Genomic DNA, 60,948 nt, shown 5'->3' with positions numbered 1-60,948 from the left:
ATTTTAGTAAGCATTATAATAAGGCCCAAAACTCAAACAACCGGCTCAAGCCCAACAAAACTAAACACTTGTACAATAAAGGTTTTCACTTTTTATTTTCCAAATTTCCCTTTGAAGTTGGTACATAAATGTCTAACATTTCTATTTTTTTTATTATTATTGTTTTTTTTACACGCACACACACCACCACACACGCACGCCGTAGTGAAATTTCACCACCTATGGGTACTCCAACCCTCAACCAGGTGTTGAAGCTACTGAGAGTCTAACATTTCCAACTTACGACTGATAAATTGTGAGAAAATGGATGAGTTCTAGGAGGAGTTAAGGTTGGTGAAGTGGAATTTTCTGTGGTGCTTCGGGGAGATTTTAACATTATTCATTCATTTGTTTCACTTATGAAAAGTCTCCAGCTACACGTTTAACCAGAAGCATAAATGAGTTTGCTGGGTGGATTCAAAGGTATGATATGGTAGATGTATAATGTCAGGAGCCAAGTTTACCTGGTTCAACAGTCGAACCCCCCCCCCAACTCTATCGGGATTGGACATATTTCTCATCTCTCCAGAGTAGTTGGATTGCTTCTCCATGATTACTTTATATGATCTTCCCAAATCTACATTGGATTACAAACCAATCCTTCTTTAGATGTAGAAGACAGTTGGGGCCCTAAGTCCTTTAGATTTTAGTTAGCCTGGCTGGAATTAGAAAGTTTTTTCGGTTTAGTGGAGCAGTGGTGGAAATTGATGCAAAAACGGACTAGCAAGATTGAGATTGCACAAGAAACTGAAAACATTTGAAGGAAAATTTGAGAATTTGGAACATGAAAGTTTTGGGGGCAAAAGTCATTGAAGTGGCTGAGGTTTTGGAGGAGCTACATGGTCATAACCTTAAGGAGTAAAGTAAGGTGGATCTAAATATGGAATGGTTGGAAAGACGAACTTTCTCAGCAGTTGAATATGGTAAACAATTTAGAAATGAAGAGATTAAATGGAGGCAAAGGTCATGAGCCCTTTAGTTAAAGGAGGGCAATAAGAACATAAGATTCTTTCATGGCATTGCATCCACACGAGCTCGTACTAATAGAATTTTTTCATTAATTGTGGGTGGGTTTCATTTTGATAAGAAAGATCAAATGTGTTAGGCAATTGTGAATTATTACAAAAAACTCTTATCTATAAATGAATGGGTTCGTCCAAGATTAAATTATCTTCAATTTGATACCATTTTGAAAGATAAAACGAAATAGTTAGAAAGACCTATATCTGAATCGGAAGTGAAATAGATAGTAGATAACTTGGGTAGAGACAAAGTTCCTAGCCTAGACAGTTTCCCTATGGTGTTTTTTCAGGTTTTTTGAAAAGTAATGAAAGATGATCTCATGGAATTTATTATTTCTACAATAAGGGGAGGATTTCTAATGAGTCGGGCACCTCTTTCATTGCGTTAATTCATGAGGTAGGAGCAAATGGGCTTAAAGATTTTAGGCCCATTAGTCTTTTAGGGAGCCTGTACACAAATTTGGCAAAGGTGCCCACCTTGAAATTTAAAGAGGCGGTGGGAAGTGCGATTCCTCCTTGTTAAGGGACCTTCGTGTGAGGAAGGCAGATTCTAGACAACTCTTATTACATGTGAATACATTAATTCACACTTCAAGGAGAAGAAGGTAGGTGTTATTTGTAAACTTGATATGGAGAAAGCATATGGTCACGTTGACAGGGGCTTCTTGGATTATATGCTGGGAATATTAGGATACGGAGAAAAGTGGAGGACATGGATGTCTACTTGTATCTCAATCTTTCTTTTCAATACTTGTGACTCCTAAAGGTTATTTCAAGTCTTCCGGATGATTAAGGCAGGGATTCCTTTCTCCGTACTTATTTCTTATTATTGGGGAAGCATTTAGCAGGGTGTTAGCTAAAGCTCAAAAAGTTATTCTTATTAGAGGCTTCAAGGTGGCTAATTTGAGAAGTAGAATCTCTTATTATAACGCCTTGGATTTCGAGGGTCAAGTCATGTCCAACTCCTGAAATTTTCAGGTGCCACTTATGCTTTGCGGAAGCAGGATTTTATAATTCGTTTCACTTGACATTTGAACAGTTCATATAATTAAAATAGATTGTGCGATGTACCATGGAATAAACGTGAATTTAATGCAACTAAATCGGCTATCAGTAAAACATGCCCATCCTAAATACAAGACTACCGCTGAGAAAAATATACAGTGCAAAATTTACAAGTGCGTCAACTCTAAGATCTCATTGGCGACCCACGGGCGTCTTACATCGACCCACTGAGCAACTGGATATACGAGGACTCCTCCTCTGAGTCCATGGATGCCTCACCCAACGCGTCGAACTTCAGGGTACCTACATCTATGATAGGGTCTGGTTGGTGTTTTAAAACACCGTCCCAGAGTAGGAATAAGTGATCAACTCAATGGTTCCGTTAACTCTAAGTTACACATGTTATCATATCCACACACACAATTAATAGAAAATAACTTAAGCATACAATCCATAGATACTCTTATTAATGCACATGTATGCCATTATGATATGATGCATGCCCTTGCCATCCAACACTCCCTCATAGCGACTTCATCTTACGTTCGCAAATGATCAACACTCCCTCAGCACGTGACCTCATCTATCGAGTCGCTATACTTAGCTAATGCAATGCGATGAATGCTCGTGTTAGTAAAGTGAATTAATTAAGTCCGTTCATCTAGCAAGATCGGGGAAGCTGGAACATCTCCATATAATAAATGGTCTTATCTACATTGCTAGGCTCAGGGCGGCCATAGCAGCTTTGTGCCTGCGATCCTTGATCCATGTTAGGGTTTACCACCCAGACAACAACTTCCCAATCGATGTGAGGCTAGCATTGACCCGATAGATCACTTATGACTAGGACGACACAGCCTAAATGCACATGGTTAGGCCGCCCATAAATGATGTAAGGGTCGTCACCCAAATGCAATTGCGGAACGGTCGCGGCATCATTACAGTTTAATGTACTAGGCTTATAGCATTATTGGTTGCTCGTTGGTCACTACAGGGAAGCTCGTCACCTCAGCATAGGCCGACAGCACGGACACAGTGTCTCATACCACCATGTCTGGCTTCTGAGACTTGGGGATCGTATCACTAAAGGTTATCAGTATACCTTTCTAGGGTATGAGAGTGCTCTAAATTTAAGCAGACATGAACACACATGGTGGACACGCATGGTTGGTCGGCTAGTAGGCTAATTCGGTTAACTCGGACTAACTACGACGTAACCGGCATTAGGTTCAAACATCTCATGTAGTCCGACTACTGCCGGTTATCTGTGTTCAGTCCGGATCAATCAAACTAGTATGGGGCGACCAACCCAATCGGGGCCGCCCTCGTAAAATTATGATTTATCAGCCAACCCCATTAACTAAATAGTCATAATTAATCAATAATTGTCACGCCCCAAACTCGGAAACTGGGCTCACAAAATTTCCAATCACCGAATCCGGCGTCGACAGCCTCCGTAGTGCCCCATTATCGGATCTCGACACTCACATGCCAGATTTCGATCCTAAGATCCTACAAGGAGAATTTTCAGTATGATTTTTTTTTGTAATGAAGTATAACCAAGTCACAAAACAACATCACCACATATCCACTATATAAAAAACTTTAAGTACAATGCGAAAAGAGAAATACAAGGTAAACAAAAGGCTCCAAAATACACTGATACACGCTCCTGCCTCAGCACTGCTGCGATCCAACGACACCTGTACGCAACGGTCGTGCATAAACTTACAAAAGTTTAGAGGATGGTGTAAGTGTGTGCGCAAGGCAAGTGTCAAGTATATAATATTAGAGTAATGCGAAAAATTGCTGATAAGTCCATGAATACTATCAGTCGTACCAAGGCTATGCGATGCGAGACATGAATACTATCGGTCATACTAAGGCCATGCGATGCGAGACATGATGGTTATACCAAGGTCATGCGATGTGAGGCCTATGTAGCCAAATGTCATATGCAAGATGCAAAACAAACATGCCAGTCCTCATCAAGTACACATATCAGTACAGTTTCTCTCTGGGATATCACCAAGGTCTAGAACACTCCACACTGACTGCTGCCTCCCTAACCGCACAGCCCAGTGAGTGGAAGAGACCATACTATCCGCCTGACCAGTAGTCTGCTAATACCTACTTGGCTCGTCGATAGCGGACTCATTTGCAAGCTGGTCAAACTCAGTCTAGCTTACAACCCCCTTACTCGGGCGGATAAGGCCACGCCCTCTTCCAACCGACCACGACACACTGGAAGATGCGGCCTACTGGTATTCGCACTCGGGCGCTCGTGTATCCACTCGGTCTAGACGTTGGAGCATCTCCTAATACCAAAAAGGTTTTGAGGCTTTCACTCAAGGACATCCTAAGTGCCCACAGTGCTCGAACTAAGTATTTTCGGTATTCGATACGGCCACCCACGATGTGCCTGTGGAGCCACGGCCCTGATGTTGCTAGGACGTACAATGATCATGACACACAAATGCGAGATGCATGAATCACACTGTCCAGTCATGCAACAATCCTGCGCATACCACGCGCTCATGTGGGTAACTCCTATCAGTGAGTCTCATAAATAATATGCCCAATGGCATATGCTATGATCAGTCATTACTCATATCAAGCATACATATGATGCGTATGGCATGAGTCATGGAATTATACGAAGCATGTTATAAAGTGATGAACTGTCCTCACAACGAAGATGGGCCTAGATGGCCTACAAATAACAAGTATGGGCCTATCAATGGGCCCTAAGGAGGGTTATAATGTGGACATTTAACTAAAATTATTCTTATAATGTGGATGTCAAACCATTATTGCTCCCAAGGTACGACCCGTCATAAACATCATCACACAAACCATGGTGGAATCACACATTGCAATGGACCTTAAAGACATCCCGTTGGGCCTCGACCCATAGACCTTAGATACATCAAATGGGCCACATCATATGGGCCTTATATTCATCAAGTGGGCTGCATCAGTGGGCCGCACCAATGGGCCTTATGTACATTGCAATGGGTCATAACCCATGGGTCTTGAATACATCACAATGGGCCGAATAACATAGGCCTTATATACATCAAGGTGGGCCTCAACGGAAGGCCATAAATACATCAAGATGGGCCTAATCATATGGGCCTCATATATATACCAAGGTGGGCCTCAACGGACGGACCACCAATACATCAAGATGAGCCTCATACGTACCCAAAAAGAGTCATATTGAAGGATCATTTGGACCATACCACAAATAGCAGTGGAGATAATAATTCTCACTGTTAAATAAATCACAGGGCCCACCATAAAGTTTATTTTCCACCCAATCTAATCATGAGGTCTAAAAGACCTGGATTAAGAGGGAAAACAAACATCATAATGGTATAAACCCTGTAGTCTAAGGGTTTTAATGGTGGACACTCAATCCCATTGTTTTCTGTAATGTGGTCCACCTGATCCTAGATCTGTCTCATTTTTAGTCTCATGCCATAAAATTATCTTTCAAAATGGTTGGATTGTTTGGATGCAACATTAGCATCATGGTGGGTCCCATAGATGGACGGCGAGGGTGAAACAGGTGGGGCCCACATAACTTGGTGACGTCACGTACACCAGCTATATAGCTGGTGTGTGGCACTCCAGCCAATTTGCTTCATAAGGTGGGTCCACACGTGTGGCCCATCGTAACATTTATTTTCCATCCAACGTTGATAAGGTCACACAGACCCAGATGAAGAGGAAAAACAAATTTCATATGGATCTAAAACTTCTGTGAAAACCCAAATGGGTTTCAATGTCAGACGTTCAATCCCACTGTTGCTGTGACGTGGGCCACCTGAGCTTGTATACGGCTGATTTTTAGGGGGGCTCACTGCTTAAATGGGGCCCACCTAAATGCACGATGTTGATGACAACACACATCACGGTGGGGCCCACGGCTAGGACCCGTGGTCCCTGCCCGTCCGATGGTGCAGCAGCAACAGCTGCATGTTTGCTTCTTTTTAAAAAAAAAAATCTGAAATTTCATGGTTTTTCGTAGGTGGGGCCCACGTCAGGTGAATCCACTCCAACTATTGCATTTCATGGCTCAAGACCGACCAAACAAGCCCAATATTCAGTATGTTTTGGCTCAAGGTAGGTCCTAGTCGATTTTAACGGTAAAAATCAATATTTTCTATGCTATGGCCCACCAGAAAATCGGATTAGGTTCATTTTTCAACTCAACGTCTAAAATGAGCTGGGAAATGGAATGGACGGAGTGGATTGGGTTCATACATCAAGGTGGGGCCGACATAAGTGGCCCTCCCCAAAGCTTGTTGAACCAAGCTAATTTTTTTGTTACCAGTTCACGTCCAGCGTCCCTGGACGCTAGACGGTTTGGGCACAACACATACATTTAAGGTGGGCCCCACCTATAGACGTGGGCCACCAAAAAAGGTTAGATGGCGTAGGTAATACATACATCAAGATGGGGTTCATCCGGGTGGGCCACACGGCCACATCATCACACCAAAAAAATATGAAAGAGAGAGGGAGAGAGAGAGAGAAATAGACACGTGATGATGGAGGGACCCCGACATTATGGGCCCTCCCTTGCATTCGATCATACATCAAGTGGGTCTCATTACACATGGGCCCATCAAATCAAAAATCAACGATGGAGATCCTTTCTCCACCAAAATGTAAGGTCTAGATGACCCTATTCATGCAAGGAGAATAAACATCATGATGGGGTCCATGGAGAATGGGTGGGCCATCAGCCACACCTAGGGTCCAAAGTGAGATCCATACCATCAATCAATAGGCCCCACTTGGCCCATCAACAAAACCATACAATCTAGGCCTATAGAAACACCCATCGTTTAATCTTTTTGGTCCGACGGAACACCGATCTCCTTATGTCTCACTTTGATGGAAGGTGATGAGAAATGAAGGGCTAAGATGATAGATCTTGGGGTGGAAAGTGGGCCATACAATACTCGCTTTTTCTCTCCTGGGAGAGCTTGGACGTCCATCACTTTTGCTTGCTTGGAATTTGTGTTGAGAAAAAGAGAGAGAATGGGTGGTTGTAAGAGAGGTGATGGATGTGAGGTGAGTGATGGGTAAGGTGAGAGATTTGTTGACTTTTGGGGTAGATTGCTTGACTTGGGGAGAAAGAAAGCATGAGTTGTGTACTTAGATTGATTGATTGATTGATTGATGAGACATGTTGTAGAGATTCTCTTGGGATTGCAAACGCGCGGTGTTTCTTTGAAATAACGCAGGGCCACATTTTTTGACCTGAGTATCGGATCGGTATGCAAGACACGGCGTTGGAACCGCGGCGATGATGCGTCGCAATGGTACAAGTCTCGGATTAAGCCGACTTAAATCTACAGGATATGACTTAGGATTGCGCACAAACATCGATTATAGGTCGCAGGTTGCCGGAATTCGTCAGGAAGGATCGCGGGAGTCGAAGGAATAGTACGGACTAGGATATGGGCCTTACAATAAAACTAATAAATCAACTATGCATCTATAGGAACAGATATAAGCAACAAATTGGAAAATTTTACTTTATTGGGCATTTTATCGAATATGCAGGCCGCGTTACAACTAACATAACAATTCATATGAGATAAAGCATATTGGGTGCATATGCAAGTGAATAATAGGAAGCAAGGGTAACAAATTTTGTAATTTCAACTTATTCTAGCATCCAATTGAACGTTCGAGTTACATTATACATGATTAGCAATTTATGTAAGGCGAAGGGGCATAAAAACATGCATTGGTTACCATGCAATCATCCATTCACTACAGAAATCATCAATCGTGACATGAGGTTCCATAAACAGAAACCTGGGGACAATGGTCCACACCTAGGGATAGTCCGTCGCATTCCTAGCGCAACTCCTAAGATTTGAGGCCCGTAAATTGGCGTGTCGAAGCCCTGCGTCGATGAGGTTAGCTCATAAAGGCGCATGCAAACCGCCTATAAGATTCAAATCATGAAAAGGGCTAGAGGATTACCTCTATCTTGCCGTCGTGCTATCCTTTATGGCAGGGCGGGGTTGTGAGCTCTGACATGGGCAGTGGCAGTGAGAAAATCCTCCAAACCAGCTCCCCAAAGAGTTCCTTCCTTCACTTCTCCCCACTCACTCTCTCCATTGCAATTGAAATTTCGTATGGGAGTGAGGGAGTGAATTTTTGGGCTTTATATAGTCTAGATTTTTATGTCCAAATGGCCATGAGAGCCTCTTTTCCATTATATTTGCCCATAATGGGTTGGTTTTGGCCCACAGGGCCCCTTCGGGGGCCCGTTGGCTCATTCGCGCCAAGAGGCAAGTGCCCCATCATAAGATCCGAGATTGGTCAAAACCGAGTGGAGATCGGATGCCTTTTAAAATGCCTCCCGAAGCGAAACTATCAGGTCGGGTTTGGTTGACCAAACCCTTCCTTAGTTAACCGAGCCTCGCTGCCACATTTAAAAAAAAAAAACAAGACATGGTCCCTCAATCAACGAAGCTTTGGCTCGGTTTACCGAGCCTCCCTGTACATTTCCTCGTTCGACCGAGCTTAACTGTACAATTTTCAAAATTTGTCTCAGGGGTCCTTGATTAACAAAAGTTTTCTTCGATTGATCGAACCTCACTATTTGTCCATTTGAATGGGAGACTCCAAGGGCTCTCGTTGACCGAAAACCAAACTTTGCTAGACTAAATCACTTGAAATTCATATTTCTCAACCTTTACCCAAAATCTCCATTATCTTAGGCTCCGATTCACCCATTTAAGCTGTCCCGGTGTGAATTCGGATGAATCAAAGCATTAAATACTCAACGATCATTACCAGGGTCGCTATAGAGTTCAAGTTTATAAGTTCAAGATCGAGATTAAGCAAACATAGAGAATTTGGTCTTAGGGTTCATTGTCCTTAATTTTATAGTCCAGACTATGTCAGCATATAGCTTATGATGAATATCAAACCCACGGTTCAGTTTACTTCTAAAAGTTTTGATACCAACTTTGTAACACCTTGAATTTCAGGGGTCGAGTACACACTCAATCCCCAACTTTCCAAGCATTACTTTTATATAGCAAAAGCGTAGTTTCAATATTAAAATCATATAACATCAAAATCAATCCTAGGAACATAACCAAACCATGTTTATAAAGTCTGAAAGTAAAGTAGTACCATAATAATCACACAAATATCCATGCAATCATTCAAACTAACAAGATAGTCCACTCAATTAGAGACTCAAGGTATATATCCAAAATATATTAAAAGTCTGATCAACCCAAACAACTATTCCAACTATCATAATGAAGCGGAAACAATGCTAGACTATGCATGCTCATCAAAACTCTAGAAGCACGATACTTCCACCACTAGATTCATATGGGCCTCGTCTAAGATCGTGGCATGAGCCTCGTCTAAGATGGCCTTGATGATACTTACATCAATGATACATGCGTGATGTTTTAAAAAACTATCATGAGAGAGAGTGTGAGTGAGTGAACAACTCAGTGTTACTATTTTCCGAAGTAACAGACAATATCAACCCAACTAAACAATGTAGTAACGGGACATGTAATGATTTTTATTTGTGTATGATTAATAAAATTTAGATGATCTAAATTTATCCTCTTGTGTTCACTAGATTAGTGAAAATAATAATTTCATCCTGATAATCCTAAGTCATTGGTTAGAAGGCCAATAAGCTTCAACGGTGTGCGTTCAATCCGATGTTTACTTCAGAGCGGCACACTTGAGTTTTAGATCCCCCTATCCAGTTGGCCAATCCATGAAATGAGATGGCAAAATGGAAAACCCTTGCGGATAAAATACATACATACATGGCGGTGGGCCCCACAACCGAGCAATCCCCATCGTTTGAGTGGTGTGACTCCGTCACATGGGCCCCATATCTGGCCGGTACCACCATAGCCTTGCAGTGGTAGCACTGAGCGGATTGCGTACTGAGTAAACTCTGTGGGGTCCACCATGACTTACATGTTTTATCTACTCCGTCCATCCATTTTAACAGATAATTTCATGGCTTGAGCCCAAAAATGAAATATATCCAAATCTCAACTGGGCCTCACCATGGGAAACAGTGTGAATTGAAATTCTACGGTTGAAAATTTCTTGAGGCTCACAGAAGTTTTAGATCAAGCTGATGCTTGTGTTTTCCCTTCATCCATGTCTTTGTGATCTCATGAACAGGTTTGATTACAAATAAACATAAATAAACATCACTTTGGGCTTAGGAAGGTTTCAACGGTGGAAGTCATTATTCCCACTGTTTCCTTTGGTGTGGTCTACTTGAACTCTGGGAATACTTCTATTTACGACTCAACCACTAAAATGACCTGGAAAAACGGATGGACGGCGTGGATAACCCACATACATTCATAGGCCAAATCAATGGCTCCGATCACTCCAACAACAAGCCAATGGCATCACGAGCAGAGACGGAATTGGCTGTTTGCCAGATCTGGGCCACCCATCAGGAACGTCCAATCACGCCAAAAGGAAGGCAGCAGCTCAAGATTCAATGTCCACCTCTCGCCATCGTTAGATCGTCCATAGGCCCAATCAATGGCTCCGATCACTCACACGTGTGCCACTGGCCAACCTCGCAGATCCATCCTCACTCCTCACGTCCATCCCCCGCCACTCATTCCGCTTCCTTTATAAACAGAGCAAAAGAAAGCCTAAAACCCTAACCCCTCCCCCAAAACCCTAATTCCTCTGAGAGAGATATAAAACCCCAATCTCCTCTCTCTACTCCTCCGCCGTTTCAAAAACCCTAAACTCTCTCTCTCTCTCATATTTCAGACGATGAGACCTCCAAGAGGTAAATCCTCTCTCTCTCTCTCTCTCTCTCTCTCTCTCTCTCTCTCTCTCCATTTCCAAAGCTAACGCTCACAAAATCCCCCTTCTCTCTCTCTGCATCCATTTCCAAAACTAACCCTTACAAAACCCCCAAATACCCTTTCAGCGCCTTTTTTCTCTATCTTCTATCCAAATACCCAACATATCCCCGTCTCTCTCTCTTTCTCTCATTGTATTATGTTCGAATCTGATCTCATTCCCGCTATTTTTTCTTCAGGTGGTGGAGGCCGCGGCGGAGGCGGATTCCGGGGTCGGAGCGACGGAGGTGGAGGCAGAGGAAGAGGATTCGGTAGAGGCGGCAGGGATGGCGGCAGAGGCGGTAGGGATGGCGGCAGAGGCCGTGGCGGTGCCAGAGGCGGGGGCCGTGGGCGGGGAGGGAGAGGTGGCGGGATGAAAGGCGGGAGTAAGGTCGTGATCGAGCCGCATAGGCATGAGGGTGTGTTTGTGGCGAAGGGGAAGGAGGATGCGCTTGTCACGAAGAACATGGCAGTCGGGGAATCAGTCTACGGAGAGAAGAGGATCGCAGTTCAGGTGACGATGCTGCCTTTGATCTTTGAATTGGTGTTGGTTTTGGTTTGATTGCTCTCTTTTTTCTGAAGGGGTTTTTGTTGAATGATGTTTTTTTTTCTTCCTCTCTTGGGTTTTGATTCATTGATTGGTTTTGGCTTTGATTTGATGGGCTTCCTTTGTTTTTCATGAATTGATTGGCTATGGTTTGAAGATGGTGGGAGGGAATCCCCGTGTGTACTTTGAATGGTCCCTGCTTGTTTTTGAAAAATCCGATTTTGGAATGAGTCCTGCTTATATTAAAGAAGCTCATTTTATTATCAGGGTTGGGATTCCCTCCACGTTTTTCATTCTGGAATGGGTCCCGGCTCATTCATAAAAATTGCATCTTGGGTGGTTGTTGGGGTTTCTGCCACCTGTTCTTGTATGGTGGAGATCAGCGCAATCTGATGATGGGTCTGTTAAGCACAACACACGTTGGCATGGGATTTCTGCCCATTTTGAAAGTCGCAATTTGGGATGAGTCTTGTCCCTTGAGAAAGGGGATCATTGTAATGGTAAAAGTTAATTGCCTGCAGTCTGATGATGATGAGCGTGAAACCCATTTGTATTTTGGGTTTGGATTGCTATCCAATGCTGGGATTCCTGCTACTGTCCTTGGACAGTGGTTGATCAATGCAACTCAGCAAGTTAGCAGCCCAAGGTCCAGGAATGGTCAGTGAGATCGTATTCCCACCCAAGTTGAAGATTCCTGCCTTTGTGTGTACCACCATTATTGGACACTCAAGAGATTATTATCAGAGCTGAACTGCTATTCAGATTTGTATTGCATCGCTTGGATATTACAGATTTCTATCAGACAATTCAGGCATTGCAAATCTGTAAAAAGAAGATGATTTTAGTATGAGCGTATCATTCAAGTTATGTTAGGGTGACATGAATCACATGTTGTATGATCAGCCCTTAGCTGTGCTAACCAACACCTAGTTGACTCAGTCAAATCAACCTTGATTACTTGCACCTAAGAACTTCACATGCTTCGAGATCATGCTTGTTTTTGAGATGTTAGTAACATACTCTGATCAATTTATGTTTTTTATTTGTTCATGTGTTGCAGAATGAGGATGGAACAAAGGTTGAGTACAGGGTGTGGAACCCCTTCCGTTCAAAGCTGGCAGCGGCTATTCTTGGTGGCGTTGACAATATCTGGATTGTGAGCTTTCTTTCTATCTTGTTTTGCATTCATAATCTTGTGATGCTTGTTCATTTCAGCTCATTTATATGGTTAGTAATTGGGTACCTTTCTTTGTTTGTGGCAAACTCAAAATAGTACAAAACCAACATTATCCGTTTGTATTTGGAGTAGTGTATTAGGGCCATTTGCATTGCACCGCAGCAAAACAGAGATGCTGATGTTATCTGACTGGATCTTAGCTTGTTGTTTTGTGGAGAAAGAGAGCAGCTTTTCCCCATTATTTACTGTTTCAACTCCCCAGGGTAGCGATATGAGAAATGATTCAAATCCCTTTGGCCTCTCCAACGCAAAAAGACCATTAGAGATTCTTTTCTGGTCCACAAGTGCAATAAGTTTTCACTATTTTTATACACATTTATCCATATTATGTGCATGTCAAAATAAATATCTTTATCCTTTTCTCTTCATCATTACTAAAATGTTTGCTTTTTCCCCCTTTGTGTTCCTTTATCAAAGACTCCTGGATCTAAGGTTCTCTACCTTGGAGCTGCTTCAGGGACCACTGTATCTCATGTATCTGACCTTGTTGGACCTGTAAGTTGGGTCTTGTAGGCCATTAATTTTGTTGTGAAATACACTGCGTTGTTCATTTGATCCATTGCATTCATCTTTCCTGAACTTCTCTTCTCATTTCATTATGTTTGTTAGACGGGAATGGTGTATGCGGTAGAGTTCTCGCATAGAAGTGGTAGAGACTTGGTTAACATGGCAAAGAAGCGAACAAATGTTATACCCATCATTGAAGATGCTAGGCATCCTGCCAAATACCGGATGCTGGTCAGCATGGTGGATGTCATATTTTCTGATGTTGCCCAACCAGATCAGGTATTTATGTCTGTGTGGTTTCTGTTGCTTAACATTCTTTTCTTTTCCCCTTGTATATGATTACTGTATTTGTTTAGTTGTATTTAGTAAGTTATGGAAGCTTTTACATATTAAATGCCATTTCCTTCAACTACTTAAACCCCCAAATGATTGCCTTTTTGCGTCTCTTAACTTACCATTGCATCATCACTTTTTAAATTTCTCTCTCCGCTTTTCTTATTCGTTCCAAAGGTCTATAAGCATATGTCTGGACCTTTGTTCATGTAGAAAGATGTAAACCACATCTCTTTTGCATCTTATTTATTTTTCGTTGTTTTATTGGCAATTTTTCGCTGTTCCACATTTCAACTTCCCTTCATGTTTCCACACATTTGTTTTTCTATGTATTTCTTTATCCTACACTAAAAGAAATTTGCCAAAATAAGAGACTCTGATTATTTTGTCGTGAAACCAGATATTTGTGGGTTCACCTTGCCTTGCATGCATTGACCTGTTCATCTTGATCCAAAGCAGTAGTAAAGCTGAAATGATTGTCCCCTTCAAGATCATTTCATTTCTTTTCAAGGCTTTAAATATGAGCTTAAAGACAAGCATCACGTGAGATTTTCATGGAGAACATTACATTGACCATCTATCCTAAAGTCTCTTTCTACTTCGATTCCAATCAGACATTAATTTCATATATTATAATGAAATATTTGAATACCATTTGATAAAAAAAAAATTACAATTTATTTATTTTTCCTTCTCATTTGCTCCTTATGATGTATGCTAAAATTGCAATTTTCATTTTCTTTGACATTCTTTTTTATTATTCTGGGTTGTCAATGATACATCCTTCTAGAATTTGTTCAAGTCGCCGAGTGTCTCTTCAAATTCAAAGCAATATCTCGTGATGGTTTGAGTGATCCTAGAGACTTTAAAAAAACAATTTTTAATGGCAGCTGATTTGACTTTTGATTTCTTTTTTAAAAAGATCAAGCATATGATGAGTTACTCGGATTCCCCTTCAAGACAACACGGGTGATGTAAGATCGAGTTTCTGATGCGAATTTGCTTTTGAATTTTCCTTTTCACATATATTGTTTTAGCTTTCACAGACTAATGCTTTTCATTTTCTTCTTCTCACTGGTCACTGGTTTATTTTTTTGGGCACTGTGCTACCCTCTCAGGCATATTAGGAAAATGCAAGAAAAAGGAGATGAATGTAAAAGTGTTCATTAATGGATGGTTAAAAGGATGAGAGAAACAACTAGTAAACAATTCACATTAATTTTATGAAGAATTAGGTCATGATTATGCAGCTGCCACAATTTCTGAGATCCTAACTGATTGTTTCCATCTTTTTATCACTGATCATCCTTTCTCTATTTTGACTTGAGAAGATTAAGCATGTGATGAGTTACTCGGATTCCCCTTCAGAACATTTTGAATGATGCAGGTTCGAGTTTTCTGATGCTTTATTTTCTGCCACTTCCAATTTAAGATTTGGTATCAAGATATCACTTACTGAAGATTAGTTGGTATCATCAATGGTCAAGTGGACTATTTCAGTATGATGTGTGATGTGTGTTTGAAATTTTCATGTCATTCTTTGTTACCTCTCTCCACCTTAACAAATTAGCTTTTTGTTTTTGTTCATAATGATACTTTTCCTTTTTCCTTGAATTCATATCAGTTCAAATTTAATGTGTATTATACCATTTGGATGATCACAAAGAATCCATTCCAATTCATTTCTTGGGACTAAAAATGATTCCAACTCCTTTTTGGAACTAAATAAAACATATGCTGGCATCTTGAAAAATAACAACTAAAGAAGTCATCTTACCACCTTCAATGGGGTTTATGAAAAAACACCCCAGAGCTATCTTTTTTTACTTAAGAAAAACTCACATTTGTTAGTAGTTACACTCCCTTGGTTATCTCAACACATGCCTCTCCTGATGGACAGTCCATATAAATGATTGAATATTTTCAGTCTAATCAATATGGACCATCCATTTTCAAAGCAAATGATAGGATGGTTAGAATCATTCAATCAAAATTAAATTTTGAACATGGCATGTCCATTTTCTAGCCACTGATGAGATGGTTAGGGTCGTTTGATTGAACCAATTCCTTTTTATGGAGGATGGGATCAAAGGCTGGTCCGCATGATGGACGTATGTGTCAATACTTTAGAACTTTTCTCGAATATAATGAATACATGGCATCCATATTCCTAACTATTCACCGATGCTTAGAATCATCTTTAGTAGTGATTTGAGAAGGTTGGGCAATCCAGGTGGTCCTCACATTATGGGACCATCTATCTCAATGGTCAAGCACTTTCTAAGTATAATCAGCATGGCCCATCCATTTTCTTATTTGTTGATTGAATGTTTAGGATCATCCGATTGAAATGATTATTGCAAGGGATAGGCAATCAGTTGTGACCGTCATTGACTTAATAGGTCAAGGTTTAAACTCGTTATAATAATATTGACTGTCCATTTTCCAAACCATTGACAATCAAAATGGACCCTACATGATGGATGGTCCCATATCAATTATCGGAGCTTTTTCACTTTCATCAATGTGGTTTCTCTGCTTTCCCTAGCCATCTATTTACCAAAGTGATTTTTGAGAGTGGGCTATCAAAGTGGGTGCTACATGAACTGTTCACGCTAATGATGGGAACTTTCTAGTATAATCACCATGGATCATTCATATTTTCTCTGTGGATTAGATTATTATGACATCCAAGGTTTTAAGACTTGAACTCGGTTGGATCCAGTCCGGCTCAGCATTATGAGTCAAAATTGAAAATAGTGGTTGACTTAGCTGAGTAATGACTAGGGACCAAATGCTGTCAAGTCTCAAATCAATGATATCACATCCGATCATAGTGTTTTTTTAGTGGAACGGGCGAAGGTGGGCCCCACATGATGGACATTCCAATAATTGGACAATTTTTATAAATAACCAGTATGGTTTCCTAGTCATTGATTGCATCTTTATGCAGCATGGTTTGATAAGCTTTTTTTTTTCTCTACTATTTTCTGCAGGCGAGGATCTTAGCTTTGAATGCCTCATATTTTTTGAAAAATGGAGGTCATTTTGTGATATCAATTAAGGTATGCTGCTGTCAAATATATTCAGCCTTTCTTTGGAGGATGGGAGTTAAACTGCCTTCTAAATGAAGAGTGTGGCACAAATGTTCTCAAATGGCCAATTTGGTTAGATTTTTTATGCGGGCCATGTTCAAAGAGTACATTTGTGTGCCATGTTACTTTTGGCAGGTGGAACTGTCTCCCCCCAAATTAAGTTTTCAGCTCCTAAGCCACTGTCTTGGTGATTTAGACTTTTTATTAGATGGTTAATATACCTCCAAGATAGCTATCTGTTTTGTGGATCCAAGGAATACATTCCTAACTTGCATTTATACCCAACTTATTGCTGAGGACAAAACTGCCATGTAGTAATGGGATAAGATTGTCTGTGCGCATTAATGGCTGGTGTGCAAATTCTCCAGAGAAGATGGCAGGCTTTGAAAATTCCTACCTTGAAACAAGGGGGGTTACAGTGGAACTGGGAAGATGTGGGGCCCACTTGATGCATGCATGAAACCTAACTGGTCCATTGGATGCATCAGTACACGTATCCCCAGAGCCAGAAAATCAGATTGATCTGTGAATCAAGTGGGCCACACCACAGGGAACAAGTTGGGATGGAACACCCAATCTTGATTTGCGTGGAGGGAGGGTCAGGCCGAAAGGACGGTTGTTCCGTGTTTTAGCCCAGCTGAGAGTTGGGTTGGGTTGAGTTTTGGCACTTAATGGTGGGTGGATTGGTTGGATGGCCTGCGTGCATAATGTGTGCCAACTTCTGCCCCTGGTGGGAATGATGTGCTGTGTATGAATGAGATTAGTTTGCATTTTGCCTTGTCTGAATATTTGCTTCTGCCCTTCTTCCAGGCAAACTGCATAGACTCCACCGTTCCGGCAGAGGCAGTTTTTGCGCAAGAAGTGAAGAAACTGCAGGCTGATCAGTTCAAGCCTTCAGAGCAGGTGACCCTAGAGCCCTTTGAACGTGACCATGCCTGCGTCGTCGGTGGATACCGGGTGCCAAAGAAACAGAAAGTTGCTGCATCATAGAGAAAAAATGGGTTCGTATGCCTGCAGCCCAGCAATTTCGATCATGGTTTGGGTTTGTTTTGGTTTAAAAGAAGAGCCGCCTGTGTAGTTTGCATCAGCACTCATCAGTTTTCTGAGGAAGGTAGATTAAAAGGCAAGTGATCTCAATATATTGAGTTTCCATTTTGTTTGTAGTAGAATGTTCTTGATTTTCTGACCTTTATCAAAATAGTAGATTGTTCTGGTTTTCAGATCCTTATCAAATTACTTTTGCTTGAGGGTGAATTGCCACCATCTGTTCATTTGAGGGGATGTGCATGGTGGCCACCTGATCACACGTTGATTGTGCATTGTGGATATTTCATGTTAGTTTGAAGCAGCATGAAATAATTACTGCAATGGTTGCACCATTTTTTGTCCAGGCTCATGCCCTTAGGACTAAGGGATTCTCCTATTTAAATCGAAAGGGGAGCTGGAAGAAATGGTCCAGATATTCATGGGGGAGGAGAGTTGGATTTTGGCATCATGACAAACTGGCAACATTCTAGACTCTAGGTACCGCTCTATTTCTAATGCATGAAACAACAGTGTGATGATTTGTTTCTTTGCCATGGGTTGTACCACAATGTAAATGGTGAATGCAATGAACAAGACTTTTTCACGTGCACGTCATCCTCGCCATTAGGCATCTCTACAAATAAGTGCTTATTTGATTTTATTTAAATAAAAAGAAATAGTCGCATTTTACACCAATGAGCCTAAAATTTTAAAATTTTAGCAAGAGCTTATTCTTGTTGAATTTGATAGTCAATGATTTAATGGAAGAGGTTTATGCTTTAATTCTTTAGGCATGGAGAGTTTACTTCAAAGAGCATATGTTTTTAGGCTGTTTTTTCTATACAAGTAGACCAAAAACTTTTAAGAAATGTCCAGTGTTGGCCCTCTTCTCTTATCTTTACAAACTCAGTCTTTCATTGCATCGAAGGTGGACCCACATGACGAATGACTCGTAATGAAGTTGGGCTACACAATAGATGGTCTATATCAAAAGTGGGGCCTACATATGTATCGTGGGCATTGAAGATGGGCTCACATGGACGGTGACATCGAAAGGCGATGAATTGAAGGTAGGTCACACATGATAGACGGTGGTCATTGAAGGTTGGCCCAGATGATGGAAGATTGCAATAAAAAATGGGCCCATATTGAAGGTGGGGCCCCACAAAATGGACGATTCACATCAATGCAAATGCAAAAATTGTCCCCCACAGCAAAGGAGGATCAGCATATGAACGATTGTCCACATCAAAGTGGATTTCTCTTGATTTGATGATTTTATCCATCCAAATCCAAAAAAAAAAAGCGGTCCATGTTAATTCGATGGAATTACAATATTCAAAAGAAAACTTTACAATGAACTACCTAATTAATATAGAATTTAGGTTCCGGTGCCTTTCTTAAACTTTCCTTTGTCACCTCATGTTGACCACTAGTTTGGAAACGGTGGTTTACCTAAATGTTGCAACAATCACCTTCTAAACTGTTTCCCTTGACATGACCCACTTGAGATTCAACCATGGGTCGAATTTTAGGCCCTATTTCCCTTGGTATGACCCACCCGAATCACCAATGAATCCAATTAGCCTAAATTTTTGTCATATAACCGTCACATTGGGCTCTGTACAATTAGTAGATCTTATATAAGTATCATGGTGTGCCTCCTAGTCCCCTCTCTCAAAATCAGAATTACATGGGATGCCATTTGATTTTGATGGGCCCATGTGATGTTTATGTAAGATCCACTCTGACAGTTAGATATTGGTACAAAATCAAGTCGGGCCCATGTGAAGTTTATGTAAGATCCACTCAGACCATTAGATGTCGGCACAAAATCAACTTGTTACCTGTGATTCGAGTGAGCCACATCAAAGGAAACAGTGGTAGAGAGACGTGCACCCTGATTTTTTACCCGGCTAATCCACTCCAATCATTAGATTCAACACAAACATTTAGGCATGTAAATCCATTATTCACGTGAGCCACACTAATGGCAACAATTTGGAGGGCCACACTTGTTGGTTGATATAGATTTTACATAAACATCATGATGGTGTGGTGCACTGTTTTGGGCTCTTGAACTAACATGGGATGCTGCACCTGCGGGTGGAGATCGATTTTACATGATGGAGCACACTCTAACCACCCGCCCGTTTGCTCTCATGCTTGAATGAGAATTATATCAATTAATGAGGTAGCTTTTTGAAAAAAAATACAAAATATAAATTCTACATCAATTAAGTGGTTTAGAACAAAAAGCATTAATTCTCTAGTTTTTATTAGATTGAGAATTTTACGAAAAGAAAAGAAAAGAAAAGAAAAGAAAAAAAACTACATAAGTGAATTACACTCTGAAAACTTTTTTAAAAAGGCTTTACATAAAATCAATCTCGACAACTTAGTGCCTCGCCTCAATTTTAAGCCCAGGGCCCAAAAATCACCCCCATCCGTGGTTCAAGCGAACCACGTGATGTAAAATAGTTCATAGGGCAACAATCACAAGTCATATAACAAGTCAGCCTGATTTGGCTTAAAATGAGATTAGGCATATAATGGTCAAGGTAGATTTGGCATAAACATCACAGCATCCTTGCCAAAAATCAAGTTCCGGCATCCTCTCCAGCTGTACGGATGCACTATTTGTATGGGATGCCACTTTTGATTTTCCATTCCATCGGACACCATGGGACGCCAGGCTGCCATGATGTTTATGTAAGATTTACTCCGACCATTAGATATTTAGTCCCACATAAACTCATAGAGAAAAAATTAGGCTGAATTGTAATTCTGTTAGGCCACACTGAAGGAAACAGTTGAAGGAAACAGTTGGGAGAGAGACATCCACCCTTGATTATATAAAGTTCACTCTAACCATTAGATTCTAGTTTGTGGCCCTGAAATCATGCCCATCTGTGATTCACTTGAGTTACACTAGGCCCTGAAATCATGCTCATCTGTGATTCACTTGGGTTACACTAGCAGAAATAGTTTGGAGGGTCTGTTGGGCAAGTGTTGCCCTGTACACTTTCCAATCACGTGGGCCACCTGAATCAAACATGGAGCTGCTTTTGGGCCCTTGGCCTAAAATGGGGTGACCCACGGGTTGAATTTTACATGAACATTATGGTGGGGGCCCACCCGAGCCCCCAACTCATTTGCTCACAGGCACATGTGAGGAAAGGTATTGGAATGATAATTATATCAATTAATGAGGTTAGCTTTTGAAAAGCTTTCAGAAAAAAGGTACCTGAATGTAAATACCATATTAATTAGGTAGTTTTCTATAAAATTAGAGGTGTACACGAGTCGAACTAAGTTGAGCTTGGCACAGCTCGGCTCAGCCACTAGCTAACCTCAGCTCGGTCTTCGAGCCTGACTGGCCAACTCGGCTCAATTCGGTTAGCAGCTCGGGCCAGTTCAAGCCGAGTTCGAGCCAAGTTCACCTATGCAGCATTTTCACAAACACATGGACTGCACCTTCAAATTCTCATTGTATGTAAAACACCAATAATAGTTTTACAGATATTTCATCAAACACCTCATAGGCAACATCAAATTCAAGAAAAAAGGTTTTTTTTTTTTTTTTTTGAAGACACAAGTGTCCCCACCTCTTTTTGAAGTGATACTAATCTATGTGGATACCTGCAATCACCACAACCATGTGTATTGGGTAAAGCCAAGGAGAGGAATCAAACCCTCACCCGTAGGGAGCAAACCTATAGTGAAGACCATTCACCCAAACCTCATTGGGTATTTGTTTGATGAAACACACCTTCCTTGCCACCAGCCGACACTTCGTTGAGTCATTTCTTCAAACACTAGGTGAGCAACATCAATATCAAAGTAACTAAGTCACTGAACTAGTTCGATCCGAGTTGGGTTTGATCCGAGTCGAGTCCAGCTCGGGCAAGCTCAAACTCGGCTCGACATTTTTTCGCACTCAAAAAATCAGCTCGACTCAGCTTGAACTCAGTTTCAAATCGAGCTTTTTCGAGTCAAGTTGAGCGAGCTAACCGAGCTAACTCGGTTCGTGTACAGCCCTATATAAAATCGCCTATTAGATTAGATAAGAACTTCCATTCAGCCCTTCATCATCAACATGGCTACTTATGCATTCGAATGTTGAGAGGCCATTCCCTTTTCTGTAATTGTAGAGGTTGGCTAGCTCTACAACCACCATCCCATTCCTTTGCTTGCTGGGATGCACATGACATCCAAACCATCCATCAGGTGGCATCCCTCTTACCTCCAATTAACTCATATAACCAAGGAAAAGTGAAACGCAGCCTTATTCTTTGGGCTCTGGCTTAAACAGTGGGGCGCAGCTGATGGCATACATAGATCTCGTGTCTATCCCGGGTGGGCAGTGTGTGGTCCACATGCATGTAGTAGAACTAAAGAAGCTAAGTTAGTGAAGTGACTACAATATTCCTACCACAAGCAAACAAAAAAATGCTATATCTGTATTTCTTCATGACGTGTTTTGTAACAGCATCGTTTCCTTTTGATAATGTTATTGTTACAATCAGGCTTTCTTTCTCTACAATTTTCATAAATCAAAACTCGATGCGATTTAGAGAGCCAAGCTTAGACATTCTCGTCTTTCTGGCTCACGTTTTTTAACGTAAAAATATAATAATTGCATGAAATCGCAAAAGAAACATTAAGAGAATGGGCCATGAAGGATTTACAGATCGAGCTGTTCATGAATAGTCAGAGTCAGTGGGCAGGCAAGCTCAAGGTTTCGAGTAGACCAAGAGGGGCTGATCTGACAGTTTGTTCGAGCTTTCAGGTTCGAGCTTTACGCTGCTTGGTTCGTCAATTGACATTGGGCCTGTGTCAGAAGCCTGAAAAGCAATAAGAAGATGTTAGGAATGGAGGATGGAAGGTTAGCATAGAATGCTCTGCCCAAATTAGAGGTGCTTTCAGTGATCCACACCATTCATCTGGTGGTGGGCACACCAGAGACAGTTGATGCTGCAAAAGACAAAACTCCATGACACAATCTGTATGGTAAAGATACTTTAAAAAAAAAAAAATCTATTTTCCCATACAGATGAAGATTCAGGGTGGGTGAGTGTGCATGTGGGTTGCCCATGTATCCGTGTGTTTGAGCTTCACCTTTGTGCCATCCTCCGTGGTTGTATCCATGCCCTTAACATGCTCCGCTACTACTTTTTTATCTTCCTGCAGGATTAAGAAACCAGATTCAGTACTACTACAGTTCAGAGATGCTGGAAAATGAAATTTGATTTGAAGCACTCAAAAGCAGATCAATTTCTTATACTGCTGGCATTAACATGCCACATGTAAATTTAACTGTTGGCAAAACGAACAAAAAAAGGAGGACGAAAGAAGGAAGAGGGGAAAAAAAAAAATTCGTTTCTCTTTCTTTTCTTTTTTTGTGCATTTTTTATGTAGCCGTTGTGATGGAGAAGGTTGTGGCACCAGACCCTAGGCATTGGTGATCATCAGTCCCCACTCATAAGCAATAAAAGCCTTTGATGTTAGACAGCCACATCTTTTTTTTTCAAAAAAAATACCAAATCTTTATCACCAAAAAATCCCAAGCTTCGGATTCTCCTAAATGGCTATGATGAAAAATAATCCCGAGCTTTAGATCCTCCCAAATGGCAATGCATGAAAAATAGAGTGACAAAATCATGAAAGGGATATTCTCCAAGGGCTGGGGCAGATCCGATAAGCATGACAATTGCAATTCAAAATTTGGGTCTTGGACCTTTTTCTGGCCCCAACAATTACCACCATCAATTTCTTCTTAGGCAGGAGAGTGACCCATTCAGTGATTAAAACATGGTTGTGGCAATGGTGATCATCAGTCCCCACTCATAAGCAATAAAAGCCTTTGATGTTAGACAGCCACATCTTTTTTTTCAAAAAAAATACCAAATCTTTATCACCAAAAAATCCCAAGCTTCGGATTCTCCTAAATGGCTAGGATGAAAAATAATCCCAAGCTTTAGATCCTCCCAAATGGCAATGCATGAAAAATAGAGTGACAAAATGATGAAAGGGATATTCTCCAAGGGCTGGGGCAGATCCGATAAGCATGACAATCACAATTCAAAATTTGGGTCTTGGACCTTTTTCTGGCCCCAACAATTACCACCACCAATTTCTTCTTAGGCAGGAGAGTGACCCATTCAGTGATTAAAACATGGTTGGGTCAGCAGCAGATGCTGCCCTTCTGTTGACAACAGTTATTAGAAATGGCATAGCACTGTTTATAGCATTTAAGTCCACCAGTCGTGACCTTTATGATATATATATATATATATATATATATATATATATGAAGTAACTGCCGTTGTAATGGGCATATATAGTGGCAACATAAAAATGTTATATCAGAGTTTGGAGTGAGAACTATTATTATGACTACTGTTCCAGTTTTCTATTAACTGGATATATTAAAATCATTAAAAAAAGAAGAAGAAGAAAATGTGGGGTTGTCGTACAAGATCCTCAACTGGTAAATGCAGCGTAATTGCAACCGCACCAACTTTAGATGTGTAAAGGTATTTGGTATCACAAATAACATTTTTTAAAATGCTTGGTTACAAATAGCATTTGGCAATGTTAAAGTAATATTCTGAAAAGTTTATTAACCAAACAAGTAAAGAGTTGAAGAAATACCTGATCTTTGAGCTCAGATTCAATCATCTCTCTCTTGATTCTTACATTCTGTATGTTACTTGAAGCGGGCTTACTGTAAGCACACGTGTTAATCAGAAACTTGTCAATGACCAAAACCAAAGAGGAAGAAGAAAAGGAAATAAAAAAAGAACTTGTCAAAGGAGAATGCATGAAATGGTTGGGGTGATAAAAGGAGAGTCGGTAGACCATTTATTTATACATTGTCATTGTCAAATAGCAAGAAATGGCAAGAGAGATGTGGGCCTATTTCCTTATTTCGGTTTGGGGTGAGATGGTCTTTTAACATCTCGATCGGGAATACAGTGGCGTTATGGTTGGGCGGGCCTTTTAAGAAGTAGAAAAAGCTATTATGGAGGATGTGTTTATACAGCATCCTCCAGGCATCATGGAAGGAGGGCAATTTAAGAGTTTTTGATAATAAAAGCTAATCCTTAGCAGCAATATGCAGAAAACTGCTCCACCTTGTAATCGAATGGGCATGGGCTGATGGCAAATTTCGTGGATGCTCAAAGGAGACGTCTTTGGGAAGTTGGGAATGCTTGTAATGTGGAGTTAATGATTCCCCAATAAATCAGAGGTGGAAATGGTCCAGTTTTATTTGTTTTTTTATCTTTATGTTCCTAGACTGTGGTTTGGGTCTCCCAAGTGATGAGAGGGTCACTTCCAATGCTGGCCTATTCTTATGTAATCTTTTTTTTTTTTTGTTAATGAATATATATCTTCAATTAGAGAGAGAGAGAGAGAGAGAGAGAGAGAGAGAGAGAGAGAGAGTGAGTGTGTACCGCAATGCCTCATCCTGATGCTTAGAATTGTCGATTTCCATATCAGAATCGGGATCCCATCTCTCATCTGCATCGTCTTGATCCTCATCTGCCTGTATAACAAACAATTAATCAGTTGGGTTTATCACACAATCAGTTGAGACAGTAATTCCTTGGTAATCATTCTAGATATATTTTTGGTGTCTAGCACATGCTCATAGCAGAGAAAATTAAAGGTTGACAAAATCAGTAACCTATAGTATCAATCATGACAATATGTATTTTTTGTCGTTTGTGGGCCTTGCAAATATCCTTCGTAAGAAACAAGATCTCCCATCTAGACATAACATCATATATTTGTATGTCCTCTACTATTTTTACAAAACAAAGAAGGGATACATGACCCCAATACAAAGGTCGACAAAATCAGTAACCTATAGTATCAATCATGCCAACATGTATTTTTGTCGTTTGTGGGCCTTCAAATATCCTTTGTAAGGAATAAGATCTCCCATCTAGACGTATACCATCATATATGTGTATGTCCTCTACTATTTTTATAAAACAAAGAGGGGATACATGACTCCAATACAAGTCCAACACAATGTGCCCAGACTATACTCAATTCCAAGAGAATTGGGAACCTATACAACTGAAGCCATTCAGAGATTAGCAAACCTGCAGCAAAGTCCACTCTATTTTGAGGATGAACATGCAGAATTTTGTTGCAACTCCAAATAATAAAAGCATGATTGCTTTTCATACTAGCTTTTTCTTAGATCCATGCAAGCGGTGTCAATGTGAGCATCTGACAGGGCCTGTTGACGTCTAGTGGGAGCAAATCGCAGAACTTCTGCCAATCTATCATTTAAAGGCTAAGCACCACATTGGATTTTTCTCCAATGCCGATGATAATTTTTGGGGGAAAGGAGAAGATTAATGATGGTAGTGATGAAGGGAACAACTTGCAGTAGTTTGCTGTTCTTTTACAAAACTCGTAACATGAAAAGAAATTATGATCAACTTAAAGACTACCTAAAATGGTAGTGCCTACAAAATAAAGTGCATTTTTTGCGGGTTTTGTTTAAAAGGTGCATGAGGAAAAGGTACAATTATCGTTTTCCCAAATGACATACCAAAAACATTAGTAAGCTTTCCATTTAACAAGAAAACTTGAACCATCCATTCAACTTTGAAAAGAAGTGTTTATTTTCTGAACGAAAAGGTATCATGCAACAACATCCCATCCACAAAACAACAATGTTGTGCTTCTTGATACCTGTGAATTGGTGTGTCGTAACGGCCATTGCAGGGCATAATGGCCGTTACGTAAAGGTAACGGTGGCAACTGTTACGCATTACGGGGTCAAAAAGGCCATTATGGAAAAAAGAAAAAAAAAAAAAAAAAAAACCTGTAACCCCTGTAAGAGCCTGTCATGCCCCCCATAAAGGCCGTAACACAACAATCCATTATGGGGCAGATACAGGGGTAGAGAGAGTACAACCATTACAGGGTAACGTGGTGGCCGTTATGGCCACCATTACCGTTTCAGAATACCTTGCATGTGATAACATATTTTTTCAAGAAGTCCTTCAATGCAAAAATGATGGTGGAGATTCATTCAGGGGAAAGGAACAAACATATTGAGACTCAAACAAGAATCACAAGATTGTTGGGTATTTTACAATTAACTGAAAGCTTTGTAGTTTAAAGATATGCAGAAGTATTTATAGTAAAAGATTAAGTACTATAAGTGCAGGTAGTTCGGCTGTACAAAATTTTATAAGGCAACAATAACAACACTAGATGCATACCTCTGGAAGCTCAGAATCAGGTGGCCTTTCCTGGAACTGGACACTAGGCGCATGCCGGAGCAATGAAAGATTATCAAGCAGCTTTACTCTTATATCTTCCAACAACTTGCGAGAGTTCTTATTCTCCATGTTACTTGGAGCAACATGAAGAGTATAATCCGGACCAAAATACTCATAATATTCATGCTGCGGCATCTTGTCATCAATTTCTATATCGAGTGCAACTGCTGTCTGCTCAAAGTTCATATGTTCCAAGAGTCAGAATGTTGAAGGAATCCACGTTGACTCTCATTTATAAGAAAAATAAAATTATAAGAATGCCAGACGAGTGCGTGACAAGACACAAGCATTGCAACATACATGTACAAGAATAGAAGAAATGCAAAGGTTGCACCAACTACAAAGAAATCAAACTTATGACTACACTATGAAGCTCTAGAAAAGGGTAATAGAACAAAGATTAAGACGAGAAAAAATAACATCTCTGCAGTTCTTTTTCTCTTCAAACAAACCACCAAAGCATCATCCATACTATGGGCTATTCCCAAGATACGCGTAATAGAGTTTCTCTATCTCAATCAATCTCCTAAATATGTGTTATCTGGACTTTCTAACTTAAAGACTAATAAAGAAAGACTCCTAACAACTCTGGATTGCTAAAGAAAACATGCACATGGTACATGGCTATATACACAGCCTCAAATAGCAACTGATTGAATATCTCCAACGAGATAGGAGAGAAACCAAATGGCCCCAATCCTGGAACATGATGGCATTAACTGTCAGAAATGGAAATGATAAACAAAAACAAAGAAAATTTAATATTAAGTAATCATCATCACCTAAGCCATATACCAATTAATTTGGGCTGGCTACATGAATCTTGTTCCACCATTCCACTCTATCAAGGGCCAGATCTTCCGTTAGACCATAGGTCATCAAGTATTTTCTTACTATCTCCATCAACATCCTTTTGAGCCTTCCCCTTGCACTTTTGGTGCCTTCAACTTGTACCAACTCACAATCTTCAAAAAAAAAAAAAAAGGGTGCCAAATCACTCCTAATCAGCACGGTTCTCGATCTCCGTTGCACATGACCAAACCATCTAAGTCTACTTTCCCTCAATCTTATTACCTATTGGTACAACTCCTAGGTTCCCTCGAATGCATTCATTTCTAAATTCTATCCTTACTTGTCATGTTACTCATCCATCTCAACATCCTCATTTAAGCTATACTTATCCTATGAACATGTTGTTCTTTTAACTCCTCAAGCTCAACATTCTATCCCATAAGCATTAGCTGGTCTTATAACTATTATATAAAATTTCTATTTCAGTTTGAGTGGTACATGGTGATCCCAAAGAACTCTATAGGTGGGCAAAATCCCTCTCAATCTTTCAATTTGATGAATTATTGACCCAAGCTATTGAAAGTTGTCAATTTGGGGAACTTACTTGTCAGCAATCTTAACTAATTCCTTGTTTTTACTCCTACTGTTACTAAAATTGCACTCCATATACTCTATTTTAGTTTTCGGCTAATTTTAAATCCTTTGGATTCTAAGGCATCCCTCCATAAATCTAACTGTGTTTATGCCCTCCTTTGACTCGTCAATCAAAACTATGTCATCTGCAAATAACATACACCATGGGATCTCTTCTTGCAAATGCCTTCATCCATAACCAATGCAAAAGGGTATGGGCTCAATGCTGACCCCCCTGGTGTAAGCCTACAGTAATTGGAAACTCACTTGACGCTCCACTAGTGGTCTCACATTTGTTACCAGTTACCACTCCCTTTATCATGTCAATACATCCTCTTGAGACTCATTTCTTTCCCAACACCCACCAGATTAACTCTGGGACCCTATCACATGCTTCTCTAAGTCAATAAGACCATGTGGAGATCCTCCTCGCCCAATATTTCTCCATCAAATGTCTACGTGGGAAAATAGCTTCAATGGAAGACCTCCCAGGCATGAAACCAAACTGATTTTTTGATACATTTATCTCATGCCTTAGTCTTTACTCAACCACTCTCCCCCAAAGGTTCATATTGTTGGCTCGTAAGTTTAATACCACAATAGTTAAGTGCAGTTTTGTATGTCTCCTTCGTTCTTATAAATAAGCACCATGGTACATTTCCTCCATTCATCCGGTGGAATTTGTGCAAATGAGGAGGCTAAACTGGACAGTCTAACATAGAAACAAAGAAAATTTAAATGTCAAGTATAGGACAACTGCTAGCAAAAGTAGCCTGATTTGCCGGTCAATTTCAACAAATGATAATATCTCTAAATTTCATCTGAAGTAAGAACTAGACAATGTTTTAAACATTTTATCAAAGAATGTAATAGCAGAATTGTTTTCCAAAATCATCATTATTTATCATGAATAAATATGACAAACTGCATAGAATGATTTCCTTTGATAAATAAAAACCATTCTTGATCCACTAATTCAACGTGCCAGAATCCTTCAGACACGAAGAGAAAAAATGCAGAAGTGTGGTTATTTCTTCTATAGGTGTATCATTGAACCCCCAGGAAATGAAATCATCATATTTACAGAAAAAAGTAAAAGATCATGATGGCCAATTGAATCATTTGACAGAAGTCAGCATCAAATCAATCACATCACAAATATACAGTGTGTTTTGGTATTTCCTGAAGAAAAAATCAATAGGAAGTTTTGATGGTTTTTCAAATCATAATACCTCGTAGCACCAACAACGAGCAACATTCCGAATGGTATAGCCGCCGCCGCCTACCAGCAGCAATGGGACATTGAATGATCTCATATATCTAACGCACTCTGCATGACCTTTGATGGAGAGGTTGAAACAGCCCAACCTGTCTCCAGATAAGGAGTCAGCACCGCACTGGAGAACGACAGCACCTGGTCGGAAAACCTCCATCACTTTCCCAATGATCGGCTTGAATAAGGACTGATAGCTCTCATCATCAATTCCATCGTCAAGAGGGACATTTAGAGAGTAGTACTTCCCCCTTCCATATCCAACATCACGTACGTCGCCTGTGCCAGGGAAATAGTCTCCAAATTTATGGAATGAAACGGTCATGACCCTGTCAGTTGTGTAGAAGGCCTCTTCTACACCATCTCCGTGATGGATATCGATGTCCACATATAAAACACGCTACCACATGGAAATGAAATAAACACATCAGTGAACACAAATACAGAAACAAAGGAACAAGAAAAAATGATTGCAAACATACAAAGTAGGTAGTTCTGTCAAATCCTTATTGACTTATTATTCAGATCCATAACTCAAGATATATCAAGTAAAATGCAATTATCATTCACCATGAATCTTATTTGTTGAGGCCCCACTGTTGTACTGCGGGGCTTATCGTTTGGCTATCCAGACCATTCATGGCCCCACTGTGGATGAGGAATGCCCCAAAATCTCCCATATGAAAAATCCCTAGCCCTTCGATTTGTGGCCTACAGATAGATGGTTGAGTAAAAATATAGCAATTGTTCCCATTCAATGGAGAAAGGCCGAAGATCAAAGGGTTATGATTGAGCTTCTAATAAAGGAATTTGAGGGCCATCCCCTATTCACAGTGAGAGCCATCAGAATATTGGACAAAACTAGGGACAACACGTTTCCAAAATGAGGCCTCAGCAAAATTTACACTTGCAGAGGTTCAGGACCCAATGATCTTGATCATAGTCACAGACGAATCTCATCAACAGTTACTGCAAGAGTCTGTATTAAAATTTTGAAAATGTGAGGATAATTTGAAACCAATTGAACTAACCTCATGCTGCTTGAGAAGTTCCAAAATTGCCAAGACAATGTCGTTCACATAACAAAATCCAGAGGCCTCACATTTCTTGGCATGATGAAGCCCACCAGCCCAATTGATACCAATATCACAAAGCCCATGGTTTAATTTCACGGCACCACCCACTGATCCACCTGCATACGTCTGACAGAAAGAGTAAAGGCCATCAAACACAGGACAGTCTTCGCCTACATTGAACCTCTTCAATGCCCTCATCTGATCCTGTTGTGTGTCTGGGGTGATGCTACGCAAGAAGGCGACATAGTCATCAGCATGGAAGCGGCAGAGATCTCTGTCTCTAGCAGGATGTGGCTTGAAGACGCTCATTTGCTGAAGCAGTCCGTAGTGCGCAAGGAGGGAATGGGTCATTCGAATACGATGTGGTTTCATCGGATGACCCTGCCCATAGTAATAATTACCCACTTCTGGGTCATAGAAATATGATACTTTCCGCTTCACACCATCTGGCCCAGATGGAAGAGAATTGCCACCAGTTTCCATCACTCAAATGGTGAATTTTGCAACTAAATCAAGTAATCAACTGAAACAAAGTAGACAAAAAATAACAAATGGTCAAGTAAATGAAACTGACCAGCTAGCCTGAAAACCCTAGCATTAACATTAAAATTATCCATGGAGATGAAACCTAAAATTCCAGTGAACAAATGAGAACTTAAATTAACTTCAAACATGTTCCAGAAATCATCATCGTCTAAGCTATACTAACTGCAGTCAGCTACACGAATCATGTTCTGCCATTGCACTCTACCAAGCTTGAAATGACAGATTATTGGGATTCATGAGAAAAAAGATGTGGTCAAAGTTTGACACCCACTGCCCACGTAACACAACCCTCCTTTATCCGGGCTCAATGAAGGAGGACGACTCCAACTGGCAGAGTTAGATGTGTTCTAAAAAAATCAATGCTTGGAATGTGTGGTTGAACAAAGCAGTAAAAAACAAGCGGCTCATGAGAAGAAAAAACCTAGATAATCCTAGAAATCAGAAGAATTAAAAAAAAAAAAAAATTGGTGTCACTACTCACCTAGGGTTCCTATAGGGCCTGCTTCGGATCAGGGCTTCCCATGGATTGGCAAATCCATGGAGTTGGAAAATTCATGATCACCTTTTAAAAAAAATCATGATTGACAGCCATCAGATTTGGCAAACCCTCATCCCCACCCCTCCCCCCAAATCTATGGATATTGCCCAAGAAGAAAATTCCTCCAAAAATTGTTATTTGTCAAATCAACAAATGAGAGACTCGCAAAGGCAATAAAAGCCCTGCCCTTGCAATAAATGCTCCCAAAATCAATGGATTTGTAGTTTGATTACCAAAAAATAGGGCCCTAAAATTTGCCAAATCCAAATTCAAATTCATGGATTTGAGAAATCAATATAGCCATTCCCTTGATCCCAAACAAGCCCTTAGGGCATGCCACTCACCAACTGGTCAAAATCATAAATTTCTACAGTATTCCATCAACAGTTGAGCTCGCTAAATGGAAGGTGGAGGTGAATGGGTTATTGTGCAGTTCGCAACATGTGTATAGTGGTGATGGGCATGAAAAAAGCTGGGCCTCTCTGGCTCAAAAGCTGCAAACACAATGCCTGGAAGGCCTCATCTTGAGCAGGTCATTCCCAAAAAATATCGCTCATTTAACTACCTTATACGTAAGATCATTGGGTTCTTCCACATACAACAGTTAGGATTGTCCAATGGAGGAATATTACAACATAACCCCCATCCATGATGAGCCCCACCAGATGAACATTTCAGTCACCAAAAGGTGGATCCTGTTTGTATTGTTGCTGGCCAACCAGAATACACATTTTATACGGCTACAGCTGAGTAGCATAAAATGGTGCCCTTTGTTCAGCCCAATAACTATACAGTCAAGGTCATCGTTCACTGATCTAGACTGTTCACGTCTCAGGACCTATCATAGACCCCAAAAGTTCCCACATCAGAAGATCGTAGCTGCCCAACTGATTGGCGGCTAGACAATTCATCAAATGGTCCACAATAAACAAAGAACAAAGAAATCCACTGATCATATGGCTAAAATTTTCTGGTAGGGAAGAATTTTGAGGCACCATTGATACAAGGAGACCAAAAGATGAACTGTTAAGATTCTAGTAAGGGGCCCCCACCTATACAACTACTATAAAGCTGAACGACGAACAATATTTTGTAAAGGAGCATAACATCATTGATGACTTTAGGCTTGGGTTGTAGATCTAAGTGGGGAAGTGAAATACATTTTTTTTATATAATAATGTTGGGTATAGTTAGGTTTTAGGTAGGATATGGGAAAGGAAGGGAAAAGGAAAAGGGTGTGGTTTAGAGTTTGGTGATTTGGGAGGGAAGAGAAAAGGTAAAAGGAAAAGAAAAGGAAAGATGAAGGATTAAGGAAAATGGAAAAAATGAAAGGGAAGGAATGAGATGAAGGAATAACCTCGTATCAATTTCCCATGAGCAGAAGTTGCTTTGATACCAATTAATGCAATTAGATCAAGGAAGAAATTACTTGCAATAAGATCCAACTTGCCAGATTAAAGTTTGAATCACAAAAGAGAAAAGAATACAATGACTGTGAGCAAGCTCAACGGGATATGGATGGATTCTTAAAATCATGATCAATCGGCTGTGTGTCCATTTGGTTGCACAAATCATATAAGTTAAAAACCTCCTTGTACAGTGCTTGGCATTATCTTTTTAAGACCCAACAATGGTACCAACAGGCCCACTTTCGAGTTATCTAAGCCACAAATCTAGAGGCCTCATCATGGGATGGCCGCTGACGGCTTGATGCAACCAAATCGAAATGGAAGACTCTTGATTTGGCTATGTACCTTTTCTTGAAGATCAAATTATTAAACTTCTTCCCATGTGCAACGGAAAAAGAAAATTAATGGGTTGTTAATTGATATCCAACAACCTCCCAACCACTATGCCAAGAACTGCAGTCCACCCTCTTCTTTTGCCACAAGATACATGCCAAAGAAAAAGCTACATATGCTCTAAACACAAAATAATTCTTATTCAAATAACCATCATTGCTCCTCATAAAAGAGTTTTTACATGTGTGTATTCTTTCTTAATGCAAGAGAAACCCTAAGATAATCTTAACCTTCCATTGCTCCTAATCCTAGTCATCCCTTTCACTAAAATATTAAAAATGACCATAATACACTTGAATCTCTCTTCACAACCCTAGGCTCTATGTAAATTGGTCGTAACTCAAACAGTATCGGAATTGCAAGATCTTGGGCTCCTTTGAAAGCTAACTCAATAGGCTTCCAAACAACGCCAATTTCATGTCATGTCATTCGGACATCATTCGATACCTGAAAAGTATCCCACCAAATATGTGATGAAAATAAGAAAGAAGAACTAGTTCAACCAACTCTAACTCTAACGACTAAGTCGACAGCTACTAATGTGGTCCATAGCACACATAAGTACTGCTGATCTTCCATCAGATCAATCCTGAGCCTCAAAGTTGTTCAAATCTTCAATCTAGACAGTTGGATGGATGATATCCTCCTCGATCATGAACCTTGGATGGGAGAGATCTTTGATCAGCCAGCTTGTGTCACCCAGATGCATCAGCTGTGCCCCAATATCTCCACCGGAAGATGATTCTAGCCATCCAACCATCGGGATGCAAAAGGACAATTACAGTCCACATCCACCACGGGGAAAATCAGATGTGGGGATCATCAGATGGAAGATATTTTCAGGGCATTACCCATCTAGGACAGGGAGAAGGCTATATTGTGATGGTGATGACATATTCATGAGGATCCATCACAGCAAACGGTTCTGATAGCCGAAAAGATGGCCTACTGGCCCCACATGCACAGTTTACTAGGATCTCAAAAAACCTAAATAAATAATCGTATATTCCATCGCACAGAATAAAACCCTAGATTGAACCAAATCCAGCGTATCAAAATCAACTAATATCCAATTGAAATCTCACTGCAGATTGTGTTCTTAAACAAAATAATTAGAAAACAAAAACCTTAAACCCTAGAATCACAGTCCAGTTATCATAAACAACGAAAAAAAAAACCATAGAAATCCATACAGAGAAGAATCCAGACCATAGATCACAAGCGAATGATCTATGGATATCGAAATCATCATGAGAAAATGCAGAAATCAATGGCTAGAAGAGAATCATGGAAGAAATTCACATAAAAAAATCATAAGAGAGGGATTCCGATTTACCTTTCGAGAGAGCTGTCGAAGTTTCTGAAGGAAACGGATTTTTTTTCGTTATATGGGAGACGGTTGTTCTCTCTGCTCGGGCAGCTTATTTATAGGGGGGCTTTTTGTGAAATTACGAAAATAGCCCTATATTTGGGCAGACGACATAGAGAGACAGTTGCGAGGGCGATTCGCGGCGCACGTGTGCCACGAACCGAATTATTGGTCCCTCGTGTGCTCATCTGTTCTGGCCCACACATAAACGGACCGTCGGATGTGGATTAGATGCGACCCCGACCGTGGGGCCCACCTCGATGCATGCGTTGTATATGGAGAGGGTTTGGCTACTCGCCTTGCCACCACCCAATGGCTAGTGGTCAGTGCTATGTGGGCTCCACCACGATGTATGTGTTTCATCCATGCCCTCCACCCATTCTTTCGGATCATTTTATGGTAGGAGCAAAAATATGCGTTCATCCAAATCTCAAGTGGGCCACACAGTGTTGATTGAACACTCACCGTTAAAAACTTTTTGGGCCACAAAAGTTTTGGATCAAATTGATATATATTTTTTCCCTTCTAATCAACATGTTAGATGTAAAATAACTATTACAGTGGGCTTAGGAGGTTTTTAATGGTGGACATTTAATGGCTACTGTTTTTCAATGGTGTGATCCACCTGGCATTTTGATATACCTCATTTTTGGGATGAAACCTAAAATTATCTTTCAAAATGGATGGACGGCATGGATAAAAAAAACATACATCATGTTGGGTCCACGTATCACCAACAACTAGCCTCTTGGTCGCGTCACTGGCGAAACCGCCTGTATATCCGTTCTGGAACAAAAGTAACTCCCAGGTGGACCACACAACAGAAACGGCGGTGGTTGAACTCCCAATATTAAATACTTTCGAAGGTCCACCATATTATTTATTTGCCACCCAACCCGTTGATAATGTTAGATGGACCTGGCTGCAGGTAAACACAGATAGCTGATTGATCCAAAACTTGTGTGGGCCCGGTAAACTTTTAAATGCAGGAATTCAATTCCTGTTACGTGGTCCACCTGAGGTTTATGTCTGCTCCGTTACTGAAGCCATGCCCTTAGTTAAGCTGGTAAAATGAATGGATGGAGCAGATATACGGACGTGGACTAGATACTGACAGGTTGAGTGGCAAGTCTGGCTATTGAAGTGACGTCATGAAGTTCTATGGGCCCCATTATGATGTATGTGTTATATTCATACCGTCCATTCATTTTGAGATAACATTTTAAGTCATGAGCCAAAGAATAAAGCAAATAAAAATCTGTAGTGAGCCTCACCACATAAAACAGTGGAAAGAGTAATTCCCACCCTTGAAACTATACTAAGGCTCACTAACTTGTTTACATGAAATAAGAGAACACAAATATCAGAACTAAAACTTGTGGCCTTTAGAATTTTTAACAGTGCGCGTTACTGTCTCCATTGTTTTCCGTGCTGGGCCCACTAGAGCTTTGGATTTAACTTATTTTCTGAATATTGCCCTAAAATGATCTCTCCAATTGGATGAAAGGTGCGAATACAAAACATATATTATGGTGGGGCCCACGGAACTTGGTGGCGTCACTTCAATAGCGAGTCTCACTGCTCAACCTGTCAGGAGCTAATCCGCGCCCGCAGATATACAACACATACGCCAAGTAGGCCTACGGTCAGGGTCGCATGCCCGTCCACGTGCTGGAAGCAGATGGCGCGCGTACTACCCCGCCTGCTCGGAGCTCCGGACAGGCGGAGGCTACGAGCGCCGCTGAGGGGCCACCGTTGTATATGAACTTTATCCACACGGTCCGTCCATTTTTTTTCATATTATTTTTTAATATTATCCCAAAAACAGTGAATATAGAGATCTCAAATCGGCCACACGGTGGTGATTAAATTCCTACCGTTGAAATTTTCTTAGGGACACAGGAGTTTTAGATCAAGATGATATTTGTTTTTTTTAACTTCATCCAAGCGTATATGTCCATATCAAGGGGTTGAATGGAAAATAAAAGACACGGTGAGCCATAGGAAAGTTTTAAGGATGGGCGTCCTTAGCACTGCTGATTTCTATGCTGTGGTCCAATTAAGCCTCGGATATGCTTTATTTTTTGTCCAATACTCTAGAATGATACGAATAATGGGATGGACAGATAATATTTATACGTCACCGTAGCCCCTTAGTGGCGCTCGGAGCCTCCCGTACCTAATCCGGCTAGGAGACGGATTTCCTGCCTTTTCACAGGAAGTTCCGGCACTCTAAACCTAAATAGGCCCACTGCAATGTTAGTGGGAAATTTATCCCGCCCATTTATTTTGTGAGCTCACTTTAGGACTTTAGACCAAAATTTAATAGGATTGAACACTTATGTGGGCCGCACTCTAAGAAAAGGCGGGGACTGATCATAATGTCATTCATGCTCGGATTAACCGAAAACATAGATTTTGTAGACATTCAATCATCGGGTTTTCTCAGCCCACTTAAGTATTGGATACGGTTCATTCTTTGGCTTGTATCATAAAATTAGCTTTAAAAATGATTGGATAGTTTGGATTTCTAATAAACATCACAGTAGGCCCAACCTAAGTTTAGAGCGCTGAAACTTTAGAAGAAATCCAAACGGAGTGCGGATTAGGTGAGACATCTAGGGTGTGGCCATGACAGCAGGGTTACTCTGGGCTTACCTTGATGTGTATATTATGCATGTATGCCGTCCATTCCTTTTTACATATTATCTTAGAGCTTTTTTCAACTATATGCCTCACTTTTAAGCCACCTACCTAAGTCTGCACTTCCAAACTTACTTTCCCAAGTTATGTCCCTGGTGTACGGATACATTTTTACTGCCCAAAATGCCCTGCACTTCCAAACATACTTTCCCAAGCTTTGTCCCTGGCGTAGGGTACATTTTTACTGACCAAAATACCCCTACTCCTTTTCGAAGTGATTGGCTGGTGTGTGAAGATGAGCGCTGGCGCTCTGTGAGCTCCAAGTTGTACGAACGGTTCAAAAGAGATCAAAGTTACATAGGCCCACAATTATGTATTTATTATATCCACCCTGTTCATCCATATTTGGAGATCATTTTAGAGCATTATCAAAAAATAAATAAAAAATCATATCCAAAGATCAATCAAACCACACCACAAGTAGTAATGGGGATATTGATTTTCACTATTAAAAATTTTATAGGGCCCACCATAACGTTTATTTTCCATCTAATCTATCCATAAGGTCACAAAGACATGGATGAAGAGAAAAAACAAATTTCATATTGATCCGAAACTTCTGTGACCCCTAAAAGGGTTTCAATGGTAGACGTTCAATCCCCCACTGCTTTTTACAGTGTGGTCCACTTGATAGTTAGATTTTTCTCACTTTTTGTCTCAAGCCTTAATATGAGCTCGCTAAATGAATGGACGGTTTGGATATAACACATACCTCATAATAAGACCTACAGAACTTGCTAACGTCAATACACCAACTACATAAATGATGTGTGGTACACCAACCAATCCGCTTCCATTCCTTTCACAATGGTAGCGACAGTACCGCCTGGACTATAAAGCGGGCAGCGGTAGTGCTGCAGCCCCCTTATACTTTTGCATTCCAAAATGTTGGGTGGGTCCCATCTAAAGTTGGGTTTTGTTGCCCCCCTTAACTTTTTGGAAATTGACAGCTCTTGGAATTTGTCACCAAACAAACCCTTACATGGTGACCCACTAGATGAACAATACTGATCACCATACATTTTGACCACATTCATGGTGAGGACGTGCTTCTCTAACAGAAGTATTAGTTGATGGATTAGAAAGCCAGCAGGTAAGCTGCAAAGTCAATTACCATGAGAGGGCGCACAGTGTCTATGTGCTCATTTCAACACATCTCCTTTTACTTTGTCCACATGAAAGGGAGAAGAGAGAGATTTAAGGGTATGTTAGAGAGAGAGAGAGAGTGGTGTCTATGGTGATTAATTCACATGCACTTGATCGCGAAGTGAATGAACTTCATCGCGAAGTGAGTGAACTTGACCGCGAAGTCACTTCACTTCACCGCGAAGTTAGTGAAATTGACCGATACTAATACACAAACAAATCACCATTTACAGTGAAATCACTATTCACAAATAAATTAATTAACAATTCACAAGCAAGTCTTCATTCACTTCACGGTGAATTTTATTCACTTTGCGGTGAAGTGACCATCAATCGGCTCGGTGATTTTCATGCTAGGCTCGGTCAATTTCACATTAGGCTCGGTAATAATCATATTAGGGTCGGTGAATTTCATGTTCTCCTTGTTCACTTTCATGTTAAGCTTGTTCAATTTCATGTTCGCCTTGGTGAATTTCATGTTAGGCTCGGTCAATTTCATGTTTGGCTTGGTGAAATTTATGTTAGGCTCGGTCAATTTCAAGTTGGGATCAGTGAAATTCATGTTAGGCTCGGTCAATTTCAAGTTGGGCTTGGTAAATTTCATGATAGGGTTGATCAATTTCAAGTTGGGCTCGATGAAATTCATGTTGGGTTCAGTCAATTTCAAGTTGGGCTCATTGAATTTCATATGAGGCTCGGTTAATTTCATACTTGCCTCGGTGAATTTCATGTTAGGCTCGCTGAATTTCATGTCAAACACATGTACAAGTCAACCAGTTCACATGCCAGTGGCACATGTATGACATCCAAGCCATATTCAGATGGGCCACTATGTAGATGCCCTTTAAAAAAAAGGCAGGGGGGGTGGCGCGCTTGTCAACCAAATAGTCCATGCGTCGAACATGTGTGAAAGGGAACCATTCACATGCCAGTGGCACATGTGTAACATCCAAGACATGTTCAGATGGGCCACCATGTGGATGTCTTTTGCGATTAATGTCACTCACTTTGCGGTCAAGTTCACTCACTTCTCGGTTAATTTCACTCACTCTGCGATTAATTTAACGAGTCTAACATGAAATTCAACGAGCCTAATGTGAAATTCAACGAGCCTAACGTAAAATTCAACGAGCCTAACATGAAATTCAACGAGCCTAAAGTGAAATTCAACAAGCCTAACATGAAATTCAACTAACCTAACGTGAAATTCACAATATTAACATCTTCCATAGTGATTAACTACATGGGTTTAAAGTTTTCAACTTTGAGTTGAGAAGAATGTCAGGGTAACTTAATCGAACTAAAACTTAATATTTATATTAAAAAGGAAAATAAATTGGGCTTTCGGCCATCGATCTAATGGAATCTCGCAAATCTGCTAGGTTGATTGGCTTAATCAACTTCTCCTACCTCAAAATCATATATAATATGTCCAAAATCTCATTCTGGTTTGCAACATGCGTTGTTTTAAGGTTGGACAGATAGACAATAAGTCGGGGTCGACCCCGATTGGACCCAGTCGACCCCATCTGTCTGGCTCATTGAATTTCACGTTAGGCTTGTTGAATTTGACCGCGAAGTAAGTGCAATTGACCGCAAAGTGAGTGAACTTGACCAAGAAGTGAGTGAAATTCATCACGAAGAAAGTGAATTTGACGGATGAGTGAAATTCACTGCGAAGTGAGTGAACTTGAACGCGAAATGACTGAAATTAACCACGAAGTGATCAAAATTCACCGCAAAGTGATTGAAATTCACCATGAAGTGAGTGAAATTGACTGTGATGTGAGTAAATTTGACCAAGAAGTGAGTGAAATTGACTGGAATTGATCGCGAAGTGATTGAAATTTACGGCGAAGTGAGTGAAGTTCACAGCGAAGTGAGTGAAATTCACTGCGAAGTGACTGAATTTGACCGCGAAATGATTGAAGTTCACTGCGAAGTGATTGAACTTGACCACAAATTGAATGAAATTAACCGCAAAGTGAGTGAACTTAAATACGAAGTGAGTGAAATTGACCGTGAAGTGAGTGAACTTGAACACAAAGTGAGTAAAACTCATCGCGAAGTGAGTGAAATTCACCGCGACGTAAGTGAAATTCACCGAGAAGTGAGTGAAATTGACCGAGCTTCACATGAAATTCACCAAGCCTAACTTGAAATTGATCGAGCTAAACTTGAAATTGACCAAGTTTCACATGAAATTGATGTTTGCCTCATTGAATTTCATGTTAGGCTCATTCAATTTCAAGTTAGGCTCGGTCAATTTCAAGTTAGGCTCGATGAATTTCACGTTAGGCTTGGTGAATTTCACAGTAGGCTCAGTCAATTTCACGTTAGGCTTGGTCACTTTCATGGTAGGCTCGTTTAAGTTCACGCTAGGCTCGATGAATTTCATGTTTGGCTTGGTGAATTTCAAGCTAAGCTCAGTTAATTTCAAGTTAGGCTCAGTGAATTGCATATTAGGCTCAGTCAATTTCAAGTTAGGATCGGTCAATTTCACGTTAGGCTCAGTGAATTTCATGGTAGCCTCATTCAATTTCATGTTAAGCTCATTCAATTTTACATTAGGCTCAGTAAATTTCAAGTTAGGCTTCGTGAATTTCATGTTCGACTCGATAAATTTCATGTTATGCTTGTTGAAATTCATGTTTGTCTATATAATCCGTATCCATAGATTTTCAGGGGTATTTTGGTCCGGTAAAAATGCGTCCATATATAAGAGTCATAGTTTGGGGAAGTAAGTTTGGACAGGCAAAGAGAGGATAGTGGCTTAAAAGTGAGGCATACAGTCGGAAAAATCTCATCCTCTTAGGTTATTATTTCAAAAATTAATCAGATCCAATTATCAGTTGGACCATACCATCAGAAACCGTGATGATTAACCATTAATGACCTATAAAAAGTTTGGATCAATTTGATAATTTTTTCCCCTAAAGAAGGCCTATGTGACCTTATTAACAGATTGGATGGTTAACAAACAATAACTAAACATTAAGGTCTGCCCTAAGAAGTTTTTAATGGTAGGACAGTCAATCACCAATGTTTCTTATGGTATGGTCCACCTGATAATTGGATCTGCTTTATTTTTGGGATAATGCTCTAAAACGGATGGATAGCACACATGATACATAACATCATTTTAAAGCATTTGCCCATATGTGGGTAGATACGAAGCTCAAGTGGACCACACAAAGCATTGGTGGCAATAACACCTAGCATTGAATTTTTTCAAGGCCCACCATGGTCTTTATTTTGCATCCAGCATGTTCATAAGTTGGAGAGCTGGATCATGAGAAAACACAAATATCAGCTTGATCCAAAACTTTTGTTTACCTTTGAGAAGTTTAACTGTAGGCATTCATTTTCAACTTTAACAATCTTGTGGCACACCTAATGAAAGATCTTTTTCAATTTTTAGGCCATAGCACGGCCTAAGTAGAGCCAATATAACGAACAGCTGGGATCTTTCATTCAAAAGGGCCAAATTGGTTCTCAGGAGAGACTGAGGGCTTGGTGTACATAGACCAGCAGAGGAAGGAAATAAGAGACGCGGATTTCCACTGACGTGGAGGTAGATTGCTAGCACCTGATAATAAGCTAGGTGGGGCCCACTATGATGCTTGTGAGAAATCCGCCCTGTCCATCTATTTTTCCTTGATCATAATACATTAGGTTAGGTAAATTCAAAACTGAAGTAACACATGACAAAAAAAGGTGGATAAGGAAATGCTTGCAGTTAAAATCTCCTCGGACTGCCGTGACATTTACGGCATGTTTGATTTTTCAAAGTAATGGTAAATGCTTCGAAAATATTTAATAATTACTTCTAAGAGTAATTATCCCATCTCTCCAAGGGTTGGTTTGACTCCTACTTTTTTCAACACTAAAACCGAAGTTGCTAACAAATATATATGAAGCCCATCCTGATATATGTTAATTATTCAAACTGTCCATTCTTATCGTGATGACTTAAAAATAGAAAATATTAGCACAATTCAAAACTTTTGTATCCCAACAAATGTTTGGATGGTAGACTTTCAATCCTAGTTGTTTTCTGTTGTGCAGTCCACTTGGGTTTTGGACCAGCTTCATTTTTGGGCTCATGATCTGTAAAGAACGGATGGACGGGTGGATTTATCACAAACATGACCGTGGCCCTACTTAGCTTCCTCTCACAAACAATCCATGTATGAGTAACAAGCGGCTACTAGCTGTGCTCTATAGGCTCACCCACGTATTTTGCTATATCGTTTTAAGGTATGTTCCTAAAATTGAGTTAAATTCAGGTTAACCACTTCATGGGAAAATAGTAGTGATTGAACTGCACTATTAAAAACCTTTGTAGATGTCACTGTAATGTTTATTTGCCACTCAACCTGTTGATTGGGTCTTATAGATCTGAATAAAGGAAAAACATAAATGTTAACCTGATCTTAAAACTTATGTGGCCTCCCAGAAGTTTTTAATGGTGGGTACTCAACGAACTGGGCTCGGATTTCCTGGAAAGCCTAGCATAAGTTCTTGCGCAAGGATTCTAGGTGGGGCCCACTGTGATTTTTGTTAGAAATCCAACCCATCCATGCATTTTTCGAGCTCATTTTAGTACATGCGACCAAAAATAAGGTGGAGCAAGAACTCAAATGGGCCACACGAGAGGAAATAGAATGGATTTAGTGACCACCATTGAAATATTTATATGGCCACAAAAGTTTTGTATTGGTCTAAGTTTTTGGTGTTCTCACCTCGAGTGAAAATGGCGTTATAAACGGTTTAGATGGCATATAAACATAAAGGTGGAGTATCGGGAGGTTTCAATTGTGGGAATTCATTTCCCCACTGTTTCATCTTGTATGGCCTGATTGAGTTTTGTATACTCTTTATTTTTTTATTTATCGCATGTCCTAGAATGAGCTAGAAAAATGAATGCACGGTTTGGATTTCTCATAAACATCACGGTGGACCCCATATTACGTAACAATGCAGGAGCTTCTCGCAGAAGGCTTAAGCTTTACTATGATGTGGCTCACTTAATATTTGGATCCAACTCAAATTGTTTAGTATCATGCTATGAAATAATACGAAAAAAATGGATAGACAGTACAGGCAAAACAGATATCTCGGTGGACCACAAAACAGATGAGCCTTGTGTTTTTCCTTTCTAGAAATTTATAAATATTAAATACAACACGAGTATCGCATTTATATTTACCTAAGTAAGCTACGTCATTATTTTTGTCATTTTATTAAAAATGGACACAATTGAAATAAAAGTGACTGAATGTTTCCTTTGATGATTATCTTAATTAATCAGGTAAGCTAATTTAGAAAGATACCTATATGTAAATACAGAATTAATGAGGTAGTATTTTGTAAATCCTAGAGATGAAATGGAACCGCAGATTGCACGGAAATTTCGCTGGAGCTTCCTACCACCAGAAGGTAGGTAGCGCCCACCATTATGTTTGTAATAAATTCATCTATCTTGTTAGATGATGTTAGTAGGTGGGCCCAAGAATGAGTCAAATATAACGGTGGAGTGGGTTGCACCGCATGAGAGTTAGGATTGAACATCAACCGTTGAAACATTTGTGAGGCCACGAGTTTTGGATTTGGCTAATATTTTTGGTGTTTTGGGCTCATCCCAATAATGACCTTATGAAAGGTATGGTTAACATAAAATCACCATTAGGGCTGTACACGAATCGAGTTAGCTCGGTTAACTCACTCGGCTCGAAAAATCTTGACTCAACTCAGTTAGAAATTGAGTTCAAGTTGAGTTGAGCTGATTTTTTGAGGTTTGAGCTTGTCTGAGCTCGACTTGACTCGAATCGAACCCCAACTCGAATCGTACTCGGATCGAACCAGTTTGATGACTCGGTTACTTTGATATTGATGTTGCTCACTAAGTGTTTGATGAAATGACTCAATGAAGTGTCGGCCGGTGACAAGGAAGGTACGTATATGAAAGAAATATTACTTTTTTCTTGATTTTGATGTTAGCTACAATGTGTATGATGAAATACTTGTAAAACCGTTGCTACTGTTTTACATACAGTGATAATTTGAAGGTGCAGTCTATGTGTTTGTAAAAATGTTGCACAAGCGATTTCAGATCGATCTAGGCTCGAACTTAGCTTATACTGGCCCGAGCTATTGACCAAGCCAAGTCGAGCTAGCCAATCAGGCTTGAGGACTGAGCCGAGCCGAGTTCAAACTGGGATTAGCTAGTGGCTGAGCCGAGTTGAGCTGTGCTAAGTTTGACTTGTGTACACCTCTAATTACCATAGTGGACTCGAGAAAATTTCCACGATAGTCATTTTCCTACCTACTTTTTCTTGTGGTGCAACCTACTTAAGTTTTAAATCTATCCTATTTCCAAACTCAAATCCTAATATGATATGAAAAAACCAATGGACAAAATAAATTTATCACCAACATCGTGATAGTCCCCACCTAGCTTACCATGGCAGGAAGGTGTTTCCAGTCAATCATCTTTTGATCGGTGTAACGTTGGCTATATCCCTAGTAGCCAAACTTATGTGGGACCCATCGTTATATATGTGTGTTTCACCATGCGTCCATCTATTTTACCATCTCATTTTTAGGACACCATGGAAAAATGAAGCCAAATTGACATCTTAATATCACACGATAAAACAATGGAAATTGAATGCCTACCACTTAAACCTCTCGGAGTCCACAAGCGCATATTCGTGTTTTCCCTTCACAAGAGTTTTGAATAGGTATTTGTGATTTACCTTCATCCAAGTCTATGCGACCTTAGAAATACGTTGGATACCAATAAACATCATGGTGGGGCCTAAGAAGGTTTCACTACAGGCATCATTATCCTCACTATTTCTTGTGGTGTGGTCTAATGGAGCTTTGGATATGCTTAGTTTTTTGGATTATGCTATGAAATTAGATGGCCAAATGAATAAAAGGTATGGATGAAACAAATACATCACAATGGGCCTACAGTGTGTGGTGACTTGGGATGTGGTGGATGATCAGGTCCCCTGACAATTCGCTTCTCATGCAGAGCAAACAAACTTGTGGCCCACCAAATGGATCTATGGCAGAGATTGTTCCAGGTGGGGCCTATTTGACAAATGGCAAGTCCCAAAAAGCCAGATAGGGCTTGGTTAGTGACCCCAACAATGGCTAGCTAGTGGGTCCCACTGTTTTATGCATGCCGTCCATCCATTTTACCATCTAATTTTTAGGGATGAGCCCAAGCTTATGACAAATCTAAATTACAAATGGACCACATCACATGAAAACAATATTAGTTAAGTGTCCACCATTAAAAGCTTCCTAGGGCCCACTTCCTTCAATGTTTATTTGCCATCTAACTTATTGATAGGTGACACAGGCCTATAAGAAAAGAATAAGTAAAATACAAAAATATCAACTTGATCTAAAATTTTTGTGGCCTCAAAAGTTTTCAATGGAAAGTGATCAATTCCCACAGTTTCTGTGGTGTGGTCCACCTAAGATTGGGGTCAGCCAGCTAGCTGGCGTCAAAGCTTTGTGGCCCCACCATGATGTATGTGTTTTATCAATAGCATCTATCCATTTTTTGGCTCATTTTAGGTCATGAGCTCAAAAATGAGCGGGAACCAAGTATCTGGTGGACCACACCACAATAAAGCAGTGTTGATTGAACGCCCACCGTTAAAAGCTTCCTAAAGCCTACTGTGATAGTTACTTGCCATTAGGGCTGTTCACGAGTCAAGCTAGCTCGAAAAGCTCGCTCGACTCGGCTCGAGTCAGCTCGGATTGACTCGGCTTGAATGACCGATTCAAGCCAAGCCAAGCTAATTATTTTAAGCTCGAGTTGAGTTCAAGCCAAGTTCGACCAGGGGGCATTTCAACTCGACTCGAACTCGAACTCGACTCGACTCGAAGCTCGAACTCGAGCTCGACTCGGCTCGATTAATAAAAATATTAAATATATATATATATATATATATATATATATATATATATATATATATATATATATATATATATATATATATATATATATAAGTTTTAAGTTTAAACTTAAAAATAAAAAAATAAAAAAACAAACCCTAGAGTTTCTACCCGACCGCATGCACTCCCTTCCCTTTCCCTTTCTTCTCTTTCTCTGCCCACTGCCAGCCGCACGCCCACCCGGACCACCACCACCAGTTTTCATTTCAGCTCCACAATAATATGATTTCAATCTCTTGAGATCTACTTCTTAGGTGAGAAACCCAAGAAATCCGAGATGGGTTTTTCTCAGATTTGTTAGAGCTTCAAGGAAATCTAATGATCTGATTGGCTAAAGCTCTTTACTTGGATTTCTGATCTGTGTTCTGCTCTATTTCTTTTCTAGTACTTGAATTTTTGCTGGTGGAAGAAGATCAAGAATAGATCGGTTCTTACAGGTTTCCTCATCCGATTCGAAGCTTTGTTTGGTTTTTTCATCGGGTTTTGTTTTGATTCTCTTAAGATTTTTGAATTTTTCATCAATGGAGGAGGATTAAGAACAGAATCCATTGCTCTCTCACCCAACAAGCTCGAGCTTGACTCGAGGTAAACTCGACTCGACTCGAACCACTAGCTCGACTCGAACTCGACTCGACAGCTTTGGCAAACAAGCCAAGCTTCAATGTTGAGCTCGAGGCCAAGCTCGAGCTCGAGCTCGAACTCGAGTACATCATGGACAAGCCAAGCCAAGCTTGGCCCACCTCGACTCGACTCGGCTCAATGCCCACCTCTACTTGCCATCAACCTATTGATAAGGTCACAGCCTAAAAAAGTTTTCAACGGTAAGCACTCAATCCCACCGTTTTGGTAGTGTGGTCCACCTGAGATTTGGATCTTCTTATTTTTGGGCTCATATCTCAAGATGAGTTGAAAATTGGATAGCCAGTGGGGATACATCATATTGGGCCCATAGAGCTCTGACACCATATAGCTGGGACACAGCTGGGACACGGGTTTCCTGGGAAAGCCTTTCACATGAACTTTCTGTGCTCGAAACTTAGGTAAGGCCCGCCGTGATATTTGTGAGAAATTCTCATTAATCCACTTTTTGAGCTCATTTTAGGGTGTGGAGCCAAAAATGAGCTGAATCTAAGACTCAAATGTGCTGAAAACATGAGGATTGAACGCATACAGTTAAAATATTCATGGGGCCACAAAAGTGTTGAATCAGGATAATATTTGTGTTTTCAGTTCATCCCAGTAGGAATAACATTATGAACGGTATGAATGGCATGAAAGCATAAGTGTCGACCTAGGGAAGTTTCAACAGTTGAAATTTCCCTACCCACCTATAACTTTAATGCAGTCCGCCTTAGTCATGGATCCTGCTCACTTTTTGTCTCAAGCCTTAAATTAAGCTCACAAAACGGATGAATGGGATAGATTTCTCACAAACATCAATTTTGAAGCGTAGAAACTTCCTGTGAAAGGCTTTCGTAGGAAATCCGCATCCATCTAGCTGGCCGCTGTTGAAGTCATTGGTCAAACTGCATTGAAGCATCAATTTTGGGTTGAATCCCTAAAAGGATCTAGCAAAATGAATAGATGGTGTGGATAAACCACGTGCATTCACGGTGGGCCTAACAGAGTCTACTCAGTGCGATAAGAGATTCGATTTCTGAATACTCAATGGAGGTATACACGAACCGAGCTAGCTCTGTTAGCTTGCTCGATTCGACTCAGGTCGAAGTTGAGTTTGAGCCGAGTCGAGCTAATTTTTTTAGCTCGAAAATGAGTTCGAGCCGAGTCGAGCTGATTTTTTGAGCTAAAGAATGAGTTCGAGTCAAGTTCGAGCTGGCCCTAGCTTGACTCAACTTGAATTGAACCCAGCTCGAATCGAACTCAGATCAAACCAGTTCGGTGACTCAGTTACTTTGATATTGATGTTGCTTACCAAGCGTTTGATGAAACCATTCAAAGAAGTGTGGCTGCTGGCAAGGAAGGTATGTATATGAAACCAACACCTTTTTTTTTATGTTGCCTAAAAGGTGTTTGATAAAATACTTGTAAAACCATTGTTGTTGTCTCAAATATAGTGAGATTTTGAAGGTGTTGTCCAGGTGTTTGTGAAAATACTGCAATGGCGAACTCGGCTTGATCTTGGCTCGAACTTGACTTGAATTGGCGCAAGCTGCTGATCGAACCGAGCAGAGCTGGCCAGTCAGGCTCGAGGACTGAGTCGAGCCGAGTTCGATCTGATGTCAACTAGTGGCTGAGCCAAGTCGAGCTGAGGCCAGCTCAACTCGGATCGACTCGATGTACACCCCTAATACTCATGTAGGATCTTTTCGATATGGACGTGGATTGCGTCCTACCCCTGCCTGTCTCTAACTAGGAAAGAGCAGGAGCTTTGAGTGGTCACCGTGATGTATGGATCATATCCACACCGTCCGTCCATTTTTTCGTATCGTTTTAGTATATAACCACAAACTTGAGTCAAATCAAAGGCTCAAGTCGATCACACCACAAGCAGCAGTGGTGATAATGATTAAGAGAAAAAAATAAATGTTGGCTTCATCTAAAACTTTTGTAGCCCAGGAAGTTTTCAACGGTAAGAATTTTATCCCCATTGTGTAGTCCACATCTATCTTGGATCTGACTCAAGTTTGGCTTATATCTTAAAATGATTTTAAAAAATAATAAAAATGGATGGATGGTCTAGATATGACCCATACATCACGATGGCCACTCAAAGTTCCCGCCCGTTCCCAATGCAATCCACATTCAATACTCATACGGATGTGTGACCCAGATGATGAGTGGGTCTTCGAGATTTTTGGTCAAGCATGGTGATAGAGCCCTCATCTGATGAGCGGCTGTCACGCTCCAAATTATGGGTACGAGTAGGGCTACTCAATACCCAAATTCCAAGCACGTGAGCTACAATTTATATATTATCATTAATGCACAAGTAAATACTCAATTCTACAAGGCTACATACGTATAAAATAAAGGAGGACAACTACTAATTTCAAAACTTAATTAAACAACATTGTACCATACAATCTACCACTTAAGGAACTAATTAAATTAAATAACTTAATTTATTACATTAACATTGAAATTTTAAACTAAACCTGATGCAACTGCTTATAAAGGCCTGCTTACTTGAAATATTCCAACTCAGCACCTGCATGGTTTAAATTTAACGTGAGTATAACGACTTAGTAGGATGGTTTTGGACACAAATATAAAGTTCTAAATTTCTTATGTCTTTAAGTAAATAATATATTTAAATAAACATAACAACAAAACTTATGCTAATATCAAGTAAAATGAATGTAAAAATGATATGTATGCGATACTATTGATTATTTAATATAAATAGTCAAATAAACGTATTGGATTAATTATAACGTCGTACTCAGTATATGGTCATGTTGCATTAACGCCCGTGCACTGGTACCTCGTGGTGAGGGACCCATTTATTTGTTAGCTGATCAAACTACTGCTCCAGTTGTACTTCTGACATATGTCCGTGCACATGATTGTACTCATACATAGTACACAAATGAGACTCCGAATGATCCAACGGGTTACAGGGTCTTTCACTCAAATGACACGATTGCCTTACTTGCTAGCTTTAGGGTTTCTCACCCAGTGGACACGATTACCCTACTTGCTAGCTTTGAGGGACACGATCGGCCTACTTGCTAATACAAATATACTTTATTTATTTATTTCTCTTTTTTTAAATAAAATTTTTTTAATAAATAATAGATAAGCATGAATGACATGAATAATTCTAAAATCAATAATAAAATAATTTAATAAATCTAATTTCTATGACACATTGCAAAATCTATACAAGATGCGTAAATTTAATGCTGATAAAAATTTTACTTATAAAATTTTCAAAAAAAAAAATTGTTTATTGTAACTGATAGTAATTTGAATTTTCTGAGAGTACAAGCCGTGTTTCATAATAGTGTATAAATTTATACCAAGGCCCTTGACTTTTCTGGAAATTTTATTTGAAGTATGAATTTGTGATTTTCTTTTTATTTTTTTATATATTGATATAACTAATTAAATTTTAAAATTTTGCAATAATATAAAAAATTATAATATTAAAATTTCAACTTAAATAATTATTTAACCATATATACAAAAGTTTATATTAATCGCTAAACACCGAATTCTATAATTCTCAACAATTCCATAAATAATCTTAATTTCGTTTAATTAATTTCAAATAGATTTAGTTCTTAATATTTGAATTGAATTCATATTCCAATTGTGCATAATTAATATTAATTTTATAAATAGTAATTATAATTTTAAATTATAATATAAATTTATAACTTAATTAAACATCTTAAGGTAATTATTGATCTAGGTTAATAATTTAACTAATTTAAAGTCTTGGATCTATATTTCGTACATGTTAAATTTATTGAATTAATTATAATTTTAAAATTTTAAAATCTTCAAGAGGATTTATATTACTAATTTAATTTCTATACATCAATTTTTTTTATAATTTGTATTTAAGTTAATTAATTTATAACATTAATTATTTTTTTCTATACATTTCTGGATTAATTTGAAGTTAAATAAAAATGAATTTCAATCAATTAATAAATTCATAAATTTAAAGTGGGTTTTATATTATTGATGGTAAAGCAGTTCAATTCAAAGGAATATATAAATTACAACAAATTGAAACCATAAATTTACGTAGACATTTTTAGCAATAATTTACAATTAATAATTCTTAAGAATTTTATATTTTAAATTAATTATATAAAAAAAATTTATAATAAAAATTTAATAAATAAAAACATTTAAAAATTTCATATATGAGTTAGAATCACACCAAGAACAAAGAATAATTTATTTAAAAATTAAATGATTAACTAACCTATTATATGAATTTTAATTAATTAATTAATTAAAAATAAAATTATATGAAAACTCGAATTTAAAAACATATAAATCTAAAATTCCAAATTCGTATAAGATCACCTACCTTTAAAAAATTTTATGTTGATCCAACTTGAAAGGGCCCGATTCAATATCGATCTCTCTCTTGATCTACAAAGTTATCCTTATCTTCTTTCTCTCTCTCTCTCTCTCCCTGCTTGATTTATTCATTCATTATTATTATTATTTTTAAGCGAGTGAGAAATGGAATTAAAGAGTGGGGAATATGAGACAGTTTCGTTTAATGGGAGGGTCCGGTGCCCATTACCGTAGGATAAGGAAGAAGGGAGAGAGTCGAGGAGTGATAATTCTTTTTTTTTCCTCAAAAAAAATGTGGTGGGTCCCACTAATGATGCTATAAATCCACTTTGTCAATCATTTTGGCCTGGCCATGAGAAAACATGAGGTCAAAAATGAAGCTAATCCAAAACTCAAGTGAGCCACACGAAAGAGGACAGTAGAGTTGGTTCAAAAAAAAAAAGGGATGTTACAGCGGCTCACTTACAAAAGTACACCACATGGGCGTGTTTTTAGAGGATTCGATTCGGCAGGGTAACACCGAGTTATGTCAAGCTGTAATCGTGGGACCCACATCTATGCATGGATTGTATATCCACGCAGTCCATCCATTTTTGGAAACGGATTGGCTAATCCCCTTGCCACCAGCCCCATGGCCGGCGGTCGGTGCTCTGTGGGCCCAACCATGATGTATGTTTTTCATCCATTCCATACATCCATATTTAAAAGTCATTTTTAAGGCTTGATCCCAAAAAATAGAGGTACATAAATATCACACCACATGAAAACAATAGTGATTGGATATCCACCATTAAAATCCTCCTAAGGCCCAATGTAATGCTTATATGATATCAAATCTGTTGATTAGGTCATATAGACCAGGTGAAGGGAAAAAAGAAAAATCAGTTTGATTCAGAGCTTTTATGGCCTCCAAAATGTTTTCAATGGTCAACGCTCATTTAACACTATTTCACGTAATGTGGGCCACTTGAGATTGGGATATACCTCATTTTTGGTCTCATACTATAAAATGATCCGTAAAAATAGATAGACAGCATGGATGAAGCACATACATCATGGTTGAGCCCACAGAGCACCGACCACCAGCCATTTGCTGGTGTAAGGGGGAGTAGCCAATCCGTTTCCTCCATTTTTCTAGCTCATTTTAGGGCATGGCCCCAAAAATGGAGTAGATCCCAATCTCAGGTGTACCACACCAAGGGAAAATGTAGTGACTGAATGGCCACCGTCAAAAAATTCTCTTCTGCCACAAAAGTCTTATATCACGCTGATATTTATTTTTCCTTTGTTTAGGTCCGTACGATGGCAAATAGCAGCCATTTAATGATGGCTGTTTCTTATGGTGTGGTCCACATGAGAATTTTAGTTGCTTCATTTTTAGGCGCACATCGTAAAGATATGTAAAAGGGGATGGACCGGTGGATATGAAGCATACAGATCAAAGTTCGCCCCACGGTTACAGCGGCTACTGACAATACTGTGGGCCGCGCATGATATATATAATTTACGACTGTGGACACCACCTTTTATCCATTGGATAATTTTGAAACAATACAAACTTAACATACTCACTTAGACCTCCTTGTACGGACGACAAATTCTAAGACGAAAATACCCGTCCTTTTCACATAAACGGATTGGCTACTCTTTCCATAATGATCCAAAACTTCATTAACCCCTTAAAGGGTTTCAATGGTAGACGTCCAATTCCCCATTGGCTTTTACAGTGTGGTCCACTTGATAGTTAGATCTATCTTATTTTTTTTATCAAGCCTTAATATGAGCTCACCAAATAAATGGACGGTTTGGATATAACACAGACATTATGATGGGACCCACAAAAGTAACCTATTAAAAAAAAAAAAAAAAGGCACAGAAAGCCGCGACACTACCGCCGGTTCGACGGCAGTGCCGCGGCTGTCTGGTTTTTTTTTTTTTTAAATAATAATAATAACAGAGAGAACTTTTTCTCTCCTACATTTTTATCTAATACATAATTATGTAAATATGTATATATAAGTATATAAAAATATTTTTCTATCTTTTAATTCATTTCGTTGTCTATTTATTAAGCAAGTATATCTCTTAAATTAAAATGTTTTTTTTTCTTTTTTTTGCACGTGCACACACACCCCCATGCACTCACACTAGTGAAATTTCACCACGTATGGATACTCGAACGCTTGACCGGGTGTTGAAACTCCTAAGAGTCTACCACAAGAGTATGAGTAAGAATCCTAAACTAGCGGGGCAAGCATTAAAATTTGCGGGGCAAGCATGTAAATGGTGGAAATCATTATACCCATTGTTGGGCCCACTATGGTTTTAATGGTGGAAATCATTATGCCCACTGTTTCCCGTCGTATGATCCACTTGATCTTTTGATATGCTTCAATTTGGGGCTAAACTGCTAAAATTAGATGGAAAAACGAATGAATATACCTCATTTTTTGTCTCATACCACAAACTAAGAAATCAACAGGGGAAACATGAAAAGCAGCGGGGCAAACTAGAAAATCAGCGGGGGAAACATGAAAATCAGTGGAGGAAACATGAAAAGCAGCGGGGCAAACTAGAAAATCAACGGGAGAAACATGAAAATCAGCGGGGGAAACATGAAAAGTAGCGGGACAAACTGAAATATGAGCGAGGCAAACTAGAAAATCAGCGAGGGAAACATGAAAAGTAGCGGGGTAAACTAGAAAATCAGCGGGGGAAACATGAAAAGCAGTGGGGCAAACTAGAAAAACAGCGGGGCAAATTAGAAAATCAGCGGGGAAAACTAGAAATTAGTGGAGGAAACATGAAAAGCAGTGAGGCAAACTAGAAAATCAGCAAGGGAAACATGAAAAGCAGCGGGGCAAACTAGAAAATCAGCGGGGGAAACATGAAAAGCAGCAGGGCAAACTAGAAAAACAACGGGGCAAACTAAAAAATCAGCGGGGGAAACATGAAAATCAGCGGTAGAAACATGGAAAGCAGCAGGGCAAACTAGAAAAACAGCGGGGCAAACTAGAAAAACAGTGGGGCAAACTAGCCCAAGCTTGAGATTGGACCTGATATATCCTGCCCGAGCCTAACCCAATGTCGGGTCGGTCACAGGTCGGTCGGGTTGAACCCGCCCAACTTTCAGTCGTACATGAAATTAGGAGGGGTAAACTAGAAATTCAGAGGGGCAAACATGAAATTGAGCCGAGAAAACTATAAAATCAGCGAGGCAAACTAGAAAATTAGCGAGGTAAATTAGAAAATCAGCGGGGCAAACTAAAAAATCAGCGGGGCAAACTAGAAAATCAGCGGGGCAAACTATGAAATCAGCGGGGCAAACTAGAAAATCAGCGGGGCAAACTAGAAAATCAGCGAGGCAAACATGAAAATCAGCGGGGCAAACTAGAAAATCAGCAGGGCAAACTATGAAATCAGCGAGGCAAACTAGAAAATCAGCGGGGCAAACTAGAAAATCAGCGGGGCAAACATGAAATTGAGTAGGGTAAATATGAAATTCAACGGGGCAAACTAGACAATCGGCAGGGTGAACTTAACAGATATTTTCATGGCTTGAGCCGATAAATCTAAACTTATCCAATGTTCAAATGGACCACACCAAATGAAATTTTGAATTGAACTTCTATTATTGATCATTTCTTAGGGGCTACAGAAGTTTTGGATCAGGCTTATAATTGTGTTTTCTATTAATCTATGTATGTATGATCTTATGAATAGGTTTGATAACAAACAAACATCATTATTGGGCCCACTATGGTTTTAATGGTGGAAATCATTATCCCCACTGTTTTCCGTAGTATGATCCACTTGATCTTTTGATATGCTTCAATTTGGGGCTAAACCGCTAAAATTAGATGGAAAAATGGATGGATGGTTATAAACCATTCTAAACATTGAAAAATGGATGGATGTTACACGGTCATCATTTTTCAGTTTTTCCTGCTAATTTTCTAGTTTGCCCATTTTTCTTGTTTTCCCGATTTTCATGTTTGCCTGATTTTCTAGTTTGCCCCCTCATATTTCGATTTACCCCTATTTTTAGTTTACCCCAGCTTTTATGTTTTCGGTGATTTTCTAGCTTGTCATTTTTTCATGTTTACCCATTGTATTTCTAGTTTGCCCATTGTATTTCTAGTTTGCCCCGCTCATATTTCATTTGCCCTGTCATTCTAGTTTGCCCCGCTGTTTTCTAGTTTGCCCCGCTCATATTTCAGTTTGCCCTGCTGCTTTTCATGTTTCCCCCGCTGATTTTCTAGTTTGCTCCGCTGCTTTTCATGTTTCCCCCGCTGATTTTCATGTTTTCTCCGCTGATTTTCTAGTTTGCCCTGCTCATATTTCAGTTTGCCCCGCTATTTTTCTAGTTTGCCCCGCTGCTTTTCATATTTTCCCCGCTGATTTTCTAGTTTACCCCGCTCTTTTTCATGTTTGCCCCGCTCTTTTTCATGCTTGCCTCGCTCATTTTCATGTTTGGCCAGCTCATTTTCATGTTTGCCCCGCTAATTTTCATGCTTGCCCTCTCATTTTCATGTTTGCTCCATTGAATTTCATGTTTGCCCCACTCATTTTCATGTTTGCATGAAAATCATATATGATAAGTTAAGCAAATCATTCTAGTTTGGATCCTTACTCTTGCTCGGGTGGTAGACTCTTAGGAGTTTCAACACCCGATCAAGCGTTCGAGTATCCATAGGTGGTGAAATTCCACTAGTGTGAGTGTGTGGGGGTGTGTGTGAGTGTGTAAAAAAAAAAAACAAATCATTCTAATTTAGGAGATATGCTTGTTGAATACATGGACAAAGAAATGAATTAAAAGATAAAAAAATATTTTTATATACTTATGTATACATATTTATATAATTATGTATTAGAGAAAAATGTAAGGGAGAAAAAGTTCTCCTAGAAATATTTTTCTATCTTTTAATTCACTTCTTTGTCTATTTATTTTACAAGCATATCTCCTAAACTAGAATGATATACTTAAAGTACCACAAATGATTTTAGGGTAGGAGAAGCTAATTTAGCCAACCAACCTCGTTATTTTCCAAGATTCCATCGGGTTGATGGTCGAAAATCCATTTCAGTTCATAGTCAATTTCAATCGGTTCGCGGTCAAATTGGAAATTCAGCGGGTCAAACATGAAATTGAGCGAGGCAAACATAGGTCTATGTTTAAAAGGACATGTATCAGCAATCCCATGGATCTTAAAACATGCCAAGCTGCCCCTCAATGGGCATAAACACTACCAGGAAGACACCACCTCACTCACCAACAACATGGAGGCAAATCCGACTCCTCCACTCTTCGACCTTCTTAAAATCCCACGGGCGGAAGCGACCACTCTCCCTATATACAATATTCCACTTATACAAACCAACCAGCTGCCACACCTTCCTATCTAGCCCTCTCAACTTCTGACCATAGACCATAGTCTGCTGCTGTGATCTCACATCCAAAACCCTAAACTAACCTTAGTGACAACACCTCCAAGGGAAGGCCCACCACAACAACACATAGGCAACATCCACTAGAAGAAGTAGAGAAGATATACTGAAGCAGAGAATCATGAAATTGAGCAGGGGAAACTAGAAAATCAGCGGGCCAAACTAGAAAAATCAACGGGGCAAACTAGGAAATCAGCGGGACAAACTAGAAAATCAACGGGGTAAATTAGAAAATCAGCGGGGCAAATTAGAAAATCAGTGGGGCAAACTAGGAAATCAGCAGAGGAAACATGAAAATCACATTGAATGTATGTAGTATATCCACGCCGTCCATCCGTTTTTCTATCTAATTTTAGCGGTTTAGCCCCAAATTAAAGCATATCAAAAGATCAAGCGGATCACACCACGGGAAACAATGGGGATAATGATTTCCACTGTTGAAACCATAATAGGCCTAACAGTGATATTTGTTTGTTATCAAACCTATTCATAAGATCATAAAGACATGGATTAATAGAAAAAACAATTATAAGCTTGATCCAAAACTTCTGTAGCTCATAAGAAATGATCAACAATGGAAGTTCAATTCAAAATTTCATTTGGCGTGGTCCATTTGAACATTGGATAAGTTTAGATTTATCTGCTCAAGCCATGAAAATATTTGTTAAGTTCGCCCCACTGATTGTCTAGTTTGCCTCGTTAAATTTCATGTTTGCCCTGCTCAATTTCATGTTTGCTCCACTGATTTTCTAGTTTGCACCGTTGATTTTCTAGTTTGCGCCGCTGATTTTCTAGTTTCCCCCATTGATTTTCTAGTTTGCCCCGCTGATTTTCTAGTTTGCCCAATCCGTTTCTGGAGTCTGGCTACTCAACCTGTCAGTATCTAATCTGCCTCCATCCTAGGGCTGAAAGTTGGACGGGTTCAAGTCGACTGACCTGTGACTGACCCGACATTAGGTTAGACTCGGGCAGGATATATCAGGTCCGATCTCAAGCTTGGGCTATACAAACACCAACCCGATAAAACTTAGGTTGGGTTTGGGTTGAGGTCTCAGGTTGCCTGACCCAACCCGAACCCAATCAATATATTAGTTACTTATAAATTATAATTGAGTGTGGATTGTATGTGTAGAAGGTACACTAGTGATGTCGGGTCCCATTTGTTTACGTCATTTCCAAGGACTTAAGCTAACAAGATATGTCAGATTTCTCTCTCCCAAATAGACATGTATACACTCAACCAACCTAATCAACCCGTCCAGCCCTCTTGGGTTGGGCTTGGGTTGAGAATTCCCAACCCAAGATTGGGTTGGGTTAGGTCAAGGTTTAGGTATAGAAACCTTGGGTTGGGTTGGGGTTGAGCACCAACCCGAACCAACCGGCCCGACTTTCAGCCCTAATTTCATGTTTGCCCTGCTCAATTTCATGTTTTACCCGTTAAATTTCTAGTTTTCCCCACTCAATTTCATGTTTTCTTCGCTCAATTTCATGTTTGCTCCGCTGAATTTCTAGTTTGACCGCGAAGTGATTGAAATTGACCACGAACTGAATGAAATGGATTTTTGACCATCGACCCGATGGAATCTTGGAAAATAACTAGGTTGGTTGGCTTAATTAGCTTCTCCTACCCCAAAATCATACGTGGTACGTTATGTAAATCATTCTAGTTTACGAGATATGCTTGTTAAATAAATAGACAAAGAAATGAATTGAAAGATAGAAAAATATTTTTGTATACTTATATATACATATTTACTTAATTATGTAGTAGAGAAAAATGTATGGGCGAAAAAGTTCTCCATGTAAAAAAAAGAAAAAGAAAAGTCAGACTGTCGCGGCACTACCGCCGAACCTGTCGCCAAACTGGCAGTAGTGCCGCGGCCCTCTGTGGCTTTTTTTTTGCCATATTACTTTTGTAGGTCCCATCATGAGGTCTGTGTTATATCCAAATCGTCCATCTATTTGGCGAGCTTATATTAAAGCTTGAGACGAAAAATAAGATAGATCTAACTATCAAGTGGACCACACTGTAAAAGGCAGTGGGGAATTGAATGTCTACCATTGAAACCCTTTTAGGGGTTACAGAATTTTGGATCATTATGAAATTTGTTTTTCCTCTTCATCTAGGCCTTTGTCACCTTATGAATAGGTTGGATGGAAAATAAATGTCATGGTGGGCCCTACAAAATTTTTAATGGTGAAAATCAATTTTCCCGCTGCTCTTTGTGGTGTGGTCCAGTTGATCTTTGGATATGACTTTTTTTTTTTTTTGGGATAATGCTCCGAAATGATCTCGAAATATGGATGAACGTTGTGGATATAATAAATACATAGCTGTGGGGCCATGTAACTTTGATCTCTTTTGAGCCGTTCGTACAACTCTCGGTTGGAGGAGCGTCAGCGCTCGTCTTCGAAAGGAAGGTGGGGGTATTTTCGTCCTGAAATTCTGACTCCGTACGAGGAGGTCCAAGTGCGTATTCTAAGTTTGTATTGCCTCAAAAAAACCACTGGATAAAAGGTGGGGTCCACAGTCGTAAATTTCTCTATCTGTGGCCCTTGGAACTTTTTAAGGGTGGACGTCACACTTCCCACTGTTTTCCGTGGTGGGTCCCCACGAGCTTTGGATTTGACTCATTCTTTGGATCATGCTCTAATATGCTCTAATATGATGTCTCCAAATGGATGAATGGTGTGAATACAAAACATACATTAGCAGGGCTCTGAGAATTTGATGACATCACTTTAGTAGCAAGTCTCCCCACTCAACCTGTCAGTAGGTAATCCGTGTCCCTGAGGTTCGTAAGTTAAGCTTAACCTACCATGTAATGTATGGGCCCCATCATGATGTTTTGGTATCATGCACGTGGATTAGCTACTGGACCCGACACTAGCAACGCTCGCTGCGGAAGGGAGGCGGATTGGCTAGTGTACCGCACACCAGCAATATGGCTGTTGTGTTGGCATCACCAAGTTTCGTGGGTCGATGTATGTGTTATATCCTAACCATCCTTTTATTTAGCGAACTAGTCTTAAGACTTAACCTAAATATAAGATATATTCAAAAATAAAGTGGATGACACTGCAAAATGCAGTGGAGGATTGAACATATATCATTGAAACCCTTTCCGGGTCAGAGAAGTTTTGCATATAGGTGATATTTTTTTCCTTTTGTATAGATTGGATGGAAAATATATGCTATAGTGGACCCTAAGAATATTTTAGTGATGAGAATCGGTCCCTACTGCTATTTCAAGTGTGGTCCAGGTAGACTTTGGATATGAATCATTTTTGGTATCATGCTCTAAAATTATATCAAAAAATGGATGCATAGTATGGATATGGTAAATACATCATTCTGTGCTATGTAACTTTGATGGAAACGGATTGGCTACTCCCCTTGACACCAGCCCCGGGCTGGTGGTTGGTGCTCCGTGGGCCCTACCATGATATATTTGTTTCATCCATTCCGTTCATCCATTTTTAAAGATCATTTTAGTGTTTGATATTAAAAATGAGAGGGATATATACCTCAGGTAGACCACACCACATGAAAAAAATAGTGATTGGATATCTACCATTAAAATCCTCCTAAGGCCTACTGTATTGTTTA

At 39.7% G+C, this 60,948-nt stretch overlaps 2 protein-coding genes and 2 non-coding genes across 5 annotated transcripts; 3 read left to right on the top strand and 1 right to left on the bottom strand.

The window, feature by feature from the left end:
* Window positions 1-10,749: 10,749 nt before the first annotated feature.
* On the top strand, window positions 10,750-17,932 carry LOC131230396 (rRNA 2'-O-methyltransferase fibrillarin 1-like). Its single transcript, XM_058226301.1, has 7 exons — window positions 10,750-10,911; window positions 11,167-11,480; window positions 12,574-12,669; window positions 13,168-13,245; window positions 13,360-13,536; window positions 16,587-16,655; window positions 17,496-17,932. Exons 1-7 carry the CDS (start codon window positions 10,896-10,898, stop codon window positions 17,673-17,675), a joined length of 930 nt encoding a protein of 309 aa, XP_058082284.1. The 5' UTR covers window positions 10,750-10,895; the 3' UTR covers window positions 17,676-17,932.
* LOC131232156 (small nucleolar RNA snoR60) lies at window positions 14,516-14,586 on the top strand. Its single transcript, XR_009164768.1, has one exon. It is a non-coding gene; the product is annotated as a small nucleolar RNA snoR60 (small nucleolar RNA).
* Window positions 14,925-14,996, top strand: LOC131232157 (small nucleolar RNA snoR60). Its single transcript, XR_009164769.1, has one exon. It is a non-coding gene; the product is annotated as a small nucleolar RNA snoR60 (small nucleolar RNA).
* A 4,218-nt stretch (window positions 17,933-22,150) lies between the features above and the next one.
* Window positions 22,151-35,138, bottom strand: LOC131230642 (histone deacetylase 19). 2 transcript variants are annotated; one of them, XM_058226531.1, is made up of 8 exons: window positions 35,022-35,138; window positions 30,755-31,322; window positions 29,683-30,123; window positions 26,966-27,196; window positions 25,172-25,263; window positions 24,369-24,441; window positions 22,766-22,898; window positions 22,151-22,558 (listed from the first exon to the last, which is right to left on the bottom strand). In XM_058226531.1, the coding sequence occupies exons 2-7, from the start codon at window positions 31,280-31,282 to the stop codon at window positions 22,776-22,778; spliced, it is 1,488 nt and encodes a 495-aa protein (XP_058082514.1). In that variant the 5' UTR covers window positions 31,283-31,322; window positions 35,022-35,138; the 3' UTR covers window positions 22,151-22,558; window positions 22,766-22,775. The 2 variants fall into 2 exon arrangements, with proteins under 2 accessions (XP_058082514.1, XP_058082513.1); XM_058226530.1 differs by having other exon boundaries at window positions 22,833-22,898; window positions 35,022-35,137.
* Between the last annotated feature and the right edge of the window lie 25,810 nt (window positions 35,139-60,948).

The sequence above is a fragment of the Magnolia sinica genome, chromosome 17 (assembly GCF_029962835.1).
Source record: "Magnolia sinica isolate HGM2019 chromosome 17, MsV1, whole genome shotgun sequence".
Classification (NCBI taxonomy): Eukaryota; Viridiplantae; Streptophyta; class Magnoliopsida; order Magnoliales; family Magnoliaceae; genus Magnolia; species Magnolia sinica.
Note: the sequence above shows the minus strand (reverse complement) of the source record. Positions and strands in the feature narration are given on the sequence as shown.

Excerpts from the sequence above, each read along its gene's own strand:
- LOC131230396 (XM_058226301.1), top strand. Across the intron at positions 11,481-12,573 it reads AGAAGAGGATCGCAGTTCAG|AATGAGGATGGAACAAAGGT; the intron begins GTGACGATGCTG and ends CATGTGTTGCAG. Across the intron at positions 16,656-17,495 it reads ATTTTGTGATATCAATTAAG|GCAAACTGCATAGACTCCAC; the intron begins GTATGCTGCTGT and ends CCCTTCTTCCAG.
- LOC131230642 (XM_058226530.1), bottom strand. The coding sequence starts at position 31,282 with ATGGAAACTGGTGGCAATTCTCTTCCATCTGGGCCAGATGGTGTGAAG. Across the intron at positions 27,197-29,682 it reads CTCGTTGTTGGTGCTACGAG|ACAGCAGTTGCACTCGATAT; the intron begins GTATTATGATTT and ends AACTTTGAGCAG. Across the intron at positions 24,442-25,171 it reads CATCAGGATGAGGCATTGCG|TAAGCCCGCTTCAAGTAACA; the intron begins GTACACACTCAC and ends GTGTGCTTACAG.